The sequence below is a fragment of the Lygodium microphyllum genome, chromosome 28, assembly GCF_053477565.2.
Source record: "Lygodium microphyllum isolate KBCC chromosome 28, Lygodium_microphyllum_v1.1.10, whole genome shotgun sequence".
In the NCBI taxonomy this organism is placed as follows: domain Eukaryota; kingdom Viridiplantae; phylum Streptophyta; class Polypodiopsida; order Schizaeales; family Lygodiaceae; genus Lygodium; species Lygodium microphyllum.
This window is the reverse complement of record NC_141162.1, coordinates 81,000,923-81,073,011: the sequence shown is the minus strand read 5'-3', so window position 1 is coordinate 81,073,011 and position 72,089 is coordinate 81,000,923. Positions and strand designations below refer to the sequence as shown.

Genomic DNA, 72,089 nt, shown 5'->3' with positions numbered 1-72,089 from the left:
TTAACTCCTCCAGCTTAGGCTTTAGGCACTTTGAAAGTACTGGAGTTGTCGAGGGATTTGGTTGCGACACCTCCTCCACAGGTAAACTACTAAGGACACATTCCACAAGGGGCATTGTCATAGCCAAGGGCTGTGACTGCTGTGATCCCTGATTGGAAGTAGTAGCAGCTAGTTTAGTGGGCTGGCTACCCTTGGTAGATTGCGGTGTCAAGTCCCTAGGGCGATCGGAAGTGGCCGTGTCTTTTGTTTCCCTTTGAGCACTCATCTGTGTAGATCGAGCATGAGTTGATCTAGTCACATTAGGTTGCTCATGCATATCCTTGGGTCGAGAGCTACAGATGGCGTCATGTCCCACCTCTTGGACATTTGGAAGCTTAGATGGAGATAGAGATTGGAATTGAGTAGTTTCCCTTGACAACCGCTGTTGTGCTTCCTGTGTCCGTTTGGAAAAAGAGGATGTAGGAGATCTAGGACTCTTAGGTGGACTTGGCACTGGCAGAATGATTTGCTCGAGGCTATTAGATGATTCTGCCATTTTCTTTGTTGAGTGATCAACCTTGCCTTGAGCAATGTTGTGCCTATGATGCTTGTTCTCCCCTTGGGAAATGAAAGGCTCTTTGGGCACTAACGATTTTTGTGCATGCTCAATGGCTACATATGGCATCTGTCTATTTAGCATGCTAGGCTGGGGCTCTTTCCTTTGAACAATCATGTCTGGTTTCTTGCCTTGAGACCTAGAGTTTCTCTTAGATTTCCTCCTATGCTTCATTGCTTTTGATGCACTCTGGCCTTCAGCTGATGGAGGCGGGTAAGCAAGGGATGTTGGTACCCAAATCCATCGGTTACCTGCGTAGTACCCTTGAGCACGCAGCAACGCTTTGGGTATCCATCGCGGCGTAGTACTGACCCTCCATCGATGCCTGCGTCTATAAGGCTTGGGCTTCTTTTGGGGTCTTCTACGATATTTGTAAGTCCAAAGCCCGTCCTTGGCATTATCTCTTGACCTTCTTTTTTCAGGCCTAGCCTCACTCACTGGCTCTCGTTGTTCGACCTATGCTTGTATTAACTCCTCCAACAAGTCCTTGCTCTCGTCAGCAAGCTTGATTGTTATGTCAGCACCTTGCTTGCCTTTCCCTCGAGGTTTGATGAGGTCACCCTTGCTAAAGGTTGTGACTATCCTCACACCCGGTAGTGTCAGGTGTATCCTCTGTGCTACATAGTCGGCCTCACACTTGGTCGCCCTTTTGAAGGGTCTTCCTAGGAGGGTTTCTTTCCTGCAGCTAGCACTATTTGGAGGAACATGAAATAGGATAGGCAAGCTTTCCGTTTCAATTGTCGCAAGGATTTTGCACTTCCCTATGAGTGCTTGTGGGCGTCCCCCATAAGGGCTAAGAGTTGCACTAGTCAGTGTGAGCTCTGGTTGGCCTAGTAGGGTCCATGATTCATAGGTCAAGATGTTAAAATCTGCTCCTTCATCAATCAGAGCATCAATAGTATGCTCTCTTTTCGCGGTGAGTTTGACCCTAAGATAAGTCGGTGGTACTATGTCTTCATCTTCCGGGTCTTGGCTTATAAATTTAAGCCTTCTAACAAATACCCTTGAGTCCCCACTCGCATGACCAGACGTGGATTCTCCACCAATGCCTTGGGTTGTCTGTGCAGTGTCGCTCAAGGTACATCTCTCATCAAGAGTGTCATGTCTAGTCATCTTGGCATTTGTATCTTGCTGATGTTGCATTTCACTCTGACCAGACATGGTCCGAGCACAATATCTTTGTGTCCTTGTGGTGTGGCCTTTTTGCCCTTGATGGCTAGATTTGCCCATTGATGTTCTAGGGTCTCTGTTTCTCTCTGTTTGGGTATGGGCTTTTGGTTGCTTTTTTGCAAGTGAGAATCCATGCTCGTGTAGAGCCATTACTATACTGGAGTCCAATTTGGAGGACCTGTCACGGCGCGTGTTTTCCCTCCAACCTACTTGGGGGAGGTGCGGAGGGGGCCATGCACAATTTGGAGCATTGTTTATAGCCAAATTTTGAACTACGTGCTCTAAATTTTAGCCCAGTGATCGATCCATGATATGGTGTCGGCTTTGTATGGTTTCTCGGTCTATTCCATTGTCTTCAGGTTAAACTTTGAGAAAATCTAAATTCGGCCTAACAGGTCCGAATTGCAGGGCCCAAGTGGGTCACTCGGACGGGCCGAGGCGCATGGGCCGAGGGCTAAGTTCGGACGATTCAGACGAATTCGGACGAGGTCACTCGGACGGGCCGAGGCACTTGGATTGAGGGCCGAATGTGGGACGTGGTCGAGGGCCGAATTTGAGGCTCGAACGGGTCGTTCGGGCGGGCCGAGGACAAATGTGCCACGTGGCAAAAAGTTTTGACTCGGACGGCCGAACGGGTTGCCTCGAACGGTCCAAGGCCGACTAGGGTTTGGCCGAGTGGGCTGGGTGGTCCGAGGGCCGAGTCTGGGCCTCGGACCAGACTCGACGTGACTCGGACGCGCCGAACGATGCACGTGTTTTTGCCGTAGCTCACAAAATTCAACATGCAGGGCGCTGGGGGTCTTCCCCCTTATTGTGCAACTCCAGATCAGTCCTACTACTGTAGGGGGAGGTGTAGAATTACCTGGGCGAGCCGAAGATCTCCCTGATACCAAGATTGAAGCGGATTTCCTCGCCAAGCTTTCCTCTTCTCTCCTGCTCTCCTGAAATCCTGCAATGCGCAATGTGGCCTTTCTTGCCACTTCTGGCCCTTATACCCTCTTTCGGGTATGGTATTTGCACCCCCAATAACTCACTTACCGACCTTAGGCATCACAAGTAAATTTTTTACCACTTTTGCACGATTCTTGCGCTGTTTTGCAACAGTAACCCTAATGCTTATTTTCTTTATTTTTCTTTGTTTTCTCCTACTCTAATGCATCCAAATCACAAAGTAAATACCTACACTACTCCATCTCACAACATAAATCTCAAGAAAAACAACAAACCTACTTGCCAAGGAGATCGAATACCATCTTCAACCCCCTCGCTTCCTACCTATCTCAAGCACCGGTTCGGGGGAAACCCTACTCCAATGCTCGATTCGAAGCACGCAAGCGCTCAAGGCTTGAATCCGTTTCTCCCGGCAACAGAACCAAAATGTGGGAGCTTTCACTCAACCGCCAAGACCCACGGATCGCTTATTGTTTCAAGCATTCCAAGCCGAGCACTAATGGCTACCTCTCACATAACCGATGCGCCATCCATATCTACGGGTGTAGTGAGCTTACCTCCGTGCCGTTCGAGTTACCTCCTCCCCCGCGCACTCCGATAGCTCCACGATCCAAGTGCAAGCTTCAAGCAAGCTCGATCCTCAAGCTCCACGCTCCAAGCTCCATTGCCGCGAGCAAGACAAGAGAAGAGAAGAGAAGAGAAGAAGAGAGGAGAAGATGGAGAGCTTCTCCTCCTCAGTCCCTCACCCTCACACACTCACTCCCTCACACTCTCACACTCCCTCTCTCAAGCACAAGCTCAAGCAAGCACGAACAAGAAGAAGAAGAAGAAGAAGAAGAAGAGAGCTACTTTTGGCCACACACAAGAATGAGCTTCTCATTCACTTTTCAACTTTATATACAAAACCCTAAATCCCTTTTGGGCAGTCATCCCCTTTTCCCCTTTTTTACATGGCCGGCCATAGCCTAGGCCCTTTTTCCCATTGTCCTCCTATCTTCCTAGCTTCCTTTCCACCACCCATCTACATTTACAAATTGCACGGGTGAGAGCCCGGCACTCCTTGAATTAAACTATGATGCGATTGTGCTCTTTTACAAAAGTTTTGACTTGCGCTTTTCCTTGTGCACCTTTCTCCCTTATTTAGAACTCTTCTCCTTGTGCGTCTTTGTCTTCCGTTTCTCTTTGCCTTGGCCTTTGTCTTTGTCTTCTGCTTTAGCTTTTCCGGATTTTTCACCTTTGTTCGTTTGAGGGTTAACAATCATATTACATCTCGAAAGCTTCCACATAGTTGGGTTGGCAAGTTACCCTCCATAAAGAACTCCTCTTCTTAGTCGTGACTCATAAAGACCCCCTCCCTTCAATTAAATTATAAACATGAGGCATGAGAAGCCATAGAGAATATTACCTTGAATCAAGGGAAGAGACTCTTCTCAAACCAAGAGAGAGGAGCAAGAGAAAGAGAGGCAAGAGGAGAGCAAGAGAGATAATTCTTATCACAAAGACAAGGGGGATACTCTGCCACCTTTTTAAATTGAATTCCATCACTTCTACCTTCATTCTCTTGTAGAATCGAGACCCTACCTGAATTCTTCTCAATTCCTATTGTCGCCATCTTTATTGATCAAATCAAGACGACCTGCAGCTCTATTATCAATTTTTTCTCTATAGTTTGTTGATCAAATACCATGGCCTCAAAGAGAAAATTTACAAAGACCATGGAAGCAGGAGCTAATAATAATGTTGTGGGTAAGACCACTATAAATGAAATGGCAAGTGTACCAGAACTACAAGCGAGACTGCAAATACCAACAACCAAGCACTCACCATAAATCCCCATGTACCATATTTGACTATTATTTTAAATATTAAATACGATAAATAGATCATTATCTCACAAACTAGTAAAGGAAATTTGCATCTGTGATAGTAGTAAAAGTAGATTTTGCATATAATTAAAAGTTATCTTTAAAATTTACATCTTATTAAAAGTTTGCATCTTAAAAAAGCTTAAAATTTTGCATCTTAAAAAAAGCTTTTAAAATTGCATCTTGTTAAAAGTTATCTTGGGCTAGATCCCAAGGTGAAGAGTAAATTGAGAGGATTACTGGAAGATATTGCCACTTACATTAAGTTTAACCCTAATATTGTCATTCTAGGAAAAGGGTTGCCTTGGAAGGAAATTCATTAAAATTGTTGTGTGTGTTACATTTGAAGTAAGTTGTTTGTGGTTGTAAATTAGATTCTGAATTTTCTTACAATTATCAAGATAAAGAATGGACAATAGGGCATAGATCGTCGACTAAGGCACTGTTCCCTAATGATGCTATACCTCCCCAAGTTCAATGTGAATAAAACCTACTCCAAGGGATTTTTGTTTTTGTGTCAGTGAGTATGAACCGGTCACAACACGAAAGGTCTTGTCATAGGGAATTCTAGTTGGACACAAGAGGAGTTGAGGATACTACGACGCTTTGGTCACAAATTCCTTAAACTCTTACAAACTATCAATTACCCTTCGAGCCCAGATATTATTCTGGGAGCCTTGATACTAGTCAAGGGATAGGAATAATACATTGACTAGTTAGGAATAATAATTCCTAACTTGGATAGGAATAATACATTCGTGTTGATATTATGTCCAGTCATGATAGGAAGCATTGTAAAAAGATATTTTTCTTAAAGGAATTGATTGAGAAAGAATTGCTCTACAATGTTTTTGTGTCATGAAATAAAAATGTGTAATGAGTCTGTGCCAGGAAAGAATCAAAGAAGCTATTTTTATATGTCATGGAAGGTAATTAGATAATTAAAAATACTCTATTAAGGAAAGCGGGTGGATGGATCCTCGACGGGGAGTCCAGACCTATGGCTAGGTGTTCTCGGTTAGGTGAGAGATTTGTGCTAGTAAATAGGAAAAATGAATGGCCACTAGATATTAGGAAAAAACCTAACATGCATCGTTCTAGGGGGCCAAAATGGGATTTTGCCTTACATGTTGCACTCCCTTCATCTCCCATTCTCTTTAAACTAATGCAATGCAAATCCGCCTCAGTTTGAGTGATCCCATGAGAAGTGAGATCTCAAAATTCTAATACTAGTAGTTAACCGATAGGTGACTTGACCACTATTAGGAACCCAAAACTCAAGTCGATCCTTATGGGAACGGCTGGAAACTTCCACTACAGGGTAGACTCAAGAGGGCCTAGACAGCAAACTTCAAGGTATTCCACAGAGTCCCAGACGGTGTTGCCTAGGTTATCTCTCAATGGACTACTAAGAACATGCCAACAAGAAATTAGCTCGGGCGAGCACATCACAATGGTAAAAAGTCCCACATCCAAAGACTTGCATACATTCATACGAGGGAGGTTTACTAGACCATACCTCCTTTGTATTTCTACCACCAAGAGCAAAGCATGGGGATCTTTTAATGAGATGAACAATAGTAGTACCTTCCTCAGCCCAACAATACTATGGTAAGCTTGCTTGACTAGACATATTACGAACTCTTTTCTAAATAGTCATACATGTGCTCTACAACACCATTTTCAGGGTGGGGTGTATGGAGCAATCAATAATACCCCTCTCATCACAAATCTGCTAAAATGCCTTAAAGACATATTCATCCCCTTAACTAAGTATATTACAAACTCTTTTCTAAATAGGCATATTCATGTGCTCCGTAACACCATTCTGGGGTGGGGTGTATGGAGCAATAAATAATACCCCTCTCATCACAAAGCTGCTCAAATTCCTTAAAGACATATTCATCCCAGGTTGGTTCTCAGAGCCATAGCAAGAAACACTGAAACGTGTTGAAAATAGCAAATGATGCTTGGTATGTATGCCCATAGAGGCTGGATGTGTGCCCATAAGTGGCTTTGTATGAGAGATGTGACAAAGATGTATGCTCTAGAAGCTCTAGGAAGAGATGTCCAAAATCCCATAAGCACAATGAGGAAGAGTGGAACTATCCAAAAGCTATATAAGCATGTACTTGACACTCATTTCAAGAAATAGTACTATCATTCTGTATCACTCAAGATTGTGTTTATGAATCCAAGCTAATCTATCTTGGAACCTAATTCACTTGAGTAACAACTCTTTATCTCAATCATGTTTTATCTCTATAACCTCTATCCGCCATAGTTAGCATAGCTCTAGATTCGTGTCTCTCAACACGGTATCAAAGCCATGGTGAGCTATGACTAGTTTCATTAGAGTAGAGTCATCCTTTAAAGCCTTGTTTTATTATGAATGGATAGTAGGAGTTGAACCTACCTTAAGGCCCTCTACCATATCCATACCTTAGGCATATTCTTCATCTCATATCCTTCTCATCCTTCTCTTCACTTAAAATCCACCCATCTTCTTTGAAACACACAGTAAGCTTTAAGCAATCATTAGCAGGCCTCTTGTCTCCCTTTCTTTGTTGGCCTTTCTCCAAGCCACCTACTATCTCTTGGCTCGCAAACAATTCAAAGTGATGGAGCACCTAAATCAGTGACGTGGAGGTGCTTGCCAAGCATTTGGAATCAAGCTTCTCTGCGAGTGACAACACTCACGGTTGGATTGTTAGACAGATCGCCATTGGTTGTACCATCTTTTAGGCTTGATGCGGCTTCTTCTTCATTTCCTGAAACAAGCATTTTTTCCACAACATCTATGCTAGAGTATTCAACTGATCCAAAACCAACCGTATTGGCATCCTTAGGTGCAGAGATATCTGATTTAACAACACCATCAGTGCTTGTCAAGGTTTTTGATGTGCTAGGGTTTCCAGAGAAGGGAAGACAGAGGACGTCGATGACACAACAGAAGGGATAGATGGAGTTTTGAGGGCAGCGAGGCAAGCCACAAGGTAGGCATTATCTTTATTTCTTTTTTTTCCAAAGGCTAATAATAAGGTTAAATGCCTAGCCCTTAAAGATCATTCACACCAGCTCATCCTCTCTCTCCCACTCTTACTTATTCACACCTACACCTCTCCAAAACCAATCCATTCACACCTTCTCCTTCACACTTCAAGCATTGATCAACTGGTTAAGTTCTCTCGTTGTGATTCATACCGCTTGTGTTGGTGGATTGTTGGACATCTGTAGCATATTGACCATGCTTGAAACTAGATACCATTCACACTTACCATGAAGTGTCCTTTGACACTAGCATTGTGTACCTTTTCAATATTTGTGAAGCACCTTGTAGAACTACTGGTTCTACTTAGGCATTCGTTCATCTCCTTGGTCCATCAAATTACACAATAAAATTAATGATTTAGAAAAGTCTCTAGGGGATTGACAAGTCTAACAAGATACAATATAACCTTAGGATAACTTCTAGACCTTGTATAAGATTCGACAAGTTTACACATGTCTAGGTCTCAAAAAATAGGCGGATGGGACCCTCAGACTATGTATCGATTATAGGGGATTAAATCAAGTCACCATCAAGAATAATATCCCATTCGTTGGATCAATTAACTACTAGATTGACTACAAGGGGAAGTAATCTTTTCTAAGATTGATTTAAGGTCTAGATATTCGAATCCGGATAAAGAATGAAGACATACCAAAGATGTCCTTCAACACTATGTCCATTTAAGAAACCACCGTAATGTCTTTTGGAATGACCAATGCTCTTGCTACATTTAATAGGCTAGTCTAATATATTTTCTAGCCATATCTAGACATATCTAGATGAATTTGTCCTCACATTTATTTGATGATATTCTCACTTATTCCAAGACAAATGAAGATCATCCATGGCATTTGTGGAATGTCTTGGAAATTCTTCGAGAAAATAAGATTTTTGCCAAAAAGAAAAAGTTTGCATTCTTTGAGAAGACATGCAACACCCCTCATCACTAAAGTACTCAAAAAGCAAGCAAAAATCACGAAGCTGCAATGCAAAGGCCCATTTTGTTGAAGATTTAAACAATAAGTGCAAGTTAGTTGTTGCTCCATTGTTGCAAAAGGAAGCAAAGTTGGTTGCATGTTTACTTTGGATATGCTGGAATCCCTACTATAAATATTGCAATATACGCTAAAGGTAAAGGTATAGTTGTAGACATTGAAAAATGGCACAAAACATATTGGAAATGCAAATCTACAAAGACTAAAGTTAATGAAATCCAAAGGGTTGGTTATAGGCTTGGCTACATTCAGAGTTACAAAATTACATGAAGTTTGTGAAGCATGTTAATTTGAAAGTAGGCAAGCAAGTGTTTTTACATGACAAAGATATAAGTAACAATATACTTAGTGTTGTGTATATAGATGTTTGGGGATCTATCTAGAATGTATCTTTGTTGATAGCATGTATTTTGTTACATTCATTGATGATTGCTTTAGGAAACTCTAAGTATATTTCATGAAGGAAAAGAGTGAAGTGTTTGAGCACTTCAAAACTATCATGGTTATTTTTTAAATAAAAACATGCTTGAAAGTGAGGTTAGACAAAGGAAGACAATGTCTCCCTAATGGGTTCAATTATTTTTTGAGTTCTTATGGGATAAAGTGACAATTTATATGTAAGTATAGCCCACAACAAAATGGAATTGTAGAAAGAAAAAGTAGACATGTTGCAAAAGTTGCATGGATATTGATGGTGGCTGTAAAGAATATGCCCAAGCATTTTTTGTCTGAGGTTTTTCATAATATTGTCTACATTATGAACAAGTCTCCTACTACTACAATTCATGATGTGACTCTTAAAGAATGTCTTACAGACAAGAAACCTAATGTATCACACTTGAAAGTGTTTGGTTGTATTGAATATATTCATATGACTAATGAGTTAAGAAATCGGACCCCAAGTCTTAAAAATATATTCTTAATGGATACTCTACTGGGAAAAAAGGGTATCATTATTATAACCCTATTAGTGGTGAGTTTCTGGTGAGCAGGGATGTTATTTTTATGAGAGATGAGTAGTTGGTATGCATCTAGTGGAGATACATTGGATAATGTTGATGATTATGATAATCATGTGCAAAAAAAAAAGGAATCATGGGACTAGAGACATCATTTGATAGTAGATTTATAGTCCTGGGACCACATATTCATGTGCATCTACTAGTGTTGTAAGTAATGACAAAGGGAAGAAAAAAGTGTTAGATGGTAATAATACATTTACTAGTCATGTGTTCTTGATGGAGACTCTGGTGGTTCAGAGTTTGGATGATGAGCTTGGTATTCCTTCACTTAAAATACTAGGTGTATAGAGAGCATATGGTAATGTAAAGGATCCATTGAGTAATATAGTGATACCCAGGTCCTAGCATGGTGAGATACCCTATTAGAAGATTTGGTTTTGAGGGTTATATAGCTCACCGTTATTATTATATGATAAAGATAGTTGAGGATGTTGAGCCCACTTATTTTGAGAAGGCAGTTGGCCATGCCCATCAATTGATAAGGAGATGGCTGCATTAGAGGTTAACATGATGTGAATCTAGTAGCATTGCCTAAGGATAAGAAAGTTATTGGTTGTAAATGGGTCTATAAAATAAAGCATAATGTATAAGGTCCAGTTTTAGCATATATAAAACCACGCTAGTTGTGAAATGCTATGCACAAACATATAGCATAGATTATGAAGAGACATTCAATCCTGGTGCTAGGATGGCAACTATTAGATGTGTGATTGCTTTGGTAGCAATCAAAGCTTGGATTTTACAACAAATGGATGTAAAGAATTCTTCTTGCATGAGGATTTGCAAGAAGAGGTGTATATGGAGCAACTAATAGGTTATGAGGATTTAGAGCATCCCACATATGTGTGCAAGTTAAAAAAGGTGCACTATAGTCATAGTCATTTATGTGGATGACTTGATTATTACAAGTGATAGTGATAGTAGAGGGATTGCTAATGGCAAGCGCCTTTCGAAGCAAAAGTTTGAGATGAAGGATTCCGGTGAGGTAAGGTACTTCTGTGGCATTGAGGTGATTGGATGTGCTGATGGTATATGGCTGTCTCAAAGGCAATATGGCTTGAATACATTATCCAAGTATGGTATGATAGCATATAATCCTCTTTCAGTGCCATTGGAGCAAAATGTAAGGTTAAGTGCTAATGTTGGGGATGAGATAGAAGACCCTACTGTGTCTAGGAAGATAGTATGGAGTTTGATCTATATGACTACTATAATGCTAGACTTGAGCTATGTTATTGAACTTGTGAGTCAATTTATACAGGCACCTAAAAATCCTCATTTGGATGCAATCAAATGCATATTGAGATATGTAGTCCACCTTGCATTATGGACTTTTTAATGAGGTAGGTAAGGATATACAAGTGTTGGGTATATAGATGTAGAGTGGGCCTATAGCAAATTTGATCGAGGATCTATGAGTAGATTCATATTTTCTCTTAGTAGTGCAGTTAGTTGGAGCAACAAAAAACAACCAATGATTCCTTTATTGAGTTTTAAAAAAAGGTGTTGTGATGGTAGTATGTGAGGTGGTATGACTGCAAAAGTTATTGGGTAATTTGGATGTGCAGGAAGATGGTTTAGTTGTCATTCATTATAACAACATGAGCATTATACAATTAGCTAGGAACCTAGTGTTCCATGTTAGGACAAAACACATTGAGGTGCATTACCATTTTGTGAGAGAGAATGTATTTGCAGGAGAGATCCTCTTGGTATATGTCAGCACATAGGATCAAATAGCTAACATTTTCACAAAGGCATTGGGTATAGAGAAGCTTCAAAAAGTGTCAGTGAGTTTGGGAATCTCCCAATTCCCATTTTCTGAATACTAAAAAGGTGGCACCCGGATAGCATGCCCATAAGTTTCTCAAAACCATATGATGTGACCTATCATTGGAAAGCGCTTGAAAAATGGAATCTATTGAGCTATAGAGCACTCGATTTGGAGTTATAGTGTTCAAGTTATGACAAATCCAAAGATTTGACCACGTGTCCCAAACTTATGGGAAATTCCCATATTCTCCAATATGGTGTTGTGAAGCTTACTTGGAGTTACAAAGATACAATTGAGCTTGAGAGGGAGTGTTGAGATGGCAAGTTCAAGATATACGAATATTAATAGTGAACCACCTAGTTAGATAAAGCTCATCCCAATCATGTCTATGCCAATCTTTTGGCCTTATTATGTTGGTTTTCAATGGCATAACTTGTTTCTTTTATAGCAATACCTACCAAATCTAGGTCTTCCAACACCGAAAGTTATTGTCATCCAAATTCTCTATGTTAAAGATAGCACTATCATTGGAAGAATTTGAAACACCTACCATTATGTGCCAACCAAGAGAATACATGTTGCTGTAAAAATAGTAAATCAATCCCAAAATTGAGCCAAGAAGTGTACAACAAGAGGAGTGCAGAGTCAATACACTGTTATCCACAAGCAGGAAGCATAGACTATGCAATACAAGTGTTTGCTCTCAAAGAAACTATTAAAAATTAAATTTCAACATGGTTTTCCACAAGATTATAGTATAATTGTAGGCAAAAGTTCAAAAATACAAAGTTCCCATTGCCAAGGATATCTAGGTAGCAACCTAGATATAAAATGCAACTAGTAGTGCAAGAAAATGCATAAATCACCAAGGTATCAAATGATTTTAGAAACCCCAAGATGTCAAATACACAGATGCAAGCCAAAGCAAAAGAGTAGCGTGTACATAAGCCAATTGTGCATAAGATCTCCAAAAGCAACAGAGATCCACCAATCTACAACTAACTCATTGCATATGAATAGTGAATCTCAAGTACATAACCAAGTGTGTATCCAAAGCTAACAAACCCATATAATAGGAGGAAGTACTAGGTGTACAAACCAAAGCTAAATCGGCCAATAATCATCAATGTATACAAGGGTAGTATAAACCAAAACCAACTAAGCATATATACATAGGCACAAGACTCCCACTATCTTGAATCAACCAAGCTTTGCAATGAACAATATCAAAGTGCTCCCACATAAGCAAATATGAAATGTCCAAGAGAAAACCAAATCTCAATGCATGTGTCTCATAACATCCAAGTGCTCGCTGATATGAATCAATATATCCGAGACTATATGCATAGCATAAATGACCAAGCTTGTAACCCATAAAGCTCCAAAGCAGGTAGCCACTACAAATACGTATCATCCAAAGCTCAAATACAAAGCTTAGAGCTCAACATAAGAATATTTGGGAATAATAATCAATGCCAAGCATCAATACATCCATGTAGCATTCCCAAAGCATTTGTAAGCATTCACTATGTATGCTTACTATCCATAGGGTATTATAGTAAAAACCCTTAAAAATGTCAGGCTAAACAAGCTCTATTTGATCCAAAAGGCTTTCTTGAGCATCAATACATCATTTAGGCATCACAAAATTGCCCCATAAGCATCAATTGAGCATTAACAAATTAACTACTTGCTACCCAAATAGTGAGCAACAATCTACCTTGAACTATGGAGCACTGACTGATCCAAATCTCCTCAAATGATACTAAATATGGAAGGAAATGAAACTAGAAAGGACCACCAAGTGCGATGTAATGACCTGCACGGAGCTGCAATGTGAAATAGATGAGGTAGGATAAGTAGGAAACAACCCAAAAAATGAGGTAGGATAGGTAGGAAACAACCCAAAAAATGAGGTAGGATAGGCAATTAGGATAGATAGGGAACAACCAAAAAAATGTGTTGAACTTTGTGAGCTATTCCTTGATGACTCTACTAGCTGCTATTAACTAAGCTAGAGCTCCTAGCACTCACAAATGACTTGGCAAAGGAGGCTAAGAAATATGCCAAGAATGTGAGGAGAGGATGTAGGAGAAATGGGATTGATGCATACCTCAATGAGTGGTTTCCATGAAAGCTATGAATGAAGCTCTCTTCTTGGACTAAAGTGAATGTCAATGAAGCTTCTTGAATGCTCGCTATGATACTAATTGAAAGGTGAAGCAAGAGTGAGAGAATGTGGAAGCAAGAGAAAGAAAGAGCTATTGATGTTCAAGCAAAAGAGAGCAAGACCGTATGTGGAAACTCCAACAACCACAATGTGTGACATGCCTTTCTTGATTCCATTACTATAGAGAGAATAAAGAATAAAGTGACAAGTGGCCACCACCTATAGTGTACAAGTGTGCGAACACTATGTACAAAGTAAATGTATGTAACTAGGCACGGATGGGAGCTTTAACCCCCAACAAAAGGTTTCTTACTCATTTCCTTTTTGTAGCTTGCACTTGTGTAAGTTGTGACTTGCACAAAACAATTAAATGTACATGTGACCCATCTAGGTGGATAGTTGTGGATACAAATATACTCACCACGAATGTGCTAAAAGTGAAGGTGGCGATGTGTACTAATAAATAGGATGGCCCAACACATGTATAGTTAGAGGGAGACCTCTCAAGTAACTAAGCAAGAGACGACCTCACCTAAAAGCTCTTCATGTCTTCCTTTGGGTGTAGCTGAAAGATATCTCCACCTTCATAAGAATATACTCCATGCATTCCCCTTACTCACAAAACATCAAGCACACCAAGAGAAAAAAATAAGAGAAAATTTAAAAACGCAAGAGAAATGTTAAACTTCTACGCAAGCATTACTATCCTTAATAAATACAATTTTAAAATTACTATATAAAGATATACACCATCCAAGGGATAAGTGTCAATGTATAGAGCCAAAAATGTTCAACACATAAGGTTGCCATAAAAGAACAGGTAGGTTTGTATGCATAGCATATTCAATTGCCAAATAAACATTAATAAGGTTATCAAAAATCTATATTTTGTGAAGTACACCACATAGCTCTTGGTGCAAGCTAGCAACATGTGTTATATGCCTTTAATCAACCAATGACTCACACAATTTCTTCTTAAGCAACAAGCACACTAGTTCTTCCTTCAAGAACTAAATGTTAGGCCAACAAATTTAGAGCTATATGTCCCCAACCAAATAGTGATTTGCACAAGTCTGGAAGTACCTTTGATGAATGGCAAGGTGCAGTTCAAACAATCCCAAACATCAATATAAAATGAATTGATAGTCCCTCCCATCCAAGTAACTTCCATTTGTTAAGCACTTTGACACCATGGTGCAATCCTTCATTTTAAAAACCCTCAAGCAAAAACCATCAAAATCTTCCAAAATCAAATGAATATGACCCAAAATCACTTTTCTAATCTTCATAATGGTTCAATTGTAGAGGCATAAGAAGCTGCAAATCAACATCTTGTTTTCTATGATTCACAAATCTAATTTATAAATATACATGAGCAATATTTTTAATCTGTTAGGAATGAAACCATATCATGTTTGATGCAAGTCAATATGAAGGACTCCTTTTAGCATATTGGGAATCATTTTAATTAACAAGTTAACAGACCTTTAGCATATTGATGGAATCACATTCATATGAACAAAATATGTTTTTTAAAATCATCCCAAAATTTCAATACATTCCAACTCTAAAACCCATCTTATCTAGGTGACTCTCATTTACACCAAGAACTTTGAAAGCACTATGTAGCTCTTCTACATTGAAAGTGTCAAAACAAAAAAGGCGACATACAATTTTATGTCCATACTATCAAGGCAGATGAGAAACCACAGCTCCATACATTTAGGGTTTGTAAACATGACATGACAATGTCGATTGTAGGAAATCTTGAGCCATTGCAAAGTCTTGATTTGGTGGTTTAGTTGCAAGTGTGACAAAGTTGGTGGACTCAAGGGAAGAAGGGGAAGCTTAAGTTCGTGATCAAGAGTAAAAAGGCATATGATCTAATGTAGGGAGTAAGTGGCGGACTTGAAAGACTTTCCTATGGAGTAGGAAAGGAAGGAAAAAGGAGAGGAAAGGGACAACATTTCAATGTGAGTTTTTTGGCACAAATAGGCCTGGAGGGGTTGTTACATTCATGGAGAGGAAGAAGGCACAAAATCCATGCAAGCGGACAACTTTGGCTCGAGTGAAGAAGACTAAACAATCCTAGAAACTCAAGGTATTGTGTTGGCATCAAATAAGGGTTCATGTGGCTCTCTTAAGCTGTGAGAAGTAGGGAAAAATAGGGAACTCGGGTTGAATATTGTTATCTAAGTTTGTAGCTTGAATATTTGGTTATAAGGATCAGCATTTAAAGCATTAACTTATCTACAATAAGTAGATGTTTGAAGTATATGAAGAGCTTGCTCTAGGGTCATTTTGGGGCACCATATAGGTGGTTTTTTACTATTCTAAATGAAAATAAAATAGGGCTGAAATCATTCACTAAGGCCCATATAAGGATTTCATTGGTTTCTTTATTTATTGGTGCTTGGTTTCATAACCGGTTGATGGTATACTAGAGCATTTTCCTACATCACAGTTACCTCTAAGCCTATGTATACATTGAGTGCATGTATTAGACTGGCTTTATTTTACATCAAATGGATCAAAAATCTTCACAAAAGCTTCAATCCATATTTTTTTGAAGCTTATGTAAAGGCATAAAGCCTATGTATGCTAGAGCATTTTCCTACATCAAGGTTACCTCTAAGTTCCCATCACATAGCTTTTGGACAATCGTCCCAACATAAAGTATTATGCTCATACATTGAGTGCATGTATTGGACTTGCTCCATTTTGCATCAAATGAATCAAAAATATTTTCAAAAGCTTCAATCCATATTTCTCTATTCTCAAATTGATTCAATATTCTCTTTCTTATTCTTTTCTGACGCCACTCTTTGCATCCTTCTCTCTTAAACCCCAACGATAAGGCCTTCGACTCAATACCCTTGACATTTAGTGAACCCAATGTGAAGGCTGTCTGAAGGGTGCAAGATGGGTGATGCATCAGGTTTGGGTTCTTTTGCAAGAGTAGGTGATGAGATGAAGCATTCAATTCAAACTTTTAATATATATTTGTTGTCATAGCATCAGTTGCTACAATAGCAACAATCGTTGCACTTTTGCAAAAGTGGAATTTGTAGTGGTTAAGGCTTCGCTGGCTATGGAAAATGAATTGAAATTGTTTAATAGCCATAATGTTTTATCTTATTTAGATCTATATGCAATGAAATGGGTTTTTTGGGGTTGCATGGATTACATGAAGCCAATACTTCATTTATCTCACCGTGTATGAGTTAAAAGCGTGCACTATTGAATTGTATCTGAAGGAGCCATATGGGACTGAATTTAAATAGTCTTTTAAGAGACGATCTATAGAAAGTATGCTAATTTGGTTACTCATCACAATATGTTCCAAGAGTGGGTAACTAAGCCCAACAAAGGACTTGTGGATGGCCACTGATTTGCTAGTTGAATTTGAGAGCACATATTATTAGTTAGATGTAGTAGAGTAGCACACTCTAGTGGCACAAAAGATTGAGATGTTTTTTGGAACATCAAACAACAAAACAAGGCTTAAGACATAGTGGCATCATGTAAAAGAGGCTATTGATGCACTGGTGAAAAAACAAAGAAGAAGGACCAGATTGCATGTTGGGACTCTATCTATTGCCTTTGGCAAGACAACAAAATCTATACTTAAGCCACCAAGGCCCTTGATTTTATCTACTATACATACAATAAGAGAGGATGTCATGGATGAGTTAGTGAAGAGGATGTGTGATCTACGGCTGAAGGTCGTAAAGTTGGATGAAAAGGAGCGGCTGTAGTTCCTAAGCCTACTTGGGAGGGCTTTGTTTATCATTGTATATGGTGTGATAGCCCTCAGCGTGAGAGGCATGATGATAACATGTATCATGATGCATTAGAGAGGGATTTAATCTTTTGGAAGGATGGAAAGTTTTATGTGAAAGAAATGAGTATTCCTCTTGCACTGAACTTTGGGAAAGGAGGAATGCAAAAATTCTTGAATGATATGGCTACAAGAAATGCATACACAATAGCGCATGTTGCCATGTTTGGATTGCAAATAGAGAAAGTCCCTCGGAATCTTATGGTTGGTAAAAAACCTGAGATACAATCTCACACACAATGCATGTAGTTGAAAAGGGAAAAGTATCTCAAAGTGAATTAACTAATGCATATACAAGCATTCGTAACATGATAGGGTGGGACTCATCAATTGATTTTTTCTCAATGTTTGCTTATTTGGCTAAGTTTCAAAACACAAATTTAATTATGGAGGATAAGAAAAAGAGGGATGAAGATACTAGAAGGAATTCAAAAAGAGTGATACATAGAGATTGTGAGTAGTGCAAGGCTTCAGTTCAACCTACTCTCGAGCATGTCATGGAGGATGTATCTCAAGAAAAGAAACATGATGGGAAATGGGATGGGAAGAAAAATGGTAAATAGTCAGATTACAAGCTATGGTCTAACATTGAGACCACAACAAATATAGAGAAAGTGCTTGAAGAGCATATCCTCAATAGAAGGGTGGAATTTATTCTTGGGGAAGTACTTGTATTGTAAAATGTGAGTTTCATAAATGAAATTATTGGAATTATAAAGAGGAAATGAGAAGGGTGGAATTTATTCTCAATAGAAGGGTGGAATTTATTCTTGGGGAAGTACTTGTATTGTAAAATGTGAGTTTCATAAATGAAATTATTAACAATATAAAGAGGAAATGAGAGTTTCTTGGTGATTCAACAAATGCTATGGTTCAAGTGGAGGAAGAGCCCAGTTTGTAGGGCATAAAGGTTTATTATAAGGAAAATACATGTGTTGTTTGGAAAGGTTGATGTTGTAAATGAGCTTGCTAAGGATAAAAATGCCGATGTATTGGCTGATAGTTCGCTAATTTGCAATACTACATAGAGGGGAATTAACAAATGAAACATGTTGATGATGAGGCTTTAGGATTTATCCCTAGAAGTCATCATTCTCGAAACCATTGGGCTCAAGAAACCACAAAAACTGTGGTTAAGATTGGGGAGCTTGAGACTCCATGCATTGCATTGCTTGACTCTATCGATTAGAGATTAATGTAATTGTCATGAATTTATGTGAAAATGGTGTATGGCTAGTTGACATTGATCATGGTTGGAAAATGCAGGCAACAAACAACTCCTTAGGAGATGTTTATGTAGCATGTCCAAATGTTAAGATAACCATTGGTGATGTACAAGAGGACTAGCATTATTTTGTATAGGATAGTTCTTATATTGAGTGAGTTTAGGACAGCCATATATCATAGCTATTGAAAAAAGGGTTGTCCAATTTCTCATGGTATGTGTCAATACTTGAGAAATAGAGACCTGTTAAGGGATTATCCATTGCCTCCAAATGCAAAGGAATTTAAGGAACCAAGCTTTCAATAGGTACTGTTGTAATGTCGGGTTACAATGCTACTTGGAGAAAGCTCTCCCCTCCTGGCATGGGAAAAGATGTATTTTCTACTAGTCTTACTAAGGTTACACAAACAATTTTAGATGTTTTGGGAGGATGAATTCCATGTGCAAGGTTGAAAGAGTGCACATATGAAATCACAAAAAGAGCTAAAAAAGTATGGTTTACTAGCTATAGATGAGGGCATTTCAGGCCTATATGAAGGGCTAGTCTTTATAGACACTATGGCTAAATTTTCAATGTTTGTAATTTTAAAAATATGCTTGAAAATACTCTACTACATGTTTGCTCTTTGAACATGTTCCAAGTCATAAAAGAGTTTTCTTAGTAGGAAGGTTTATGGTTGAAAGAATGGGTTGATGCAATTGTGCAAACAAAGTATAAGACTATAGACAAAAAGGTCAAGCTAGTTGTTATGCCACTGCCACTTAACATTGATGTGATGTATGATTAGTGTCTAGACAGCTGAGTTTGAGAGATCCAAAGGGCATTGGGTATAAATTTATCATTGAAACATTGAAAAAGCTTAATTTGGCTGCAATGTATTTCTTTTGCCTGTAGAAAGGGAAATGTTTTGAGTGGATGTTATCCATACATGGGAAGGATTTTGCATTTCAACCAGCAAAAACAGGCTGTGTGGATCCAAATGTAGTGGCTCTTATGGTGATATTTACCATTTCATATGTTCCACAGGATTTGAGGCACCGAGTTGCTAAATGAAAAGATACAAATAAAGATTTTGGAGTCATCATCAATGTTGTACTCAAATAGATGGTTTATTGTGCCAAGAAGAATGGTGCATTGAGATTTATCCACAAGACATGCATCCAATCAACAAAGTGAAAATTAGAAATGTTGGTGCAAGTTCTATGGTTGATGAGTTTGTTGAGGCATTCATTGGTAGAGCAATTTATTCTTTGGGGATTTATACTCAGGTTATGAAAAATTCCAGTTGGTAGTAGTGGAGAGCAAGGATATCACTACCATGAAGACACCCTTGGTATTGATATGGATGTATACTCTTCCTCAGGGTGCAACAAACTCTGTGGCATATATGATGAATGAGATGAACAAGGCCTACCACAATTAACTGTGCCATTATTAGATGATGTACCAATAAAGGGTTGTGCAAAGGATGAGAAGATTGAAGAGTTGAATGAGCATGGTGGTAGAGAGTTTGTTCATATAGCTCACTACTGTAAAAAGATTTTGGTTCACTTAGAGGAAGTATATTTGACTCTTTCGTGCCAAACATATGTGTTTGGAGTTGAAGAGGCATTATTTGTGGTCATATGTGCAAGCCCAATGGCAAAAATCCTTCACCAAGGAAGGTAGATGGGATTAACAAGATGCAAGATAATTATTCCAACATTTCAGAGATCAATGGTTTTTAGGGGCATGTGTCTTTTACCTCATATAGATACCACATTTTGCATATGTTGTTAAGGATTTGTATCAATTATTACAAAAGGGACAGAAACTCCAATGGGGTAGAAATCACACCAAAGTTATGACGAAACTAAAGAAAATTCTCAAGTTTACACCAACATTGAGAAAGGTTGATTATTCAAAGGGAAAGCATATTATCATTATAGTGACACTAGCCCAATTTGTATTGGATGAGCAATTGGGGAACATGATGTTGAAGAGAATAGATCTACAATCAGATTTGGAGCAAAATTGTTAAATAAAAGGCAAAGGAGGTACTCACAAGTGAAGGAGCTATGGGGAGTTGCGAAAGCCCTTAAATATGATAAAGAGTACTTTATAGGTGCACATGTGATTGTTGAAATGGATTCTTTTCCATTATTGGGGATGCTTGTCAATTGTATCACTCCAAATATTTTATACTAAGGTGGACTACATATGTAAAGTCACTAAATCCTGAATTGTAGCAAATTGCAGGTACAAATAATTCACTTGCAGACATGTTGCCCAGGGTACGCTTTGAGGACAAAGATGGGATGATGGATGATGAATCAAAAAGTGAATTTACTACTAAAAATACATGTACTACTACTGGGACTCAATTGGCAACTACTATAATTACAACTACATTACTCATTAATGCTTTGACATCATTAAATACACCAAGTACAACAAATGAACTAATAAGGACACCTGCTATGACAGTGAATATAGTAGTAAATAAAGTGTGTTCAGTGATGGATAAAGCTTGGTTAGTAGAAAAAAATCACTATAGGTGTTACATTTCAGCTTTACAAATGTTCTTGGAAGACTTATATATAGAGGAATGGCTGATAATAGGATAGTATCTCAGCCCATTGTCCAACAGAGATAAATGGTCCAAAGAGGAATAAAAAAGAATTTTAAAAAGGACATACGGTTTAATGGGTTTTTTTTAATAAATAAATATCTTTAGAAACATGCAAAGAAGAAGAAAGGGGCTCCACCACAAGTCATTAGTGATAGAGCTATGCAATTACAAGTAATGAAGGACTTTCATCAGAGATGTGGATGGCCACCATAGATAAGAAAAAGGTATTGGTGGCAAGGAATGTATAAGGATGTTTCATATTTTGTGGAATCATGCAATACCTATCAAATGTATTCAACAATGAAACATTGAGATGGTTTACAACCAATCTGTCATTTGTCTCTTCAATATAAATGAGTGGTAGATTTGGTCATCATGCCTACATGACTTCAAAAGATGAGATACCTCATGCTTGTGTTGCATGAGGATTTGACTAATCTGGTGGAAGGGAGAGCTCTATACCTTAAGGCAAGGCAAGCTATATGAAAATTTCTCTTGGAAGAGGTCTTCTGGCACTATGGTTGCGTAGGCAACATTAGAGCTGATAAAGGGGAATTGGATATAGATGAGGCTCATATGTTTTTCTCTCGATTGGGAATTAAGGTTGCATTAGCTTCAACATATAATCTAGAGAATAATGGGAAGATTTAGAGGGGCCATTTGCCTATCATCAAGGCATTGGCAAAGTCATGTAGAGGCAATGATGCATTATGGGCTATTAAGAGAACACGTAGTGCAATGACTGGATATATGCCTTCTAAATTGATATATGGACAAAATCCTATTATGACTACTGAAGAGACGTCCACCACATGAAGTATGTTACCTTGGAAGGAAGGGCTAAGTATATAGAAAAATTACTTGCTCTGTACATTCAATAGTGTTAGAGAGAATACCAAAAGACATTTAAGGCCATACTTATAAGATTGATGGTATCAAGGCTTCACGATAAGAAAAGATTTGACAAGAAGCACAGACTCAAGTCAAGGGTTATACAAGAAGGACATTACCGTATGCAGTGAGACATGTGCATGATAATGCTACCTTTTCTCTCAATGAGTTGGATGGGATAGCATTGAGGATTCCAATTGTAGGGAACCAAATCAAACTCTTCAAGAGATGTAAGTTTGATGCATATAAGGTAGAGAGGTTGGATGATGAGGATGACATTGAGGTGGATGAAGAAGGCTTTAAACCTACAAAATAATGATAGTCTGGAAACATGTCCAGGTTTGGAGGGTGTGAATGATATACAATTATATGTCCATACTATGAAGGCAAATGAGAACTCATAGCTCCATACATTTAGGGGTCTATAAACATGACATGACAAGATAGGTTGTAGGAGATCCTGAGTCAATGCAAAGTCATGATTCAATGGTTTAGTAAGAAGTGATGAGGTTAGACTCAAGGAAACAAGGAAAGGTCAAGTAAGTCCGTGATCAAGAGTGAAAAGGCATGTGATCTTGTGTAGGGAATAAGTGGGCAACTTAGAAGACTTTCATGTGGAGTGGAAAGGGAGGAAAGGGGCAACATTTCAACATTAGTTTTTTGGTACAAACAAGCTTGGAGGGGATACATCATTCATGGAGAGGAAGAAGGAAAAAAGCCCGTGCAAGTGGATAGCTTTGGCAAGAGAGAAGAGGATTGAACACTCTTGGCAACTCAAGGTATTGTTTTGGCATCAAATAAGAGAAGTAGGGAAAAATAGGAAACTCGGGATGAATAATGTTTTCTTGAGTTTTCTACGTGAAACTTTGGTTATAGGGATCAACACTTCAAGCATTTGCTTATCTACAATAGACACATGTTTGGAGTCTATGAAGAGCCCACTCTAGGGTCATCTTGGTTCAACATAGAGGTGGCTTTTTCATGCTATAAATAATTATAAAATAGGTATGATATCATGCATTAAGGCCTATACAATGAATTTTTTTAGTTTCTTTACTTACAATTGCTTGGTTTCATAACTAGTTCATGGTAGCTACTATAATGCTATGGATTTTCTTGGATTGAATTTGAGGAAGCTTATATGAATGCATAAAGCCTATGTACATCAGAGTGTTGTCCTATAATAGGGATACCTTTGAGTTCCCATCTCGAAGCTTTTGGGCAATCATCCCAACACAAGGTATTGTGCTCATACATTGAGTGCATGTAGTGAACTCAGTTTGTTGTGCATCAAATGAATTAAAAAGATTTATGATAGCTTCAATTAGTGTTTCTCTATTCTCGAATTGATTCAAACTTCTCTTTTCTTATTCTTATATGATCCCATTCTCTGCATCCTTCTCTCTTAAACCCCCGACAGTTAAGGCCTTTGACTTGATACCCCCGCAATGATCCTCATATTGAAAGTTTTGAAGCGAAAGACAAAGAAAGTGTAACTATTATTACATACCAAATGAGTTTTGTAAGATAAAGAGTCATCCATAATGCTCATCACAAAATAAGGCCTAGAAATAACTACACATGATCCTAAAAGACAATATTATATTAAATCAAAGTCTACATGATGAGAAATACCATTTGTCCAAATGGAGCTAATAGTCACTATAAGCCTTTTTTAATATGTACAACTATGCATAGCTAGAAAGCTAGAATCCACAAATTGAAAGCATCAAACTCAAGTATGGTATGTTGTTCCCTATCAAAAGCCAACATATGAGATTCTCTACAAGGGAACAAGACTAAATCATCGCAAACAAAGGAATTTTGTAGCAAAGATGTTAAAAATTTAATTGCAACGAAGTCCAACCAACCACTTTGAGCCCATAATATGTGCCTTATAAACAAAAACTTAAAGAAGTATAAACACCAAAAAATTCAAGTATCTTTGCGAGTTTTAAATTTTCTTCACACGTCATCTACCATTTGGATGTGTAGAAGCTAAATAGGCTTCCAATCAGTATTCACAAAGGACCATCCTTTGGTGTAATTTACTTGTTTGGATCTCTAGAATGAACTAGTTGAAATTCAAGTTTCTTCTAATCAGAATCTATTATTTTTGGGACAAATTTAATTATAAAACTGACTAATGCCATAAAAAGTGATTGTAATTCAACCTCTTCCTTTTATATTGGATGCGGAAAAGGTTTTTCATGAACATTGCCTCAAGTCTTATGCAACCAAAACAACCACTCCAAACACTAATTTAATTATATTCCCCATTTGTAGAAAAATCGCATGCAAACTATTGGCAATTATATAACCCCATAACCATCCCACTTTCCAAAGGTCACATAGGCCTCAAACATTATATGTTATACATTTAGTAAATGCACTCATGAAGGTAAAGTATTTGAATCAACCACCACATATTTATTAAAACACCTGAATTTAAGAGGACTACCCACATTTTTTGAGGGAGAAACTTTAGCAAGTATCCCCATTCTAGTTACTATTGAGACCTTATTATTACTTATCTTGTTGCATTTTTCTTTCAAAAATTATCATGCAATCACCAATGTCTCTTACTTTATCTTTCCCTTGTCACGTTAGGCTTGAACATTTGAGGCCACGTTTAACATGCAATATAACTTACAAAACATCTAACTAATTTATTGCATTATATGCAACACTGAAATACATTGATTTTGAAATGTGCAAGTGTATTTGTGTACACACACACACACATCCATAAGTATGTACATGTATGCATGTGTGAGTATGTGTTGGCATAGGCATAGGTGCTTGCATGGAAATAACAAATTTCCTAATATTGTATGAGGAGTTTTAATTTTTACATCCAAGGGAAATAGGACATTCATTAGTAAGAACTAATTAAACGTGTGTGTGTGTGTGTGTGTGTGTGTGTGTGTGTGTGTGTGTGTGTGTGTGTGTGTGTGTGTGTGTGTGCACATGTATGTGCACATACGTGCATGTGTATATGCTTGCAATAAACTTATTCACGCATTACTATCATGAAAGGTGAGAAGGATTGAAGCTTGCACGCGAGCTATGGCGGGAGAGCAAGAGCAAGAAAAGAGAGAGACAAGAAATGGGAACTCCAATAGTCACAATGTGTGACCGGGCCTTCCTTTATTCAAACTGTCACTAAAAGAATAAAGAATAAAGTGACGTGATGGGCGCTCGCCACCTGCAGTGTGCAGTGGCGAGTACTGTCAGTGTAGTAATACACGGGGCTGCACGGCAGAGGCGCCTTTACCCCCAACAACCTCCCATTTAAAGGCGAATCTGTCCTAGTGAGAGAGAAAAGAAAAAGAAAAGACAGTACAAATTTACATAGGTACAAGGGATGAGGAAAGGCGACATCTCATCCAATGCCCATCAACCTCCTGAGGAAGGCAAAGCGCTCAGTAGTGAGGCTCTTCGTGAGCAGATCTGCAGGATTCTCGTCAGTGGAGATCTTGACAAGGTCAACAAACCTATCCACCACGACGCCACGTATGAAGTGATACCTCACCTCAATGTGTTTCGTCTTCGCATGGAAGACCGGATTCTTAGCCAACTGAATGGCACTCATAGAATCCGAATGCAGTATAGGTGTAGCATCAATCCCAAGGTCAGCAACTATACGGCCTAACCATATGGCCTCCTTGCAAGCCTCAGTGGCTGCAACATACTCGGCCTCAGTGGTAGACAAAGCCGTACACTTCTGAACCCTGGACATCCAAGAGACAGCCCCTCCAGCATAGGTGAATACATAGCCAGAAGTGGACTTCCTACTATCTGCATGTCCTGCATAATCGGAGTCAGTGTACCCCACGACCCCTGTATCCTGGCTGCCATAGCAAATACACATATCTGCTGTGCCCTTCAGGTACCTCATGATACCCTTCACGGCATCCCAATGTCTGCTGCCAGGTGTAGCCATATAGCGTGCCACAACACCAACTGCATGCATAATATCTGGACGAGTGGCTATCATGGCATACATCAAACTGCCCACGACTGAAGCATAAGGGATCTTGGCCATCTCGGCCCTCTGCACATTTGTCTGCGGACAATCGGCCTGTGATACCTTCACATAAGAAGGTAATGGACAGCCAATAGGCTTTACGTCCTGCATGCGGAAGCGCTCAAGGACTTTATGAATGTACTCCCGCTGTGAGAGATACAAAAGCCCCTGATACCTATCACGCTTAATGCGCATCCCAAGTACATGTGAGGCCTATCCCAAATCTTTCATCTCAAAGCTCTTCTTCAGCTGAGATTTAAGAGCATCTAGCTCATCATGAGCTTTCCCTGCTATCAACATATCATCAACATAGAGTACCAAGATAAGCAAACTGCCATCACGGGCTTTCTTCGTGTAAAGACACGGATCCATAGCACTCCTGCTGTAGCCCTGTGACTGCATAAAGGCATCAAACTTATGATACCATTCCCTAGGTGCCTGCTTCAAGCCATACAAGCTCTTCTTCAACTTGCACACTAGGTGCTCCCTGCCAGGTTCTGCAAAGCCCTTAGGCTGATCCATATAGATCTCATCATGCAAGTCCCCATGTAGAAAAGTCGTCTTGACATCCATCTGATATAGATCTAAGTCAAGCTGTGCAACCAAAGCCAAGACTAAGCGCAGGGTGGTTATCTTAACCACAGGAGAGAAGACCTCATCAAAGTCCACACCATGTTCCTGCTTAAAACCCTTTGCTACCAATCTAGCCTTGTATGCTGGCTTGGGGTGTCCAAGGGTACTTTTCAGCTTGTACACCCACTTGCATGGCAAAGCCTTCTTGCCCTTAGGCAAGGCAACCAAATCCCAAGTCTCATTCTTATGCAGGGAGTCTATCTCAGACTGCATAGCCCTCTCCCAAGAGTGACTGTCACCCCTGCGCATAGCCTCATCATAAGTGAAAGGCTCTCCTACATCTGTAACCAAAACATAATGCATAGAGGGCTGAAATCTGTCAGGTGGACGTCTGTCTCTAGCAGACCGTCTCACCGCAGGCTCTACTGCCTGTCTAACTGCCTGTTCAACACCCTGGCCCTGTGGAGGAACTACTGCAGGCTGTACTACTGGCTGTGCTGGAGCTCTAGGCTCCTCCTGAAAGATCACTCTGCGGATCTCAACCACCTTCTTAGGCTGCCTGTGCATCTTGTCTTCATGGAAGACGACATCATGACTACGTACTATTTTCCGCGCCTGCAGATCCCATAGGCGATAGCCCATCTCTCCTGACTCACCATAGCCAAGGAATATGCATTTAATGCTCTTTGGATCCAATTTGCCCCTCTTGTCCTTGGGCACATGGCAGAATGCCTCACATCCAAAGACACGGAGATGCGCATAAGAGGGTTGCTTACCAGCCCAAACTTCCTCTGCAACCTAGAAATCCAATCCACTGGAAGGCGATCGGTTTATGACATGCACTGCCGTACTAACTGCCTCAGCCCAAAAACTCTGGGGTAGGCCTGCATGGCTAAGCATAGAGCGCACACGCTCCTGAATAGTCCTGTTCATGCACTCAGCCAAACCATTCTGGGGTGGGGTGTAAGGGGCGGTCAACTGACGCTTAATACCCCTGTCATCACAAAACTGCTCAAAAGCATGCGAGACATATTCTCCCCCATTATCTGTCCTAAGGAATTTCAGCCTATACCCAGTCTGATTCTCAACAAGAGCAAGCCATCTCTGAAAAACTGCCAAGACATCGGACTTCTGCTTTATGGGATAAGCCCACACTTTCCTAGAAAAATCATCAATGAAGGTAACGAAGTACTTCGCACCACCCATAGACATGCAAAGCATAGGCCCACAAACATCGGAATGCACCAATGCCAAGGGATCACTCATGCGTGGCCCGATTTCTTATGCGTAGACCTATTCTGCTTACCATAAAGACAATGATCACACGAGTCAAAACATGCATAATCCAAAGGCGGAAGATACTGCAAACCAGATAACATTTTCATTCCCTTCAAAGACATGTGCCCTAAACAAGCATGCCAAAGTGATACATGTGGGATAGAACCCATTGCCAAAACATGGTCAATTGAGGACCCAGATACAACAAGAGGATAGAGGCTGCCAGACTTGGCGCCTCTAGCAAGCACAAGTCTGCCACGAGTAATCTTCCAAGCAGAATCCCCAAAACATACATGAAATCCTGCATCATCCAGCTGTCCTGCAGACATAAGACTGCGCGTAAGCGCAGGTACATGACGTACATCCTTAAGCAAAAATGAACTGCCAGTGGAAAACTGCAACTGAATATCACCCATGCCCACAATGTCAAGAGACCTGTCGTCTCCAAGTCTGACTGAACCAGATATAGTGCGGTAAGAGTGGAACCACTCACGGTAAGGCGTCACATGGAAGGATGCTCCGGAATCCAATAACCAGCATTGTGCATACATACTAGATGTCTCAGTCAAGTGTGAAGCATCAGAAGAACTAGCTGCAAGTATAAACTCATCACCACCATCGGACTCCTCAATCTGCGTGACATTAATTTCCTCAATCTTGACGTTGGACTTCGCAGGTACTATGCTGCGATTAGAGGACTTCTCCTGCACTTTATCTTTCCCCTTATCCTTGCACTTCTCATTGCGCAACTCATGACACAGTGGTCTAATATGGCCCTTTTTCCCACAATGATGACAAGTGACATTTGCATTGCGCCCACGCGACTTACTACGCGACTTGCCACGAGATTTAGACCGACCCTTCTGCGAGTCACGACCACGGTTATTACCACGATCATTCCTGTCATTCCTGCCTCTAACTGTCAAAGCATGACTACCACGAGAGGCATCCAAGTTTTTGCGATTCACCTCTTCCTGAAGAAGAGCACTCTCAACATCTGCCAATTTTAGAGTAGCACTAGAGGCACAAAGAGCAGTACGGAAAACATCCCATGACTCATTCAGAGTCCCAAGCAAGAAAAGAGGAGTTACTTCCTCTCCAAAGGTGATATCCTGCGAAGTCAGGTTCTTCAGTATAGCATGGAACTGGCTCAAGTGAGCAGACATAGTCGCATTATCCTTCATGCGCATATCCATAAGCTGCTTCAACCAGTACATCTGACTCGTCGGACTTTTTTTATCATAAAGATTCTTGATCTTATTCCATAGATCCCATGCACTCTGTGCTTCCTCAAATACATTATAATGTACATGTTCAGTGAGAGACAATACAATCGTGGACTTGCATAGCTCATCAAGTTCAAGCCAGTCGTCATTGTCCATAGTTTCAGGCTGCTCCCCACTCAACCGAAGTGGCTTAATCTGAGATTTCTGCACCAAGACCTGCCAAATTTGACTCTTCCAATAAGAGTAGTTGGTACCATCCAACTTTGTAATGTTAAAGATGGCACTATCATGCGAAGATGACGCCATTATGCAGGCTGGAAATGCCCAAACAGTCCAAAACTGCTTGTTGTTTTACTGCAGAAACTGCCCAAAAATGACCAAAACGAGGTCCAAAGGGCGAGCAAAGTGTGCCAAAAGTTGCTGCCCACTTAGTACTAGGTGCGATACACCAAATCAGGATATTTCAGCATGAAAAGTACACCTCAGTCCACCAATAACTGCTTGCTGTAATAAATTGCAAGTATGCAGTCTAGAGAGCAAACTGTCCCAAAATAGGATCCAATGTCAAGCAAACAATGCTAGGTCCAAAGCCGGCATGAAACGGACATAAGCAAGGCCAATGACAGTGAAAAGAACATGAGCTCAACACCGAAGCATGTCAAAATAACATCTGCCAGTGAAAGGCACACCCCCAGACACTCTAGGCAAAGTGTTCCTGTAACTGCCAAAACCTGACACAAATAGGTGTCTGCTCAAAGAGAAAGATCCAAATATGAGATGCAGCTCATAAGCATCCTGTGAATCAAGAGTACATCAATGCATATCCATAAAGATCGGAGTATGATCCCAAAGTCTCAATGCGTATGTAGCTGCTCAAGACATAAACTGCTCCAAATACATGTAAGTGCTCCAATAGCATGCAACTGTCAAAGGTCAAGCAAGCATGTAAAATGCTCCCACTGGCACAAAAGGCGTACAAAGCGAGCTCAGAAGCTCAAACAACCCAAGAGAAAGCACCAGTGATAAGTGACCCTATCAATGCATCAAGCGCATCCAAGAGAGCATGACATACATGAAGCACCGGTCGTATTAACCATGAAGCAATACATAAGCCCAAATAAGCTCTCGGTCAACTCAATGACATCCAAATAGCAACCAAGATCAGTGAGATCAACTAAGCCGGGAATGCTCAAATATATCCAAATCCAAGCTCCAAATGTCGGTATGGCATACACGAACCAAATAGCATATGTCACGAACCAAAGCATGTAATGCAAAAGCCTAATTGTCAAGCAGAGACATGAGGCATAGGCGGTCCACGAGCATGCCAAGTCGGTCCAAATGCCAGTGAAGACGGAGCTAATGCGAAGCTCAAAAGCATCCCATAATCTCATACATATGCTCCAAGCCGTCCCCAAATGTCAGAGACATCATGCCAAAGCTCAAAGCATACATCCGGTATCGGTAGGTAAGTGCCAAAGCATGTAAAGTACCTTCAGCCCACTGTTATTCCAGCATGTATTTACTGTTCTAAACAGTAGATTTCAACCCCGAATTCAAGCCAAAATCATGGTCAAACCAAATGCATACATCCCCAATACATCCGGGTAGGAAGTAGACCGCATACGGGCATCAAATAAGGTAACCGGAGTAGAGTATAAGCATCAAATGCCAATGCCAAGTGTGGCTGCCCTATTTCCAGCACTGTATAACAGTAAATAATAGTCCCAAATTAGCCAATATTTCAAGCCAAAATCATGGCATAATCATGTGCATACATTCCCAAAGAGCTAGGCATCATGTAGACTGCATACGGGCATCAAATAGCACAACCGGAATGGAGTATAAGCAACAAATGCTAATGCCAATGGTGCTGCCCTGTTTTCAGCCTGTTATGACAGTTTATGATAGTCCCAAATCTGAAGAAATCAGCCCCGAATGATCAAGACCAATGCCCTCTTGACATTGTATAAGATGAAGGGGGTTTTCTTTTTACCTACAAGTGGAATGTGACATTCAAGTAAGATTTAATCAAACAATCCTATGTTGCAAGTGTCAAACAAACTACCCAGTTGCCATCCCTATCATCCCCTTAGACCAAGTTACATTTCATGATTCCATAAGAGCTAGAGGGTGGTGATCTTTTTTGGGCTAGTAGTGCAAAAAATTAAGTTCATTTAAGTCATGGAGAGCCAATTAATATATAACATCAATCACCTTATATAGACCAATGCAAGAAAAAATTATTGGCCCATGTAACTGTCATATAGTGGTTAGAATGAGTGGCCACCATTGATTACCATAGCTTATAGTACCTCTGCTTTGGAGGGATTATAGGGCATGATGGGCATTTTCTAGACCATATTGCACTAATAATATTTGAGAGTATAGCATACTAATCAAAAACATATTAAGGTCTATTGACAATTGAATGGTGATGACACATCATAGGGTTAAGAAGGAAATACATGGCTTACTAAGAGTGAAGCATGACATCGCCTATCTACATCAAAGATAGAGTGTTTGTACCAAAAAAAACAGTACTAGAACATGGTTCAATCAAATTGGGTATACCATATGGAATATTAGTGATGATTCTTAACAATATCATTACTTGTCCAAAAGGATGAACAATAGTAGTAGATTAAAGGTACAATCAACCCAAACATATCATATGGAGCCATTGGTCTAATGAGAGCAAAGATATTAACATAAAGAAGCCCAACCAACCACAATTAACAGATCGTGGCATTTGCTTTAGCTTCTCTATAGATCTCATGTATGTTGAACCCCTAATACATTGTTTGTAGAGAGACATAGAGAGAGAGAGAGAGAGAGAGAGAGAGAGAGTATTTAGCTATTATGGTCCTTTTTTTAATAAATTTATGTATGCACGCACACATGCATGTGTAATGTGTGCATGTGTGTAGTTCTATTTAGGCAACAAAAACTAACATGATAATAACAATTTAAACACACTAACACGACATTGATACTCTAAATACTTTATAATCCTTGAGATGTCCAGCGCATAACAAACCACAGATCCTTATAAGCCTAAAGTAGACATTCCAAACCAAGGACTAAAATGGTGCAAAATAATTGTAATGTAATGCTCAAGAAATTATTTATACATGCATTGTTTGTAGAGAGACATAGAGAGAGAGAGAGAGAGAGAGAGAGTATTTAGCTATTATGGTCCTTTTTTTAATAAATTTATATATGCACGCACACATGCATGTGTAATGTGTGCATGTGTGTAGTTCTATTTAGGCAACAAAAATTAACATGATAATAACAATTTAAACACACTAACATGACATTGATACTCTAAATACTTTATAATCCTCGAGATGTCCAGCGCATAACAAACCACAGATCCTTATAAGCCTAAAGTAGACATTCCAAACCAAGGACTAAAATGGTGCAAAATAATTGTAATGTAATGCTCAAGAAATTATTTATACATACATTGTTTGTAGAGAGACATAGAGAGTGAGTGAGAGAGTATTTTGCTATTATGGTCCTTTTTTCAATATATTTATGTATGTACGCACACATGCATGTGTAATGTGTGCATGTGTGTAGTTCTATTTAGGCACCAAAAACTAACATGATAATAACAATTTAAACGCACTAACATGACATTGATAATCTAAATACTTTATAATCCCCAAGATGTCCAGTGCATAACAAACTAAAGATCCTTATAAGCCTAAAGTAGGCATTCCAAACCAAGGAATTAAATGGTGCAAAATAATAGTAACATAATGCCCAAGAAATTATTTATATGCACATCTGCATATGTTGGTTGATTAGGTGCATATCTATATCGAGGTTAGAATTGCACGATGTAGAACATATAGGCCAATGTGTGGAAAAAAATATTGAACAACAAATTTCATCAAATTTGTATCTCAAGGACTCATGAATCGCAATAATAGAAGTCAAGGGCCAAGCATTACAACATTATATTGTGGTTTGCACTTAATAGGGAATCGTAATCAAGTTGTATCAAGGATGCACTACCTGAAAGGGAATCCAATGAATTTTTTGGCACCCATAACTTTCTAGATAATAATCCTGCTAAGGTAAGAACCAAGTTCAACAAGGCATTGTGGCATATGAAGCCTCAAGGATCCTGGTAAAATAATGAGTCTTGACAACCCCACCTAATTGCATGCTCAAGTTAATATTTTACTTCATTGCCTACATTGACTAACTCGAAAAATAGCAAGGTTCTAGATCATCATGATTACTCAATGCAACCTGTCATCTTTCAATTAATGAAGAGGAGAATATGTCATCAAGTTAAATCTAATATAAAGATGGTTATTATGAGGTTTCAAGACAGAAAAGAATGTCTTTGGGTTGAATATAATATCAAGATGATGAAGTTTTAAGGCAAAGACAAAGTCCTCCAAGTTGTACATTGCCAAGTGGCACAATGAGAACTCTAGGGTTGTCATATCATATTTGGGACACCAAAATAATTAAATCAAGCAAATGATTGCCTTCTATGTACGTCTTTAGCTTTGGAGTACATAAAACTATGTTCACATATTAGATCTCTTTACTTTCAAATCATAATAAATATGAGTTTGATGTTGAGAGAGAGAGAGAGAGAGAGAGAGAGAGAGAGAGAGAGAGAGAGAGAGGTGTGTGTGTGTGTGTGTGTGTGTGTGTGTGTGTTACACCAAGGCAATGGCAATGATAGAAAATTGTTTAACATGCCTTTATGATCAAGTAATTCGAGATTCATGGAGTGTACAACTACAAATTGATGAAACTTACAAGGGGTATGCAAGAAGGCCCATAACTAAGAACCAATAAAGTACAAATTCTTCGCAACAATAGTTTAGAGAACCAAGTACATGAGAAAATATGGAGGTTGCACATGTTACCTATAAAACTAGCTAGATAGTTGATTAGTAAGGACTAATACAAGATGTTGCAGGTGTCAATGAAGTAACCTGATTTCTATCCCTTTCACCATATCCAACTATAAACATTATTCATGTCCATTGGATACTCTCTCGTGGAATATAATGGCTATACTATACAAGATACACATCAACCTAAAAATGGGAGCTACAAGCCAAGGATTTATTCCAATCGGTATGAAAATATAAAGTTGCAATAATTATCAAACATTTGAGCAAGCATGTGAAGTTCAAAGATACCTTTGCAACACTAACAAGACCTCAAATAAGAGTGTGAAAGCTAGTGAAAAATGTAGGCAACAACCCACCATAGTCATTTTCTCAAGGAAACTTCAAGGTGTTCACCATTATCCTAATAATAAGAAGACAATGAACCAATATACATAATGTGTTAACACTAATGGGATGATCACACTTTGCACTCTTGTTGTCTATAAATAAAAAATTAAAGTAGCCATATTTGGCCATAGTAGCAATGATGCTTGAATTCAAGAGACTTGCACCTATCTCAACTTACCCTAGCTTCATCCTCCAATGCATGAACACCCAAATATGTGAGTAAAGGGGAGTATATCCATTGTCTAATACATGAGCAATTGTGGAAAGGCCTTGCTACATTTGTCTAAGCCTTGGCTTCGATGTTAATGTATGGCAATAAGCATAAAAGGCATGGTCACCACTAGAAAGTGCATTTAATTCTTCCAACATGAGCTTAATTGGCACCAATATTCATCTATCATCAAAACACGAGCATGTAAGAGCACTACGTGTCAACATGCAACATACTTGGGGTTTTTAGCCTTGTGCAAGTCACTGATCAACAATGGACCCCATCACCAAAGAGTAGTAAAGTACAAAAATGTGTATCTTTCCTAGCCCAAGAACCTAGTTCCCTCATTCAACAAATTTGTTAGAAGATTCAATGCCCATCCTGTTGCATCTTTCATCACTACCTGTAATTACCTACAACTACTAGCGACGCTGTTATAACAACCACATGAGAGAGGAAGGAAAAGAATGAGAGATTTCTGGTGTAGAAAAGGGAAAATTTTGCAAATCTCAAAGTCATCAACAATAAGAGTTCCATCACACATTGACAGTTTTTAAGAATTTGGGATAAAGTAATCTCCTCAAACCTCAAGGACATATTGGTCAATTTTGTTTGAAATCAAGATGTTTGCGAAATTTATGCAAGAGACCTTAAAAGAGGAGACGATGACAAATGATAGTCAACAATTTTGGCCTTGATCTAATTATCATACTCATATGGATAATTTTGGGAGTTGGTGTATCTTTGTTGGACCCAGCATACTATAAATTATAGATTGTACAATTAGAAAACTAGGAGACACCAAGCAATGAGAGAAAATAAAGATGTTGCCTGGCTGTAAAATTACATGACCACAATGGATCGCATGATCAGAAGACTGATAATCCAATAAGGTCTCATCATGCAAGTCGCAATCAAAGTACATCTCTGTGAAGCTCGTTCAAAGAATATTGCAACTTAATTCTCTTTGCACCTTTATTGTCTTGCATAAACCTGTTATACACTCCTAGAAACTTGGGGACTCCAGATTGTGACAATGCTCCTATTGATGCATTCAAGATAATCTGAGAGTCATCACAGCGTGCATACCCCCTTCCACAAAGCATCAAGTCAAACCATCATAAATTGTATGCAGATCTGTGTATCTAAGACCACCTCTGACCTTCACAAGGGTTTTATAACACAAATGAAGCTAGGAAAAGCCTGTTTTTCGCTCAAGGTAAAAGGTGGTATGAGTTGTAATGGAAGAAGTCCCTAACTTTGACGGCCACGTAATATTTCAACATTATTTTACAACCTTGATGGTGTGCATTTACCATTTTCATTCAAAAGCTCTTTTGATATCAAAATGCACATAAAATTTAGGAAGAAAACCATTGATATAAAACTCCTATAATTCTCAGTCCGAAAACAATTCCTGTTGCTTTTATTGATTGTTACACATATCTGTTCTGAGAAGCTAGAATAGACAAAATGGCTATGTTCTGAGCAACCAGTAAACAGATACTGAAAGATGAGGGAAGTCAAGCTACTGAACTAGAGTTGCAAAACATCCCAACATTAGTTGTTTCAACATGCAATTCGGCAACATACAGCAGCAGAAGAAGATCAAGTCCATCTAGAACCTAAAAATTAAATGATATTTGCAATGCTTTATCTTCTCAAAAAAATGCCACGTTACCTAATAGTGACCATGGACTAGTTGAAATGGAATGGATACTAACTATGTTCACATTTTTCAGATAGTGAACATATTGCCATTGCAAATGTGCCCTTCAAATGACAAACGAAGCAGGTAAAATCCACCTAAATCGTTTATAGCAATACTTGCTACTTTATTAAATCTGCAAAAGGTCTCTGGCATATGAAAGCATCCCATCATCATGTTGTCCACAGTGACCTGCACACACAATCTCACTTAAGTCACAAGACAAAAAAAAGCACAACAGTTTCCTGTAGGAAAATTAAATCTGAACTATACACCAAAGTTCACCAAAAAAATAACTGCCAAGACATGATTAAGCCGGTCTCAGTATGCAGCAAATCAAACATGGTATGAACAATTCTGTTAACACATGATACGTCCATACATATGGATTAAAAGCAATGACTATTTCAGACTGGCCTACTGTTCCAAAAATCCCAATGCCTATTCTTCCTAGAAAGCTGCATGTCCCATAAACCTCTTAAGCCTAAAAGAAGCCACCAGAAGAGAAGATAGACAATCAGAAAGCATATAGCATGGACAATTGGTCCCTGAACACTCTTGTTGAACCACTAAAATTAAGGACAACATTAACACAATTATCGTGTGTTTAGTCCTAATTTACGTCCACAAAAAGTTTCCCAAAAGATTTATGCATTAAAAGGCATTTCATTTTGGCAATAGGACAAATCCCCGAAAACCCTCTGTGTATAGGCATGTTAGTGGGCATCCATCCTTATAACTCATTCTCCCATTGCACCAACACTCTTATCCTCAGCATTCTTCCTCTCCACCAGCTCTCTCATCAGCAAGCTGCTGCCCATCCTGCAGAAGCTGTCCCCTGTAGCCCCTGGAGCTACCATCTACATCCTCAGGTGCTGCCCAGCTGACACTGATGCCACTAATGCTCCTGCCACCCTGCCCTCTAGAGGACCATACACTGCTGGTTTCGGCTCCACGTCACCTACAGCTGTTGTCCTGACCAGGTTTTTCCCTGGATGTGGAGGCTGCATTGTTGGCTTCAAACTGCTGTCAAGTATCACCTGCAACAGTCCTGCATCATCCTCATCATCTGGAGCAATCATCTACTCTCAGATCTCTCCAGATGGCTGTATTTTGGCTGCCAGCTGCTTCACGCTCCATCAGAAACTCACACCAGGCTGTATATTGCTGCATTTGGTCATACCAGCCCCAAAGAGCCCTGTATTTCAACATCCAAAATAGGCAGTTTGCTGTATTCAGGTCCCCTTCTCAGAGGACAACACTGCTTGAGACTCCCTCGGTCCACTCCTGCAAGAGACTAACTGTTGGAGACACCCTCAATCCACTCTCAAGAGACATTGTCTATTGGACAATCTCCACTCCTTGAGCTGCAGCCTCCCTTCGTCTGTATCTATGTTCTTGTTTGAGTTCATTATGATCTAGTCATGTTTGTACAGTCTAGGTCATGGTTGTCTTTTAGACCCATACAAAGGATCCAATTTTAGCACACATTATTTTTTATCCCCGCATAGGCTTTAGGGCTCTAAAATTTGATCCTTTGTACAGTCCTTTGGTCCATTTGTGTGGAAAACCCCTTTTCCACCCACTATACCACCCTCCATGAACGCAAGCACTTTATCCTTTGGTCCAACGTGTAGGCAATTTCTTTTTCACCCACTATACCACCCTCCATGGTTATTAAAAGAAAGCACCCCTGCCCCTTCTATGATGATGATTTATGTTATCTCATTGAAGGGGAAAGCAAATGATAATGAACCACCTAAATAAAGACTGGTCTAGTAGCACTTGCCTAAAAAGAACAAGTATTATTACATTTTAGTATTTTACCAAAAACCTAGGCATGTAGATGATTGTTGTTAAAATATGAAGGATATCTAACCCACACAAAAAACTAAATCTTCACTTGCTAAGTTCTCTTACCAACCTTGTAGTAGCTATAAGAGGATTTTCCCAAGGCTGTTGAAACGAGCCAATCCTTTTGCAAATGGGTAGTAATGACCTAATTTAACACTGATTACAACAACCACAAAATTCACATAAACTAAAATGAAATTATTACCGATCAATCTTGAACATTGGACACCTAAATGGCCCTGAAAATTGATGCCACTTGCAGTATCTCTTTAACTTCTACTAGAATTGGATGAATTACACTGATATCTAACTCCAATCCCCTTCACTATCCACGTTCCTAGCTGCCAAAAGTAAACAGCAAGCCTTCAAACCAATTTGCCCCTTGGTTTTACTCAAGATTGGCCTTCAATTCACTCCTCAGATGACAAATTTTGCCCCAAATCCAATGTTTACTGGCTGGTCTCTTCAAATTCTCTGAAATGTCCAAATCCAATGTTGACTGGCTGGTCTCTTGAAATTCTCTGAAATGGCAAAATTTTAGCAACTGAATTTCAAGTTCTAGGCTCCAAATTCTGAGCAATCTTTCCAAGGTGGCTAGTGAACCCTACTTTCTATTGTAAATTAGGTTTTAGCAGCAGAATTCTTCAATTGCACACTTCTACAAGCAAATTTGGCTGAGATGTCTTGAGGGAAGCCATGAATAAGCTAACAAAATAGAGAGGATAAAGGGAGAGAAATTTCAAAGTTTCATTGCCAAAATTAGCTGAAATCCAATGCTGCCCTGTTGTGAATCATAAACCAGCAGCAACTGAATCGGATCTAGAGCTTCACAAACTATTGCCAACTGCTATAGACATTTGCACAATTGTCGCTAGTCTCCAAAGGCTGCAAAATGCAGTCACCAGCTGCAAAAGGGTAATCTCCAACAAGTTTCGGCCCTAGATCAGCAGTCACCAGCAGCAAAACCTCTCCTTAGCCGCTCACAATTGAAAATCAGCTTCCCCCTCCCTCCTCCTGCCCTAAACAGCCTTCCCACCCTTTGCATGGAAAGTTTTTGCCAATTGGCAACCTTCCTTATCTATTTTCCAACATTCAACCCAATTAAATTAGTTTTCAAAATATTAATTCTAAAAATAATTTAATTATTTATTATTGCTCAAAAAAGCAATTGTGCCAACCAACAAGTAAATTGGCTAGCCCAATTTGTCTTCTAGGCAATATTGAGCATTTAGTAGCCCCTAAATTGGCATAAATTAATTAATTAATGCCTAATTCCTAATGTCACCACTAACATAAATGGCTAATAAAATATCCTAGGCCAAAATTTGTCCACCTAGTATCTGATTAATATAACAACTTTTGTCTTTGACACCTACTCACTTCTTGCGATCCTTGGCCCGTTATTGTGACTTAACTAACTTGCACAACATGAATGCACCTCATGTTTGCACACTTGATTAATAACTAAATCAAATGCTAAGCAAACCATTAAAAATTCACCTCCCTGTGACAATAGTAGCACAATTTCTCCACCTCCAATATCCATGTCCATTAGTGGCTTGTCATTGATGTTACAGATTCTAGATCTCCCCCTTAGTTAGTACCCTATGGCTTATCTAATTGGTTCAATTAACATCCCTCCTTTAGGCTAGATTCTTAGATTACCCTTAACATCCTTAGGCTAGTCAAGCTACTTTTCTTTAAGATAAGTTGGGCTCATCTTTCTTTGGATCGGAGTTGAATGTCTAATGAAACCAGTCTGCCTTCTTAGATAGGGTGGTAAAACCTAATCAAGCACTTAATTATAGCAATTAATAATTGAGTATAAACTGAAATGCACACATTACCTTAACAATCTTGGACAATAGACACACTGTTGGTCCCAAAGCTGGCGCCCCTTTTGGTATTTCAGATTTCTTTAACTTCAATTGCCAATGGATCAATTATAAGCTGAGATTCTTCGATCTCCTTGGCTAATCCAAAAGCCCCTTGCTGTACAAACAATTAGCAAGCAATTTGGGTCAATTGCCCCTTGATTTTCACCCAAGACTTACACAAATGAAGCCACACACTGGCCAAATGCTACCCCAATTCACAATGGATGGCCTAGAATCTAAAATCCCTATCAATACAACCAATTGCGGGTGCTGATTTCAGTGTACAATGCCTTATCCTATCGGCACAAGTCCCGAGGTGGTTGCTAAACCCTAATTTCTACAAAATTTTAGGGTTTACAATAGAAATCCTCCTACAGACCATCAAATTTGACTGAGATCTACTAAGAATGGCTAAGAAATGTTGAGATATTTTGAGAATTGATTGAAGAAGGTAAGAGAGAGATCTAATTTTCTTCGCAAGAAAACCCTAAAATCTGCATGCTGCCTACTCTAGCCTGCGTTTAATGCAGTCACCTACTGTCAAGCACCTCCAAAATGCTATCACCTGATCGGCAATGCTATTGCCAGTCCTTAAAAGGTGCTTGAAAGGTGTCTCCCTGTTGAGGCCCCCAAATGGCTGTTTTCTTTAGCAAATCAGTATTCTCTAATCAAATAATGGACCAACAGCCCCTCTCTCTCTCTCTCTCTCTCTCTCTCTCTCTCTCTCTCTCTCTATAAAACCAATTGAATGGCTGCAACCCAACCCCCAAAAACGTTTTCTCAATTGCATGGGCATTTTTGCCAAGTGTTAGCCTTCTACACCCATTTTTCAAAATTATCCAACCATTTAATTAATTTTCAAAATTAAATAATCTTGAAAATTAATTTCAATCCTTTTGACCCTGCCCAAAATTAAATGTGCCCATTCATAATTAAATTGGCTAGGCCATCTGCAACTTCAAGTGGTCCCTAACCTTTGTTAACCCTTAGATTGGCATTAATTAATTAATTAATTAATTAATTCTAGTCCCTAGCGTCACCATTCATACTTATTGACCAAACAATTGTCCCAAGGTCAAAACTAACACCAACTGACCTCCAAAGCCCGGCTAGCATAACTTACCACAACTTTTGCCTTTGACACACACTGCACCCTCTGGGTCCTTGGCATGTTACCATGAAATAACTGCCAAGTGCTAAACTACCTTGCACATTTGATTAATAACTTAATCAAATATTATCAATAAGATTAAAGCATCTCAAAATTTCACGTCCTTGTAACAACTCATCATAGTCCATACAACAAAGAACCACCAAAGTAAAACCATGGATACCGAAGCAATGGGTGATCAAGCTACCACCAAGGTGCCTCGGGGAGAACCTTATGTCAATGTCAATCGTACCAGCTCTTGAAAATATAGAAGAATCATGACAAATCTCTATGTTTGTCAACAATGTCTCATAGTAGCATACAAGACCATTCTATCAAAAATGCCTCTAAACATATGTGCCCATGGATTCCTCGCTGCCTATGGCCAAACCCACCAAAATGTCCCCTTGTGTAAGCTCAAGACTAGAAACCAAGCTGGCTCTCTATCAAATAACAACCCATCATGAACCTGGATGTCAATCCTAGCTCCAAGATTTTAACCTATCTAACTTCAATCGATGCGTCCGAGACGTCCCTCTCTAGAACCTGTGCACAGGTATACCTGTATAGATGAGGCACAACTGCCTTATCTCACTACCCTCGCACTTCCCCTTTGGCATTGGATGGTCATGAGAGAGAACCGCATCACTTGGACTAGAAAGCAACAAAGAAAGGGGCCATCAAGCCCTTCAAGAGATCGAAGGAAGCAAATCCCTTCTGCACCTTGGACTTTCCCTTGGCTGAAGGATCGAAGTTGAAATCTAAGAAAGAGAATGACTTGTCAAAGGAGTCCGCATCTTGCTTCTTCTTCTTCTTCCATGAGGCTACTAACTCCTTGCAGTCCTTCCGCAAGTATCCCTTCTTACCACAATGATAACATTGGGCCTTCGAGTACTTCTTCCTATCACCCCTCTTTGAAGCTATAAAGACCTCACTACAGCCTCCATAATGAGATGGAAGCCTCCCTTATAAACGCAAAGATGCCTCATGCTCAAGATACATTGAGGATATATGTGTGAAGCTCACATGTTTAGATGATGTCTATGCCCTCAAAGCATTCACCACTCCAAACTCTGGGGAAAACTTATAGAGTATCGTTCCTAAGAGATGTGCCTCTAGAAGGGCAAACTGCATGTGTCGAAACTAGTCTTGTACCTATGTAACACGGAGCTAAAATGACTCGATGGTGTCCTTAGACTCAAACTTCATCTACTGAAGCTATCCATAAAGGGTCACAACACGTATGGGAAAAGGTGCCTCGTATAATATCTGAAGCTTTTGACCATATTTCTAGAGATGTCCTGCAAGACATAATTGTTTATAGAACTTCTTTAGAAATATACTGAAGTAGAGCAAAATATGCACATGCATCGTCCAAATCCCATGTGAGCATAGCTTCCTCATGGTTATCCTCATCACATCTTCAAGAAGAGAAAAAGGACGCTGAGACCAAGGAATAGCTCCACATACAATGTACCAAATCCACTTCTGTACAAACCAAGCTTTCGTTACAACACTCCATGTAAACAGTAAGATAGTCTGGTCCATGTAACTTATCATCTCTAGAAGTGCATGGAGGGGCAATTTAGAGAGCAAAAGAATAGAAAATAGAGGATAGAGGGTATACGAAGAGGAAATACAGTCAAACCACAAGCATAGACTACACAAAATAGAGTTTACATGCAATATTCACAAGCTAATCACAAAAACACAATGGTATCGGCATCAAAATTGCATGAAAACAATCAAAGATTGAGAGCACAGCAACAAAATAGTAAACGACAGATAGGCAAGGAACGCCAAAAAGGCGCAACATGTAAACACAAGGGTTGGAGCTGTTGATGTCAACAGTCGCTGCAATAAATGCCGTAAACATAGAGATATCAACCAACAAATGGGGCGTGGGACAGCAGCAAGCTGGCACCTAATCAACAAACTAACACAGAAGACCTATAATCAACAGAAGCGTTGAGCAAGAGCATAGATCTTGTAATCTAATACCATGTCAAAGGTCGTGAGGACATGTATATTTGAAACCTCACTTAACATGTGGATTCGATGAATTTGGGACATTTTCCATCTCCATCAAAGCGAGTGAAGGCCAATTGACTGCCCAAATAAAGGGGCAAATCAAATTGAAGACTTGCTTGTCATTTTGGACAGCAAGGGAGCTGGAATACAATAAGGGATTGGGAGAATTATTGTACATCAACTTCTTCTTCAATTAGGTTAAAGAAATTCCGAAAGGGGCATCAGTTTTGGGGCCAACAAGGTGTCCATTATCCAAGATTATAAGTTAATTTGCATTTCTCAGTTTTATAATAAATGTTACTACTGTAACTAAGTTGTAATTAGGGAATTACCACCTATCCACAAAAGGAAGGCTAGTTTCATCAAAAGTAGTATAGCAATGAAAGCATAAACAAGTGCTAAAATAAATTGTTAAACACAAGACAAAAGAGAAAGAAAACAAAAGAACACTGCAAAAAAAGAGAATTCCAAGATGTGCTTGGAAAATAGAATCCATATACCAAACACGAGAATGACACATACAAAAATGAGTCACTGGCTGCATGGGCATTGGCACAGCTCCTTTCTCCAACAAGAAGCCCACCTGATGAATGACGATGTTACATCAATAAATGTAACTTATTGGGAAACAACTGCGAGAGATGACCGTTCGGGGGCCTTGGGCACCCATACGGGTTTAAGGGGAGCTTAGGAAGTAAGTGAGTGATAAAAATAGTATAACTCACCAAGTAATGACGGCTGGCAGAGGAGTCACGACATCGTTTTTCCACTCCAGCACCTTCCTGAGCGTGGTTGGGTGGAGAGAGAGAGAGAGAGAGAGAGAGGAGAGAGAGAGAGATTTCTCATGCTTCATCAAGAGAATCAATAGAACTCAGAGGGGTGTCTGCAGAAGACGGTCCCGTAATACTGTCAAATACATTATACTGGTATCAGAGCGAAAAACCTAAAAACAGGCAATTTAATCACAACTAGAAACCGGTATCGTTGCTATGGACTGTTCGCGACTATAGTCCTGCGTCAACACGGGCCACGCCAATCATTACTCCGGCCACGTCCCGCCCATATTTTCCATAATTTTCAAGGCCACATCCAGTGACACGATAATCCAGCGTTCCTGCCGACAGAAAAGCACAACCCATTTTGTCACACTGCCCGACAGGCCTTGTTTCTTGTGCCACGGAACCTACATACAACCAGTGCAGATCTGAGCAAAGCCGCACCGCTCCTCATGTCATCTCTACCACTGAGCTATAGAGGCTGTCGACATCTGTCCTACCTTTGTAATCAGGGAAGCACTTTTGTTTCTAAGTTTCTTGCTTTTTCTTTCCAATTTCAGTGTATAGATGGAGGGAAAAGAGAGAGAGAGGGGGTAACCTAAGGCTCTAGTTCCGAGGACCACCCTATGGTGGATCCCCGTGAAACTGAAATACAAGAAGAACACTGGAAAGAATTTTTTGCTACACAAGAACAATTTGATGATTTAAGTGCTCATGTGCAAGCACAAGGGGTTCAAATGGAGTTGCTAACTCAAGCATTCACCAAAATAAAATCCCAATTAGCTTTATTACTAGAAAGAGATAAAGGTAAGGTAGAGACCTCAGATATTCCATCTTCATCGAAAGATCTAGATGTGACTATGAGAGACCCTAGGGAACCCCACCAAAAACTGAGAAACAACTCAGTGTTAAAAGATATGAAACCCCCTCGGTTTCATGGAGAGGAAAAAGATAGAAACAAAGACACTATCTTTAACTTCCTCCAAAAATGGGAGGATTTGCACAAATTAAAGAATACTCCACCACATCTTCAAGCGCTGGAGGCCAGTTTAACCTTGGGGCCAAAGGCGTATAAATGGTGGAAAACTTTAAAGGAGGAAAATAAAATCCCTGAAACTTGGGCTCAATTTGAATCGATCTTTTTGAAAGAATTCCTTCCTGAAAATGAAACGGAAAGAAATTGGAAAGATTGGGATTTTGTCAGACAAAAGGGAAGATCTTTTCTAATATATCTCGAGGAGTATCGTGAGATAATTCTCAAATTGGAAGGAATAGATGAATTTCAAAAGACGAGGATTTATAAGAGAGCTAGATAAGGCCTATAATAAGGAAGTGAAAAGGAGTTCACCTAAGGCGCTTGAAGAGGCAATTAAATTTGCATTAATCAATGAAGATAATACGCGTCCAGGTGCACTCACTAGTCTCACTGACACAGAGCCCAAGACTAAGGAATTTGAGACCTCAAATTTGTAGGTAAATCCAAAAGGAAAATGCCATTCCTTAAGGGTAAGAAACAACCCTTTGAAAAGAAACAATATGTACGACCAAAGCTAAGCCAAGATGACTTTGATAAGGCCAAAAAAGAAAGGTTGTGTTTCAATTACCTATCTCCTAACCATGCTACTTGGAATTGCCCTCAAAGGAAAAAGGAAGAAGATAAAGGAAAGGATAAGGACAAGGGCAAGGAAAAAGAGAAACAAATCCATGTAGTGCAAACCCTGGAACTAAAGGGCCATGAAAAGTATAAATCTTTAGAGGTCTTACACAAGGATGTACAACATAGGTGTTGTATGTCAACTTCTATGTGGCAACCTATCTTCGAGCCACATGATTTAGTTAGAGTGCATGGATCGATAGGTAGGAAGAGGATTAGAGTCATGATTGATGACTCTGCCACCCACAATTTCATAAGTTATGCACTTGTCAAAAAGTTAAAACTTCCCCAACAAAAGAGTGAGCATCAATACATTGTTCGCATGATGCAAGGTCAGGATAACAAAATATGGGATACAATGGTATCCAATTTGAAAATCGAGATCCAATGATATAAAGATAAGCTTGATTTCCAGATTATGAATATGGAAAGAGCCGATATTGCTTTAGGGAGGGAGTGGCTATGGGGATTGAAACCATCCTTGAAGCATAGTTATCGTCATAATACACTCGAATTTGAAAGGGATGGTAAGACTTTTGTGATTCAAGGTGAACATGAAGTATCTGACAACCCGTTGATGTGTTCCCTTGAAGTTCAAAAGCTGATAAAGAAGAAAGCTTGTGAGGTATATATGTTATGGTCGCTTTTTGCACAAGACACTTTTATTTCTTGTAATATAAAGCAACAATTTTCTTATGTTTGTGAGTTGAATGTAAATAATAAATTAAGTCGTTTGTTAGATGAATTTAAAGATGTATTTCCTTCTGACTTACCTAGTGGCCTTCCACCAGATAGGGGTGATATAAATCACCCAATCAGCATAGATGGGAAATACATGCCCTATTTCTAAACCACCTTACAAGCTAAGTGAAACACAGCACCAAGAAGTCGAAAGACAAATCAAGGATACCTTGATAAAGGGGTTTATACAACCAAGCAATTCACCTTGGGCTTCGCCAATTTTATTGGTAAAGAAAAAAGATAGTTCTATGCAACTTTGTGTTGATTATAGAGTACTTAATAAGATAACGGTGAAGAATAAATTTCCTATGCCCAGAATGGAAGATCTTTTTAATCAATTACAAGAGGCAAAATTCTTCAAAAAGATTGACTTAAGATCAAGCTATCACCAAGTAAGAATTAAGACCCAAGATGTTCCTAAGACCGCATTTCGTACTAGATACGGGCATTATGATTTTTTGGTGATGCCTTTTGGCCTCACAAATGCACCAGCTACATTTATGAAGTTGATGAATAATGTGTTACGGCCCTATCTAGGACGCTTTGTAGTAGTTTTTTTGGAACACTTACGGTTAGTATTCCAATTGTTAAGAACCCATTCCCTTTTTGCAAAGAAAACTAAATGTGAATTCTTCGCACAAGAGGTTAAATATTTGGGGCATATTATCTTGAAAGAGAGAATCAAGATGGATCCAAAAAAATTAAGGGCAATTATTGAATGGCCATCTCCAAGGAACCTGGAAGAGTTGCAGATCTTCATGGGCTTATTTGGGTTTTATCATAGATTCATTCGAGATTATAACAAGATAGTTGTTCCAATGACGGACCAACTTAAAGGGAAAGGGAAGAGCTTTAATTGGGAAACAGACCAAAATGAAAGTTTTCAAAAACTTAAGGTAGCCATTTCTACAGCTCCAATACTATTAATTGTGGATCCCAATAAACCATTCGTGGTTGAAGCTGATGCCAGTGACAAGGCAGTAGGCACAGTCTTATTATAAGAGGGTCAACCGGTTGCTTTTGAAAGCAAGAAATTAGACCATGCAAAACGGAATTATTCCGTTTATGAGAGGAAGCTCTATGCAATAGTACATGCAATAAAGAAATGGAGGCACTATTTGTACGGTGACAAACTTTTGATCTTGTCGGATCATGAAAGCATTAAGTGGCTTAATGACCAACCGGATCTACAAGGGCGTAAAGCTAAATGGACCGAACTCCTTCAAGAGTTCAACTATGGAATAAGGTATAGAAAAGGAAAGTACAATATAGTAGTTGATGCACTCAGCACAATGCCCATCATAAATGAATTGAGTTTTACTCAATTCACTCCAATTTGCTTGAATCCTTAAAAGAGAAATGCCAAGTTGATCCGGCATATTCAAACATATGGGAAACAATTGAAAATGGGGATCCAAATGGAAGGGCCTCCATTGAGGAAGGAACATCTGAGGATGTTCAACAAGGAAATGGAGCATCAGGGGTTGCTCAAATGGGATTCAGATGAAAGAATTTTACCATTGATAATGGTTATTTACTCTACAAAGGTAGGGTATGTGTCCCAAAAGACAAAGAAATAAGGCGCTAAATACTCTTTGAGTGTCATGATACCCCTAGTGTGGGACATCTAGGAGTTAATAAGACTTATAGTCTTATTAAAAGGCAGTTCTATTGGCCTGGAATGAATAAGGACGTCCTTGACTATGTAGTCAAATGTAATAAGTGCCACATTAATAAAGCTGAAAGATTAAAAATGGAAGGACTTCTCCACCCATTAGAGATTTCTTCGGGAAAATGAGAGAGTATCTCCATGGACTTTATTGTCGCGTTACCCAAGACACAGAGGGGGCACAACTCTGTGTGGGTGATTGTGGATAGGTTAACCAAAATGGCTAGGTTTATTCCAACTTCAACTGATGTTAAAACACCAAAATTGGCTAGACTGATCATAGAGAACATATACCGATCGTATGGCCTTCCGGCAAATATAGTTTCTGATCGGGATAGAAAATTTGATAGTCAATTTTGGCGTGCGGTATTTAGGAAGTTGGATACTAAACTTAGCATGAGTACGACGGAGCATCCGCAAACTGATGGGAAAACTGAAAGGGTTAACCAAATCCTTGAAGATATGTTGAGAGCATATGTAAGTAAAAGATAAACTAATTGGGAAGAATATTTACCAATAGCAGAGTTTGCATATGATAGTGCCAAACACTCTTCCACTGGATATAGTGCATTTATGTTAATGTATGGGTTTCAGCCCAGAGCTCCTCGTGCAATAGGACTCCATAAGGAAAGGGTTCAAGCAGCAAAGGATCTTTTGGAGGATATGAATAGTATGTTAAAATTTGCTCAAGAAAATATTAAGAAAGCTCAAGACCGAGCTAGAGCTTATGCAGATCCTCACCGAAGAGACATCTCCTTTGAGAAAGGGGAATTGGTTTATCTTTAAGTGCTTGGACAAAATAAACTATGAAAACAAGACGATGTCCAAAGCTTTCACCCAAATATTGTAGTCCTTACACAATACTTAAGAAGGTGGGAAAACAAGCTTACAAGCTCCAACTATCTGCTGGTAGTAAAACACATCCAGGTTTCCATGTAAGCAAGCTAAGAAAGAAGCTGGGTGATATGGATAATCTAGTCTTAAATGATAACATTGAGGAGCTATTAGGTGACCAATCTATTCCACATGAACCAGAAAGAATTTTAAATGTTCGTAACAGACGAACAAGGCATACTATTTATCAAGAATGTCTAGTAAAATGGAGGGACTGTTTAGAAGAAAGCTCCACATGGGAGCGAGTGAGCACTGTAAGAAAAAGGTTTTCCAATTTATAGTTGGACCTTCCAAGTATCGTTTTCGAGGACGAAACTGATTCTTAAGGGGGAGGAAATGTTACATCAATAAATGTAACTTATTGGGAAACAAGCACGAGAGATGACCATCCAGGGGCCTTGGGTGCCCGTACAGGGTTAAGGGGAGCTTAGGAAGTAAGTGAGTCGTAAAAATAGTATAGCTCACCAGCTAATGACGGCTGGCAAAGGAGTCACAATGTCGTTTTTCCACTCCAGCATCTTCCTCAGCGTGGTTGGGTGGAGAGAGAGAGAGATTTCTCTTGCTTCATCAAGAGAATCAACAGGACTCAAAGGGACATCTACAGAAGACAGTCCCGTAATACTACCAGATACGTTATAGATGATGACTGAATGGGACGAGGAAGAGCCACAAAATAAATAGGCCTAAAATAGCAGCCGATCAGCCAACATTTAATGTTGGCCGACTGGCATAAAATGCCACACAAAAATCACTAAAATAATATCTAAATAAAAGGCAATGTGCCTAGCCTTAACATGCATGCATAGACACACATGAGCTGACAATCCTACTCGAGGCACCCTATGGATAAGGGGTAAAGATATCCGAAACATAAGTAGAAGTAGGAGAGTACTCCTGCCCAATGTGCTCCAAACCTCCATGTGTACTTGGCAAAGGGGACACCTAAACAACGCTAGCCCTCTTATTGCTAGCTATTAGAAAGTTGTGGTACAAACCCACCATACTAAAATCCTCAACCGCTAAATTTGGGACCACCAACTACTCCAATTATCCCAATCTTCGTCCCATATGCCACCCCATGTCAACGACCTTCCATCAAAGTTGAAAGACCATGAAAACAAAAGAAGTCATCTGACTTTGGAAACTAGTGAGCTCTTGGCAAAATAATACTACCTCAAGTGTCACCTTCATTGCCGCTTGTGTTGCCTCTACATTGTAAGGTTTGTGTACAAAGCATCTTCATACAAAGTATCCATGGTTGAAAACAAAAAACACATGTAACCTAATGTAAAGAAAAAGCAAAATTTTTGAAATATTCCATCCAATATGTTACATCCTTGGATATCCGAATGGACATTAGTAGCATTGGTCACAGCGGTCATAAAGCGGTTTAGTGCTAAGGAAACTTCTGGGTTAGGGCAGCTAAGTCCTATTTATAGGACTAGAGGCTCTATTGTACACATTCATTGTGTAATCACCCCTCTTGGACTCTTGGCACATTGGTCGACACAACTGAATAGATCTACACCATGCCACTCTCTCAACTCTAATTTGCACATACATATCTTTTTCTCTCAATCTTCTTGTTCTCTCTTGGTCTATTCCTTCTCTCTCACCACTTTGACTTCTCACGAAATGTCTTCATTTCATACACCTGCTCCTACTAAACTTCAGCACATGGAGACATAGTAGCAAAGAAACATGTTTCTTTGAGTTTGAAACTTACGATACGTTTCTTAAAGTAAGAAACGTTTTTTACAGTAAAAAACAACCAAGAGAGGGGGTGAGGGGGGCCCAAAAACATGGGCTTTCTAATAAAAATTGTTGGGCAATGTTAAACATGATCATGATGATGAGTAGACTCATAAGGACAAGATTTTTTATGACAAAATTACTTTTATGGGATTTTGTTTAGTTATTGGACTCTAGCAATCTAGTATCTAGATTCTATTCTTGTCTTGAGAGTTGATTATTATACAACTTTAGTCTCATTTACGAGTTATTTATGATATATACTCCTTCCGGATTTTGACATTTTGTCAATTTCTTTTGAAATGAGAATCATGATATTGCAACTTGACTCAATCCATATTGTACATGAGCTATTTATATGTTTATTTCAATTTTTTTTTTGTGAGATGTATGAAACATAGTGTTTGAGGTCTGAACCATAGTATAGCTTGTCTAAAGACTAACTTTGACATAAGTCAATAATGGATCATGGATATGTAACATATTATTCTTAATTAACTCTCATGTATTATCACTCAAGCTTGATTGGCCTTTCTTTGTCTAAGTGAGAGTTCCATAGAGGTTCAAAACCTCCTCCTTGAGTTAAAACTATTAAAAAAACCCCAATAACAAAAAAACCCACATTTCTTATTTTACCCCCTCTTAAAAGAAACAAAACACGTTTCTAACGTTTCATTTCTAAACGCTTTTTACGTTTATGGCTACTATGCATGGAGATGTTAGCCTACCTATTCTAAGGTTGTCAATCTGTCATCTCCTAGTGAGCTCTTGTTAGAGTCTGATAGAGACATAGGAGCTCTTGTCAAAGTCTGACTAAGACATGGGAGCTCTAGCATTTTAGTGTGCATTACTTCTTCCAATCGAGTTTCTTGTCCATTTTCTCCATTTCCCAAGCTGTGCCACCTTGTGGACATTGTCTTGCCCTCTAGGATTTGTCTACCACGTCAGCTGCATTTTTTGACATTTTTATATGCTGCCAACTGCATTAAATGCAGTTGGCCATGTGGCAGCTGGTTGGCCAGTTTAGCATATTTTCTACTATGTATAGCAGGTTTGTTGGTTGGTGCAAATCATCTCTCGCAAGTTGCTCCTCTAACTTCAGCATACTCCTTTATCCCCAAACTACTACTACCATCGCCATTCTCAACCTGATTTGGTGCCCTCGCTGATGCCTCACGCTGCATGCAGGGATGGGATCAACAATGGATCGTGCTACCTTATGGGATCAGCTCAACTCTCGAGCTAGATCCTTTCTTTTTATGAGCTTATAGGATTTTGTCCTAGTGCATGTTCGCAGATTGAAGACTACTGCAAAGGTTTGGAAGAAGCTCATGTCTCTATTCCATCAGAAGACATTTGCTAACCAAATAACCGTCTAGAAGAAAATTCAGATGCTCAATGTCAATACTTCTCCTTCCATGAAGTACCACATCAACAAATCAAAGGACATGAGAGAGGAGCTTGCATCTCTCAAACAAACTATATCTTCGAAGGACATGGCCATGACTCTATTAACTCAGCTACCATCTCCCAAGTTTGATGTATCATGTATCCTACACCAATCTTCTTACTTCTAAGACCCGAGATACACTTCTTCGGGAGGACCTTGCCCCACTAGTCTTGGAGCATGACAAGCAGTCAGAGATATAGGTACTAGTGGATCCAACTCCACAAAGGCTTTTACCACACAGGGAAGAAGGGAAAGCCCCATGCTAAGAGACAAAATGACAAAAAAGATGATTCCAAGGTTTCCAAGAAGCCGCCTAAGTGCCCCCATTGTGGCAAGGGCACTCATCTTGAGGAGAAGTGCTAACATTGAAGCCCAAGGAGGGGTCCAAGAATTCGAAGGCCACACCCACTACCACAGAGTCTACCTTCGTATACTTATTCAAGGTGGAGGATACAACACTTGCTTCTTCTTTTAAAGAAAAGCCTTGGTTTGTGGATAGTGGGGCCTCTTTCTACATGACTTATCCCTAGGATTAGCTTCAAAACAGAGATCTAGAGGAGAATCCAACACCATTGGTGACAACACTTTCATCCCCATGCGAGGAGTAGGGACCACTATTCACAATTAGGTACCCGAGTCATCTTTACCCAAGATGCAATCAATGTGGAGGATGCATCTTTAGGGGCTGCTCTTTGGATAGGTACACAGGAGAGTGGACGCTACATCTAGCTATAGGAAATATACCATTCCATGGCACATTGGGGATGCATTGAAGACTCTAAAAAATATGTTTAAAGTCTTGAACTTAGCCAATGTTGAGTTCCTTTGCTTTTTATGTGTGTTACTGGAAAATTGTGTGATTGGAAAAAGTGTAGGACATGAAGAAATCAAAGCCCACTACATCAACCCACGACCAATTTGTGAGTAGAGGTGAAGTATAAGAGACCCATCTTCAAATCCTATTATTAACATACCCTTGACAAAGATGTGTGCTCAAGTAGTAAAACCGTAGAATAAAAGAAAATTCAACTATGTGAATGGAAAGAAAAAATTATGATTAAAGTAGAGAAAATCACCAAGTACATGGTTACCAATCCTTGATTTTTCGCCAACAAAAATTCATGAATAATATATTGACCAGCTAAAAGGCAACATTGGCTTATATAATCTATACAAAGTGATTATCATTCTAATTATTTACATGCAAAGAAAAGTATTTGAATTCCCAAGCCAAGCATTTATCACTAAAATACATTTTTACATGGGTTTGTTAGTAGTGATATTAATATTGCTATTGACCTTGTATTCATATCCAAATAATTTCATAGAAAACTAGAAAATATCCAACATGCTAAAACTCAACCAGAAATCTCATTTATCATGGATTTGATTTCTTTTATGAAGACTCCAACTCACGCTCACTAGAGAGCCACTTTGCACGTTCTACACTATCTACAAGGGAGTCGATCCTACGAGATCATAAACTGAGAGAGGGCCACTCTTTCTGGATGGAGTGACTCTAATTGGGTAAGTGATGTGGATTCGAGACGGTCCACTACAAATTTTGCTTTCTCCCTTAGTTAAGGAGCTATCTCATGGAGTAGTAAGAAGCACCCTTCTATGACACTTTCTTCTATAGAGGCAAAGTACCACACTCTTTGCTCCAAGTGCTATGGAGGCAATGAGGCTCCATCGACTGTTGGAGATTGGTTTTCCCCAAACAATACCCACTCAGCTATGCGTGGACAACCAAAGTGCCCTCGCTGTGGCTAAGAACCATTATGTTCAAGAGAAGCACATTGAGATCCAATACCATTATGTTCAAGAGAAGATCGTGGATTCCAAGTTATCGGTCGTTTACTTTCCCATGGAGGACAATGTTGCAGATCTCTTCACAAAGCCTTTGCCCAAGGCTTCTATGCTTCATCACATGAGATTTTTGGGTCTTCAAACACTCCTAAAATCTAAGAGGGGGTGTTCACCTACTTATTTTAGGATGTCTATCACCTCCTAATTGTGAGCTCTTGTTAGAGTTTGAGAGATACATGGGAGCCCTTGTATTTTAATGTGCATTTCTAGTTGAGTTTCTTGTCCAATTTCTAAATTTCCCAACCTGTAGGACATTGTTCTTGCCTTGGGATTTTTTTGCCACATTAACTACATTTTTCAGCATTTTTATATGTCGACCAAGTGGCAACTGGTCCGCCAGCATCAAGTCAGCTAGTTAAGCATATTTTCTACTATATATATAGTAGGTTTGCCAACTAGGGCAAATCATCTTTTGCAAGTGCTCCTCCATCTTCGGTATACTCATCTATCTCCAATGTTGCCGTTGCCATCATCATTCTCAACCTAATCTAACGCCCCCACTGATTCCCTGGGTTGCTCACAAGGACTAATTAGTCCACACTGTTGTATTCAGCATTCATTCTCAATCAGTGCAAATTTCTTCCTTCATTTTCCATCCTACAGTCTCTTTCTCTCTTTGTGTTCATGTCCTTTCATTGCGCAATCTCATAGAAGGATGCATGGCTTCTCTCGAACCAATACACACACAAGCAACATCCCGAAGGATCATCTTCCATGAAATCTAATTGAGATTCAACATTGGTGGCAATTCTCCAAACTCAAATCAAAGACATGCAACAACAATTGGCCAAGATGCACACTCCCTATTTTCCATTTGTGCCTGCAACCATTGTTGGGTATGGAGCTCGCAAGCGACAAGCAAGCTATGCACATGGAACTCCATGGAGGTAGGGGGGGAGAACCCTTGCAAGTACACGCGAACTAAAAGATAGGTTGATAGCGACCATTGGACAAGTACTTGCAAGTGCCCGGTGTCAATTTGAATCTAGGCCATTAATTGGGTCATTAAATGTCCAATGGTGACATAGTGAAACTAGACATTAATTAATTAGCCGATGCCAATCCAAGGCAAATTAATGTTCAAGGCAATTAAATGTCCCATGGGGGTTAGCACATTAAAAGTGAATGGGCACTAGCCACTTCTTGGGAAAGATTCCAACATTAATTAATTAATTTTCAAAAATTAGTTGCTTGAATTTGAATAATTAATGCCGAAAATTACAATTAGAAGGTTGCCAAGCAGCAAAATAGGTTGCTAGCTTGTCAAAATTACCCATGCAACCTAAGTGACAACTATTTTGGGGGTTGGTTGACGGGTCATCCCAACCATTTTGACGCATGTGAGGGTTGAGAGACAAAAGAGAGACTACTACAACAGGTCATCAGCTGAAACATACCAATTCCAGCCAAGAGACTAGAGACAATTGATCAAGCGACACGATAGGACAAGAGCAGCATATTTCCTTCTCCGCCTCAATGAGAGACAAATATAGACGAGGAGGGCTCACTAATCATTGCATTGAGGTTCACCAAAAACCTTGTACTCCGTGTAATAGCTAAAGACCAGAAAATTGCAACTAATCCAAGAGGTAGTCCATTCTCAATTTACTATGGCTGGCATGCAAGAGCTTGAAGACCAATTTGTGCCCAATCAATAATCAAATCAAGGGGCAAATTGATTCTAAAGGTAATCGGTCATTTATGACAGCCCATTGTATTGAATTTAAAGAGAGATCAGCCTATATCTCTTCGTACTTCAAATTAGAGAAACATAGTTAAAGACATACCACAAGGGACGACAATTATTGGAGCCATGCAAGTGTTGGCTGTCTAAGATTAAAAACTAAAGTTTGCAACTTCAGCTTTGTATATTTATTGCCTACTGTAAGTTATCGTAAATCAGGTCGTTCACCCTTCATAGAAAGCAGGCTGATCTCACAAGCCATCTTAGATCAATTCATAATCACAATGTCAAACTATGCAAAACTCCTGCAATGAATTGTTTATCAAGTAACCTATCTATAGCAGCTAACCACTACTATAGCTTATATATAGGTAATCCATCATCCATCATTGTGAGTTACCTATCCAAGAATCGTATGGTTTTCTATCCATAGTCCTTCTAGAGAGTTGTTGGATCTCCCATTCAATAAGTAATCAAATATTTTAAAATAGTATATGGAGAAACAACCCATCTCTAATGCAATACTTCCATGTTGTCCATCTCTTTTATGACCAATCCTAGTATCTAGTATACAGATGCTTTGTTGGTTACTATTAGTTGACATATCTTCTTAAGCTAAGGATCGATTTGCCTTTAGCAAAGAATGAAGAAGCCCATATTCCTAAATAGAAGTGCACCCACAATCCTAGATCTCTCAAATACAAACTCTTACATGGTTTGTATTTGAGACCCCTAAGGTTAGGTTGGTGACACAAATGTCTTGAGCAATGGTGATCTGTCCACAACATGCTCTAGCACCACATTTTGTGCCAGCAGATTTTATGCTCTCAAAGGATACAAGGTGTATAATTGGGTATGAAGTTACAAACTTTGCAAAGTCAATGACATCCACTTCCACCAGCAATGGTCAATTTTACCGAGCACATCAGCCCACAACATTCAAACTAGCTTCTTTTTATTTTATGTCTCATATTTTTCCACAACCCAAGTTGTGATAATCAGCTGAATCAATCGATGCTCAAGACTATAAAGATGTTGCTTTTGTTTGGTGGTTCATGAGATAGCTTTACCATTAACCAAGATATGAAAGGCCTCATCAATCTAAAGCAGTGAATGTGTTTCAACTGCAGTCAACATCAGCCATCGCAAAAAGCAATCAAAAGCTTTGGCACAATTTGAGAAGACACTGAATTTTCCAGAATCCAAGATGTGACAATCACTTGACTCAGTTAACACTTAAGACTCTAAAGAAGTGCTTTTGTTTGGTGGTTCATAAGGCAATGCTTTCATCTAACAAGAGATGAAAGGCCTCGTGAATCTTGAGCCCCTATGACAGGAAAATACAAGATACCTGGAGCTTTTCACCTTACTATGTGTGTTTACAGACTCACCATAAAGCATAAAGTAGGTTCCTAAACTTCCCGGCACCAAATGTTAAAGCATCTAAGGACATTGAATATTTAAGAACCCCCTTAAGGAACACAACAACCACACTGTGATAACTAATGTGGATCCAAAGTTTTTACTCGTGCGCCATGGCTACACACTGCCTACAGACGCCAGGTCTACAGAAATGTTCAAATGCCGGGTGTGATCATTCTTTCAGATGGTATGACAACAGCCACACTATGAAAACGAATGTAGATCCAAATGCTTTTACTTGTGCGCCATGGCTGAGCACACTGCCAACAGATGCAAGCTTTACAGAAACTTTCAAACGCCAGGCATGATCAGCCAAACAAAGGACGGTTCTAAAAAGCATATCGGAAGAACAAATGCCAGAAAACAAAAAAAGCTTCTGAGGCTACGAGAAGAAAACCTATTAATGGCCGTGGCCGTGACCTTTCCCGCCATGCCGGGCCGCCTCCTCCTCCTCGAGAGCATGGCGGCGGGCGTGTGGCAAGTGGTTTACGAAGTACGACATGACACAGACGGAAATCAGAAAGTGTTGAAGGGGCTTGATGCTGCTGGTCTCGATGTACTTGCGTCTGTATTCCTCCAGATAATCGTTCGCGGTCTTCTTGATCTTGTCACGGGTCAGCATCGGCTTCACGTACGCAGGGACTTCCTTGACCTTCATGCTGCGGAGGCTGTTGAAAAACTGCATAGCCATGGCGGCTCCTGCTGCTGCTGCTACTGTAGAGACACAATGGATGCACACAGACAGACACGGAGAGAGAGAGAGAGAGAGAGAGAAGCTTCACTTATTTTCTCCTCGCCACATTTGAAGGTGTTCGAATTCTAAAGATGGCCTTAGAGTGAGGTCACGTGCAGACCTACTAAACCTTTTACATGTCAAATAAGTAAAGTTTTCAACGTGTGACATGCCTTTTTTCCTTCTTACTTACTAAATATATAACCACCTTTACGTTTGGATGCAAATACAGAGTGAGCATGTGGCAGTACTCTTATTCTTGGCCTATCCACCAATGGCATAGTGGTGGGTAAGAGCGGTTTCCCATAGTGAGAAACATCAAACGGACATGAAAGTTTAAAAACCACACTGCACAAAGTTTAGAAGTACGTTCCGTCACTATTAGAGTCGTTTCCCATGGTGAGTTTGAAAAGGGATATGAAAAGGGTAGAAAAGTTTAAAACACAACACAAAGTTTCGAAGCACCTCCCCACATTGATGACGAGTGCAACTGATGATGTGTATGTAGTAGTAGCGAGAGGGGGAAGTTTAAAAAAGGCCTATGACTTCCTATTGTAGGTGATGAGGGTAAACCCGTCATGCTTGTTTCATCACTTTTGCTATTTAGCAAAACTTTCACAAATGGAATAGAGTTTCCTATTTCCATGGGGATTCCTTCCCAAACTCACCAATCGTTTCAATAAAATGTGCAATCTTGGCTACCCAAACTCACCTTGGGAAAGCCCTCTAAGGGGGAGTGAAACGGGTCCCAAAAAAAACACACCTTGTGACAATTGATGTAACTAAAAAAAGAAATCCCTTAATTTTGTATTTTTAAATTATATAAAATATTTTTTCTAAATTTTAAAAAAAAGAATAGTAGACTCAATCACTTATATAGCAATATATTTGAATCTCAAAAAAATACACAATGTGAAATCCCCCCTCCCCCCCCCCCCCCAAAAAAAAAAAACATTTTTACCATTAAGTGTTCTAATTGGCCCCCTTATTTAGGGTAATTGTGCCAAAGAAGGGCAATTTTCCACAAAAGGACATACTCATCTTTGCCTTACTATAGCAATCATTATTAGATAGTAAGTTCAAATTTTCATTCCCCCGATCGATCAAACAAGATGTTTGGAAAGAAGATTAATGATATGCCAATTTTGGATCACCTATGCACATTGTTAACATAGACATATTGGCCGATCATGTGAAAACAAATCAATGTTTTACTTTGCAATCCACAATATTACTAATGCATGTGAGCTTTAATGGTGGGGTCTGATATTGCAAGGAACAAAAAAGGTGAATTTGCCCACATCCTCTCTAATAGGCCCAAATGGCCTTTGGAGATGCATGGTCAATCATAAAGATTTAGGAGCCTTTAAGATGAAGAAGAGGACCAATTTTCAAATGCTTCCAATTGTGTTTTTTGGTAGAGTCAAGGAAGATTGGAAGGCATCGTACCCTTGAACCTCATAGCATATGTGGAAAACAAGTGCAACTAAAGCTTTGATAGCCACACCAACATTTGGATATGTTACTATGGACAATAGTCACCCAAAAACTCCCTATTAAAGATAAAATCGCTAGGTTTAAGAGAATTAATGGAGGTTATGCAATGTGTATTGTTCAAAAATAGACAATCCCATGTCTCTTTAGGAGTATTTTTAGCTAGTTGGTCTTAATGCTTCAATTAAGATAAGAATGGACTTATTCAATGATAAGAATACCTTGGACTAGGAAAGCCTAAAATTGTGGAATGTAAGCATAGCAATGGTATTCAAAGGCCTGTAGGTTAATAAAGTGCTGATCAAGAAAGAAAAGTATCCTTAGATGCAATCTTTAGGAACTATAGATTTGAAATAATAGCCATTCTCAAAGATCGTGAGGAGAAAGAACATGTGTTCAAAGTTGCCTTCAAACACTTATCCAAGTCTCAAGAGGGGCTTTTGGCTTATGCCTACTTATGTTCTTTTGATGTAAATATTATATTTATATATTCACCGTCAATTGTGTATTTTTCAAAAATAACTAGCATGATTACCTTATAGTAATGTTTTGAGCATAGTTTAAAAAATTTGTTAGGTATATTTGTTCTTTAAAATCTTTATTTTAATTGGTTTATTTGTGAATGAGCCCCTTGCTTTTGTAGAATATGTTAGCAATAACAACTTTCACTTTACTAAAAATTTCAAATTCTATCTATATAATTTTTTATTCTCTATTTGATGGAATTTTGGATAAATGAACTCAAACATTTTGAATTGAAATTGCATTTACTATTATTATTTATTTATATTTTCAATAATATGTTTGGCACATTCAAGTAGATCCAACACAATCTAGATCAATGACTAATTTTTATTAATAACAATATTTAAAATTTAATATTACTACTTTGAACATTTTTAACTAAAGTTCTTAACAACCCTATCTAGATATGGTATGTTTCTTATTTAATAATTATTATCATGTTGGATGATAGTTATTTTAATTCTACTCGATGAGAAGGTGTGTGAGACCAAGATAAGAGGCTGAGGAGAGGAATAAGGGGGAAAGGAGATTAGGCAAACAACATAAATGAGGAACAAGAGATAATACTTGTTGAAATTCTATTACAATATTTTTTTTGGTTTTATTTGAGTTTTGTTCTAACTAGCATATTTTACTATATTTGGCATTTGTATCTACATATTCAAATTTTATTACAATGATAAATGGTTAAAATTCGTATTCCATTTTTTTTGTGTAGCTTTATTCCTCTCTTTTACATCCTCAAATATCTACATAAAAAGGATAAGACAACCTTCCTTTCTCAATTTTGAGGAAGCAATGTACTCTTTCCATATTGGGGCCATCATATCTTAGGGCTAGAAGATTATCCAACATTTGGGCACCATTAAAAAAATATAGCAAAATAGACTATACAAACCACCTTGAGCATGACCTTGTGAGGAGTGTCAATGCATGAGAATTTACGTGTTGGACTCTTCATTCTCTCACATAGTTAATGAATTGCCCAACAATATGTCAATTAGGTTAGTTGTGGGCATGAGAGAGGGTGGGCAAGGCTAAGAGCAAAGGCAAAGGAGAGGGAGAGGAGGGCAAGGAGATGACGCATATGGCACAAGCGAGCAGCAAAGGAAGATATATATTTATATGTGATCAAAGATATTTGATAAAGAATTTGTTGGTTTTATTCATGGTTAGTGTTTTCTTATTCCTTACAACTAGTGTTCGTTGACCCCACATTGTTCAATCATAAATGAAATAATTATAGCTTACAACCTATCCATCTCTTTTATTTTATCAATTGGCCACAACCCAATTGTTAGGTCCTAACTTATCAAGTATTTTAGTTGTTTATCTAGACTTCTTAGGTTGCAAGTTTTTCATTACATTTATATGTTTAGTTTTCCATGGACAACATTGTTTTGCGGTGTGACGCAATGAGGATGCAAACCCATATGTGTGTCTTTTGACATGCAAATGAAAAAGATAAAAACTATGATGTTAGTCTCTATATTGTATATGTTAAGGACACAAAAAATAAGGCACTTACCATGACAAATGATGGATAGTAAGCCCTAACTTGTGTTAATGTCTTGATAAAACTAAATAGTTAATCGATATCTAATTACTTTAGAACATACATTTAACTTTAGTAAGTAATTTCCAGGGGGGAAATATACATATGTGCCAAGTGACATCTCCAACATATGGGAGCATTGAAATGTCATTCTTTCATTCTTTAGTTGGTCACTATACATTTTACATTTTAAATCCGTATTCCGTTATTTTTTTGGTTCTTTTTGTCTACCAAGCACCACATGGTAAGTTATGTGCTTGGAATCAAGGTTTAGAGAGCTTGAAGAAAGTAGACGAGTCTTCTTTACTTAGAGCCCAATTTACTAATGTTTTCCATTATTTCACTTTGTTAAATGAGTTTGATGGCCAAATTTTAGATGTAAGGATCATTGTTACTCTGACATTACCTAAATCTATGCTCATCTTATACTTAGGAAAGGTCACCGATGGTATGTAAGTATTAAGGAGTTTGGAAAGGTCACTAGTGGTATGTAAGTAATAAGGAGTTAGGAAAAGCTTGGAGATTGCAATAACCTTTGGGAAAAACATGGAGATCATATCCTCATTGTGGAAACTAAAGGCCAATTATTAAACATTGAAAGTCACTATTGGTATGTAAGTATTTAGGAGTTTGGAAAGGTCACTAGTGGTATGTAAGTGATAAGGAGTTAGGAAAAGCTTGGAGATTGCAATACCCTTTGGGAAAAACCTAGAGATCATATCCTCATTGTGGAAACAAAATACCAATTATTAGACATTCAAAGGCACGCTCTAATCATTTTGATCAGTTAGATGCATATAAACGATGGATTTGCTAGTAGCCTAGATCCAATGTCACTGAAAAGAATTATATGTGCAACAATAGATAGAATGTTATGATTTAAATTTTGGTTGTTTAAAGTTTAAAATATCCACTCTTAAATCCAGTGTTCGAAGAGGTAAAAACAAGGACTATTCTTAGCCTATAATGATTTGCATTTTGGCTATTAAAAGTTTAGACATTCCAACTACAAAGTTTAGGAGGCAATTTGAGGTCTACTTTTAGCCTGCAATTTGCAATATATCTTGCCCTAATTCTTTACTGCTATCAAGCTTAGTCGTGCATACCTAGACTCATAAGATAGTTAGCAATACATTTTGTTATTTCTCAAGCAATAATAATTTTATGTCAATGGCATCAAAATGGCAACTTTCTCTCTTTTCATCACTCATTTCACATACTAGCCATGTGTGTTGATCTCTCTTTTCCCTCCATGTTAACCATCCCCATAACATAACAAACTCCCTCAATCTTGTGTCAAGGAGTAGGTTGCAATCTACAAACTCATCAACTTTTGCAAGTTGATTATTATCCAACTATTGGATAATTTCCTCCACCGCATCCTTGCCTTCTCATTATTGAGATGGCAAGCTCAACACATGCAAACATTGATGATGGACCACCTATTTAGACATGTGGAGGCACTAGAAGTAGAGAAGAGCAAAATCTCCAATTGTTGTGAGTTTTGGTAAGCAAGCACAATGGTATATATTCAATAAATGAACCCACTAGGCCTATCCCGTTGTGTTTTTTTGCAATCTTAAGTCATTTCAAAGCCTATTTTAGCTTCGTTAGGGTTACAAATAGCAAATTTAGGGTATGCTATAATTTTAGCTATATTGTCTATTCTCTTATACACATTTTACATATTTTAAATCTACAAGTTCTAAGGTATTTGTCAAGAAGCAAATACAAGGTCTATCTGCAATTAGATTGTAGATTGCATGTATTATTAAGTAGTGTAAAAAAGAATGGTCGATTTATTGCTGTGCACATCTTCTGAAAGGTTGCAGAAGTTTTACTTGCTAATTGGTACTTAGTTGTGTCATAATGGCTAAAAACAATGGAAATTCTATCATTGAGAAGCTAAACAATAATAATTACCCATCATGGAAATTTAGTATGACAAAGTTTTTAATTGAAAAATGCCTCTATAAGTTTACTTTAGGTGAAAAAAAGGAACCTGAGCTAAGCAATCTTGCAATTGCAAAACAATAAAAGGAGTGGAAAGAATGAAATGCAAAAGGCAAAAGGCAAAAATGTAATGTATTAGTTGTCTATAGTCATCGACAACACTATGCTAGGGCATACAAAAAATGCAAAAACTTCACATGTAGCTTCACCAACCTTTTGAGAATATGTTTTTAGTTACAAAGGCATGGAAGATTCAACTCAAGTAAGAGTCGAATACCTTGAAGGAAGGGGAGATGTCTGTAAATGAGTATTTTTGAAGGTGAGAAGCATTACGAACACCTTTGAGAATATGTGTTTAGTTACAAAGGCATGGAAGGCTCAACTCAAGTAAGAGTTGAATGCCTTGAAGGAAGGGAAGATGTCTAGAAATGAGTATTTTGAAGGTGAGAAACATTACAGATACCTTAGTAGCTATTGATGCAATGCTTGATGATGATAATTTGGTTTCATCCACTTTGGGTAGCCTTAATAATGAGAAGACATGGAAATCTTTTGTTACTTCTGTGTATGTACGGAAGCCACTTCCAAATTTTGACAAGTTGATCTCTCTCATGATCACTAAAAAGATCAACATACAGGGTGAATCATCTACAAGAAGTGGTGAACAAGTCTAAGCATTTTGCTGAAGTGGAGGAAGAGGAGATGGTAGATCCAATTCAAGAGGTCGTGGTATGGGTCGTACTAGTGGTAACCAGCAAAACATGTTAAATTAACAATTCGGTGATTTGCATATTTCGAGAGGCGGTGGTAATTCTAGAGGCAAGGGGAGCTCTAAGGAAAGAGGTGAATGGCATAATAGAGATTCTAAAAATTCTAGTATTATCTACTATTACCATGGAAGAACATATCCATATTGCAACCCATTGTTTTAATAAGAATAAATACATTTTCAGTGAAAAGTTGCACCAATGAAATTATACATAGCCTTCAAGACAGAATGATTATAAAAATGAGTGTTTGTTTGTTATGCAGTATATGATGAATGTTGTTATAGGAAAGGGGGCATGCAATGATATATGGTATATTGATTTAGGTGCATCTAATCATATGAACAGCCATGCCAATTGGTCTAGAGAGATGCTAGATTTACAAAGTCTAGGTTATGTAGAGATAGGTGATGATTCATATCATTTGATTTCACATATTTGAAAAGCTTCTTTATCCTTGCATATGATGGTCAAACAAAGTGTTTGTTAGATGTTTTACATGTACCATCCATCACAAAGATTTTGGTATCTATTGGTTAAATGGTGGAACAATGGCTACATGTTAGATTTAATGTAAAGGGCTATTTTGTTGGAGACTTTAATAATAAGTGCAAGTTGATTGCAAAAGAAAGTAGAGCTGGCCGCTTGTTTACCTTGGATGCTCAAATTATTGCTATAATTGCTATTATATATGCTAAAGGCAAAGGTGTGGTTGTAGACATTAAAATATGGCATAAACATATTGGACATGCAAATCTAAAAATGCTAAAATTAATGTAATCAAAGGGTTGGTTACAGGTTTGTCTATATTCAAAGTTGTTAAATTATATAAAGTCTGTAAAGCATGTCAATTTGGGAAGCAAGCAAGGCAACTATTTTAGTATGACAAAGGTATAATAAAGAATATACTTGATACGATGTCTACATATGTTCGGGGGCGTGTCTACAATGTATCCCTTGGTGGGAGTACTTGGTTACTTTCATTAATGATTGCTTTAGGAAACTTTGTATATTTTATGAAGGAAAAGTGTGATGTATTTAAGCACGTCACGGCCGTTGCTGGGCTTGAGATTAAATGGGGGGGGGGGGGGGGGGGGGGTGGATAACTCTCTAATGAGTTCAATGATTTTTTGAGGTCTCATGGGATAAAGTGACTATTTATATGCAAGTATATCCCACAACAAAATGGGGTTGCAAAAAGGAAAAACATACATATTGCAGAAGTTGCACGTGCATCGATGGCTGAAAAGAACATGCCCAAGCATTTTTGGTTTGTGGTTGTTCCTAATATTATCTACATGATGAATAGGTCTTCCACAATTGTAGTTCATGGTATGACTCTTGAAGAATGATTCACAAGTAAGAAACCTAACGTGTCACACTTGAAAGTGTTTGGTTATATTGAATACATGTGCCTAATGAGTTGAGAAAGAAATGGGACCCAAAGGTAGAAAAATGTATTTTCATTGGATACTTTATTGAGTAGAAAGGGTATTGTTGTTATAACCCTATTAGTAGTGAGTTTTGAGTGAGAAGAGATATTATTTTTTATGAGATGAGTAGTTCGTATGCATCTAGTGGAGATGGATTTGATGATGTTGATGGTTATGATAATCATATGCAAACAAAAAAATAGGAATCATTGACTCTTAATAGACTAGAGATGTCATCTAGTAGTAGGTATACAATCAATTCTTGGTTTGGGAGACTAAGGAGTGGCCCCACATCTTCATGACCATCTACTACTGTTGTAGGTAATGACAAAGGGAAGATAAATGTGCTAGATGGAAATAATGCATCTACTAGTTATATAATTCTTGATGGAAACTCTAGTGGCTTGAAAAGCTTGGATGATGAGCTTGGTATTTCTTTAGTTAAGACACTAAGTGTACAAATAGCACATAGTAATGTAAAGGCGCCATTGAGTGATCTAGTGATATGCATGTCTAGCACTAAGAGATACCCTATTAGAAGATTTGGTTTTGAGGGTATGCATCTCACCATTGGGCTTATGTGGTAAAGGTAGTTGAGGATGTTGAGCCCACTTGTTTTGATGAGGAAGCTATTGACCATGCCCATTAGGATGTAGCAATGGATGAGGAAATGGCTGCATTAGAGGCCAACAGGACTTGGGATTTGGTACCATTGCCCAAAGGAAATAAATAAATTGGTTGTAAGTGGGTCTATAAAATAAAGCATAATGCAAATGACTCTATTAGCATGTATAAGGCCACATTGGTTGCAAAAGGCTATGCACAAACATATGACATAGATTATAAAGAGATATTCGATCTAGTTGTTGAGACTATTAGATGTGTGATTGATTTGGTACTGACCAAAGGTTGGAAATTATAGCAAATGGATGTGAAGAATGTATTATTGCATGACGATTTGCAAGAAGAGGTATATATGGACCAACTAGTAGGTTATGAGGATTTAGAGCATCCCACATATGTGTGCAACTTAAAGAAAGCACTCTATGGGCTAAGACAAGCACCTAGAGCATGGTTTGACAATATCAAATAGTATCTTGTTGACATTGGATTTTATGTTTTAGAAACAGATCACTCACTTTATGTGAGGAAGGGTGATGTACGTTTGGTTCTTATAGTCACCTACATGGATGACTTGATTATCATAGGTGATAGTGATAGTGAGATTGCTAATATCAAGGGCCTTTTGAAATAAAAGTTTGAGACGAAGGATCTGGGTGACATGAGATTCTTCCTTGCTATTGAGGTGATTAGATGTATTGATTGTATATGGCTATCCCAAATACAATGTGACTTGGATATGTTATCCAAGTATGGTATGATGACACGTAAGTTTCTTTTAGTGCCATTGGAGTAAAATGTAAAGTTGAGTGGTAATGCTAGGGATGATATAGAAGATGCTATTGTGTTTAATAAGATAGCAGGAAGTTTGATCTATATGACAATTATACGACTAAACATGAGTTGTCTTATTGGACTTGTGAGTCGATTTATGCAAGTATCTAGGAAGCCTCATCTGGATATAGTCAGATGCTTATTGATGTATGTGAAGTCCACCTTGCATTATGGACTTTTTAATGAGATAGATAAGGATATACATCTGTTTGGGTACATCGATGTCCACCTTGCATTATGGACTTTTTAATGAGATAGATAAGGATATACATCTGTTTGGGTACATCGATGCAAATTGGGCTGGTAGCATGTCTGATAGAATATCTATGAGCGGATTCATTTTTCCCCTTGGTAGTGCATCAATTACTTGGAGCTGCAAAAAGCAACCAATGATTGCTTTATCCAATACAGAGGCTAAGTATAGAGGAGTTTCTACAGCACCATGTGAGGTGGTATGGCTGCAAAAGTTGTCGGGTGATTTGGATGTGTAGGGAGATGGTCTAATTGTTGTTCGCTATGACAACATGAGTACTGTACATTTGGCTAGGGACCTAGTGTTCCATCCTAAAACAAAACAAATTGAGGTGCTTTATCATTTTGTAATGGAGAATGTACTTGCAAGAGAGATTGACTTGGTACGTGTCAGTACACAATATCAAACAATTGACACATTAGGGAATATTGAGATGGCAAGCCCAAAACATGCGGACATTGATGATAGATTGCCTTGTTAGATAGGTCTGTACATCTACACTTAGCACGCCGGTGTTCATTATGATCTTCACATAGCCATTAACTTATCACATGTTATATTTGGTTAGTTATACCTAGTGATAACTAACATAGATATAACATCAGACAATTTAGTATAGTTAGTTATGCATTGGATGACTTAGTAGGCTATTTTTCTTTATGTTATATCTTATGTATACTTTGTATACCTTGTATTGTGAGAGGAAGAAGGAAGAAAAACTAGCAAGAAAACATTTGGTTAGCGTATCTCTTCTTGTGTTCTCGAGTGAGCTTCCTGTTATGTGTATTGTGTGTGTTCAACACAGTAGCTCAAGCAAGTTCTCTAACCACGTGCTTCATGACACTCATCGGTCGTAACCGTGGATTCCTTTACCTCATCATCATGATGGATAGATTCCTCTACATTGTTGTGCACCACAAACTCTTCCACATCGTGAGGTCTTGCGATCACTAATGTCGAAGTCTAGAGATATGTTGGAGAGAGAGAGAGAGAGAGAGAGAGAGAGAGAGAGAGAGAGAGAGAGAGAGAGAGAGAGAGAGAGAGAGAGAGAGAGAGAGAGAGAGAGAGAGAGAGAGAGAGAGAGAGAGAGAGAGGCAACTTTAATTTGTGAGAGAAAGGTTGCACATGGGACCATTGAAAGCCTTCACATGAGAGAGAGGAAGTAGAAGAAAGAGATGATCAGCTAGCTATTGCAAAATCCTTTTTGTGTAAGCAATGTATGTTGTGTGGTGTTTTTTGGAGAGAGAGAGAGAGAGAGAGAGAGAGAGAGAGAGGAAGAGGTTGATGCATTTATGAAACCTCTTATAGAAATATCGACCTCCATGTTTGTAGTGCTTAATTTGGTGCAAACATGTGGTGTTTTGGGGAGAGAGGAAGAGGTTTGAGGATGAAGAGAGGGATTTTGTTATTTTCTCTTCTTATTTTTTCTCCTTTTGCCATGGAGGTTCAGCAATGATATGGAGGTTTGATGTTTACCACCATAAGTTCATTTCTCTTAAAAGATACTGGTTAGCTGGCATTGCAAGCTAGACCTACTAACCATGCTTCACTTGGCATCATTCTAAAGCTCATGAGGCTACACCTTACTTACATTGCATTCTTGTGAGCAAAGGGAGGCCTATCGCGTAGTTTCTTCCCTTTGCTCACAAAAATAAGATAGAAAGCATGTTTCATGTGCAACAAACAAGGTGTGTTTTTATCTACTTGAAGTTGTGACAATGATTGGATAGGTATAGACACTCTAGCATATATAAAATGTATTATGTGGGTCTTAATTAGGCATATATACATAGTTGTGTACAATTGGCATGTGCATGGGATTTTCAGCCCATGATATTTTGGGTTTCCAACGAGGAGTGTGTGTTGGGATATATGCTTCGAATATGGGCATGTGGTTGCGAGTCCATTTAGGATATGGAATAGGTATATCTGTGAATTTTTAGGGTGGTGCCCTGACAATATAGTCTATTGATCCTTACCACATTGTTCACTTGGATTGTCTCATGTGTCTATGCTGTCTATGCGAGAGAGAGAGAGAGAGAGAGAGAGAGAGAGAGAGAGAGAGAGAGAGAGAGAGAGAGAGAGAGAGAGAGAGAGAGAGAGAGAGAGAGAGAGAGAGAGAGAGAGAGAGAGAGAGAGAGAGAGAGAGAGAGAGAGAGAGAGAGAGAGTGTGTGTGTGTGCGTGTGCGCATGTGTGCATGCATGCCTCCATGTGCTTCTATGTGTTAATGTGATTGTGGGAGTTTATTATGCATGCATGTGTGTGTGTGTGTGTGTGTGTGTGTGTGTGTGTGTGTGTGTGTGTGTGTGTGTGTGTGTGTGTGTGTGTGTGTGTGTGTGTGTGTGTGTGTGTGTGTGTGTGTGTGTGTGTGTGTGTGTGTGTGTGTGTGTGAATACACGTGCATACATGCATGTACACATAAGCCATGTGTATTTCTTGAACCTCTTCATCCTCAAAATAAACTTTCACCCTCTCAATTACATTTCCCATTTGACCCTCTCTATCTTGTTTGCATATATTCATAAACAATGCCATCACACATGTAAACATCCCTCCATTTGATTACCTTTGCAGCATTCTAGTGATATATCCATGTACATGTGTATAAGCATCTCTAAGACATTTTACATGCATATGAGATTGCATTTTGCACTTTTGAGTTTTTTCCATTTGTGATATTGTACTTTTAGTATGCCAAGACAAACGTTGGGTCTAATAGGTTTAATTGATCTCCAAGTGTTTTCTTTGTTTTTTTCCGTTTGTATATTGCTGCAACAAGTTTGTAATCATCTCATCATACACTACACTTACATTTTGTGAACAAATGTGTGCATGCATAAATGCTCCACCAAGCATTTCTTTTTAGTGTTATAGGTTTGGACTACAACTTTGTGTGTGAATATTGTATAGGTAAAAGAGTAGGCTATATATGATAAAACGATAAATGTGCTCTAAATCATGGCATGGTGTGAAGCCTAACCCAAAAATACAATGAGCTTTAATACTATTATTAGGCCTTATAAATCTAGGTATCTTTGACCATGATGGGCAATAAGCATAACTCTCTCTCTCTCTCTCTCTCTACACACACACACACACACACACACTCCCCCCACCCCTTATTCTTGCTCTTTTTTTTTTGGATGTTTGCTAGTACTTACCTTGTAAAGTTATTGTAAGTAAAAACTCATGTGAGGGAAGCCAAAGAAATTGATCCCCTTTATAGCCTTGCATTGTACTACCTATGTGACTTATATGTTATTTGTGTATTCCTTCATAGAAAACTAAACATGTTAGAACATTTTGTATGGTAGTGTTGATGAGCTTTTAACAACATTGGAACATGAATCAATGAACAAGTATTTGTTAACCTTGATTCAAACTCTTGAGGCAAAACTTCTATAGCTTGACAAACAAATCGTCATTTTAGTGAACCCACGGAGTGCTTTTTGTTTTAAAAAGCACTACATAGTTGATGGATATGATTTTGAGAGACTATTGTCACACTTTGCTCAAAGTGCATGCTCATATTCTAATTAAGTATTCTATAAAATCCTTTGTACTATGTAACTTGAAACAAATGCTTTGCGACTTAGTATGTTGCATATGATAATACATGCACTGATAAAGATTTCTCGTTTACAATGGTTAGTATTTCAAACATGGCTATGAACTTACATTTGGAAAGCTCTAATTGCCATTCGGCATTATGCTACATAAACCTCTATGTATTAGATGCCACATTATAATGCTTATAGCTTATCTAGGTGGAGGCCATCTAAAGAAGGAATTTGCTTTGAAATCGATGAACTTGGAGGCTATTGGCACAATTTGTGTGACACATGTGGATACTTCGATTGCTCACACATTTTGATACATCCCTCAATTGGGACTAAATAAGACCACAAATTGCTAATATGATTATGCAATCTAGAATAGGCAGATAAAAAGAAAACATTCCCAATAGTCTAACTATGCCAACCACCCCTAAGCATAGAAAATGGAAGATCATCACTACATATGGCTACACGAGAGAGAGAGAGAGAGAGAGAGAGAGAGAGAGAGAGAGAGAGAGAGAGAGAGAGAGAGAGAGAGAGAGAGAGAGAGAGAGAGAGAGAGAGAGAGAGAGAGAGAGAGAGAGAGAGAGAGAGAGAGGGGAGGGAGGGAGGGAGCGGGAGCAAGAGGGAGAGGGAGAGACTTTGTGTGTGTGCATGCACGTGTGTGTGTGTCACTCTCTTCAACAATAGTAACATACAACAATCTGAGAAGAAGCAATAGGTATCCCATTATCATGTTTGAAAACTTTAAGGTGGATCAATTTCATTGGTCATTTTGTGCAAAACAATATATTGTTTATTGAGATGGTAATACTTTCAATGTCATCCTTTAGTATTTAACATCAGGAAATCAAATAGCTACACCAATTTGATTGCCAAACTAACTCAAATGTGGATCCAAATATGCTAGTAATGCAAGGCACTATAGTAGAGTCGACATGTGTTTTTGGAGATGACTAAGTGTAAACTAGTCCACACAAGTGCAAAAAATTATTTGCATTAGCCTTGTAATACCTCCTAGCTATCAAAACTAGAAGCTATCTAAGCACCAGGCCTACACACTATCTCT

The 72,089-nt window shown here is 38.8% G+C and overlaps 1 protein-coding gene across 1 annotated transcript; it reads right to left on the bottom strand.

Moving 5' to 3' along the window:
• Positions 1-36,300: 36,300 nt before the first annotated feature.
• LOC148011667 (ATP-dependent RNA helicase) lies at positions 36,301-58,064 on the bottom strand. Its single transcript, XM_087670674.1, has 2 exons — positions 57,692-58,064; positions 36,301-36,663 (listed from the first exon to the last, which is right to left on the bottom strand). Exon 1 carries the CDS (start codon positions 57,983-57,985, stop codon positions 57,695-57,697), a length of 291 nt encoding a protein of 96 aa, XP_087526800.1. The 5' UTR covers positions 57,986-58,064; the 3' UTR covers positions 36,301-36,663; positions 57,692-57,694.
• Positions 58,065-72,089: the final 14,025 nt, after the last annotated feature.

Coding starts and splice junctions, on each gene's coding strand:
- LOC148011667 (XM_087670674.1), bottom strand. CDS start 57,985: ATGGCTATGCAGTTTTTCAACAGCCTCCGCAGCATGAAGGTCAAGGAA.